Raw genomic sequence first — 72,089 nt, 5'->3', positions numbered from 1 at the left:
AGGTCGACGGTTGCCGCGGGAGGACGCCGCAGACGCACGCGCGAAAGTGCGTCGCCCCGCGGGCGGGGAGCGCGTCGGCGTCGAGTGGTGCCTCCTGAAGCCAAGCAGAGTCGTCGGCGAGAAACACGAGCGCGTTGAGACGAATCTCGCGGCCCTCAACCAAACCTCCACCTGGAACCATGATGAAGGGGATCGGAAAAATTGCAACTTCTCCAACAAGTCGCTAAGACACCTGCCCCACGGTGGGCACCAACTATCGTGGTTCTAAGACTGACAGTAGAATAAGGGGGTAGGAATGTAGAGGCAAGATCCTAGCTATGGAGGAGTTGTACACACGAGTTTTACGAGTTCAGGCCCTTCTCAGAGGAAGTAACAGCCCTACGTCTCGGAGCCCGAAGGCGGTCGACTGAATATATGTGTGTGAATTACAGAAAGTGCGAACCCTTGTCCCAGAGGAGGGGGTGGCTTATATAGAGTGCGCCAGGACCCCTGCTCCCCCCTGTTACACAGGGTTCAATGTTCATGAAGGAGGAGCGTTACTGGTAACGACCGCAGTAAAGTGTTGTAAATGTCCATAAAGCTATGGTTTAAGTCCTGACCGTTGCAGAGTGGAGGGTTTCTCATCTTCTGGTGGTCGAGTGTCTTCAAGGTGGTCGAGTGAGTACATCTTCACGGTCGAGTGGATGATGGTTTCTCTTCGACTGCTTCTGATTCTTTGTAGAGATGTCCTTGGGGAGGGTATGTTGGACAGATCCATGACCCTACCCTAGGTACATAGCTTCATCAGGGCGCTCCCTAGGGGGGCGCCCCCCGCCCTCGTGGACAGGGTGTGGGCCCCTGGTCTTCATCTTTGGCGAGGATTTTTCATTATTTATTATAAGGTATTTTGTGGAGTTTCAGGACTTTTGGAGTTGTGCAGAATAGGTCTCCTATATTTGCTCCTTTTCCAGCCCAGAATTCCAGTTGCCGCCATTCTCCCTCCTTATGTAAACCTTATAAAATAAGAGAGAATAGCCATAAGTATTGTGACATAATGTGAAATAACAGCCCATAATGCAATAAATATCGATATAAAAGCATGATGCAAAATGGACGTATCAACTCCCCCAAGCTTAGACCTCGCTTGTCCTCAAGCGAAAGCCCCCATGTTTAGAGGTAGAGGTATCGATAAAAATAAAATACGGACATGAAGGCATCATGATTATTCTCATAACAGAAACATATATAGATATTGTCATATGATTACTTATGTTCAAGTGATGATCTATTCACAATGCAAAAGTGTGAATCAGAAACCTTATTGAGAACCAACAAACTATAACCTCAGTCATTGAAGCAATTGCAATTTATCATAACATCAGAAAGAGTCTATGTCAGAGCTAAAAAGCAAGTCCACATACTCAACTATCATCTAGTCCTTCATAATTGCTAACACTCATGCAATACTTGTGGTTACGGAGTTTTAATCGGACACAGAGAAAGATAGGGGCTTATAGTTTCGCCCCACAACCTTTTACCTCAAGGGTAATGTCAACAATAATAACTCATGCCCCTCTACATCCAATTATATATATATATATATATATATCAGGTTCTTTCCAACATGCTGGGTTTGCCAAAGGATAAAATGAAAAAGGGAGAGGTGAAGATCACCTTGACACTTGCATAAGGTAGAAGATAATAATAAAAGATAGGCCCTTCGCAGAGGGAAGCAGAGGTTGCCATGCACTTTTATGGTTGGATGCACAAAATCTTAATGTGAAAGAACGTCACTTTATATTGCCCCTTGTGATATGAACCTTTATTATGCAGTCCGTCACTTTTATTACTTCCACATCACAATATCGTATAAAGCTTATTTCTCCCACACTAATCATACATATTTAGAGCAATTTTTATTGCTTTGCACCGATGACAACTTACTTGAAGGATCTTACTCAATCCATAGGTAGATATGGTGGACTCTCAAGGCAAAACTGGTTTAAGGGTATTTGGAAGCACAAGTAGTATCTCTACTTGGTGCTGAGAATTTGGCTAGCATGAGGGGGAAAGGCAAGCTCAACATGTTGGATGATCCATGACAACATATATCTCAGATATAAGAAAACATAACCCATTACATTGTCTTCCTTGTCCAACATCAACTCTTTAGCATGTCATATTTTGATGAGCGCTCCCAATCATAAAAGATGTCAATAATAGTATATTTATATGTGAAACCTCTCTTTCCTTATTACTTCCTATTATTTGCAACGATGACCAAAGCTATGTCTGCCAACTCCCAACAACTTTTAATCGTCACACTCTTTCTATGTGAAGTCATTACTATCAATAAGATCAATATGATCTCTTGTTTCTTCTTATTCTTTTTCTCTTTTCTTTTATTCACCCAAGATCATAGCAAGAAAATCAAGCCCTTGACTCAACACTAATCTTTATTATATAGCTCACGGACTCGATTACATAGAGAGATCATAAGGCAAAACTCAAAACTAGATCATGCCATAAACTTTATTCTACTAGATCAAAATACTACTAATAGGATCGAACTAAGGAAAACGCTAGAGATAGGAGTTGTGATTGTGATATGATACCAGGGCACCTCCCCCAAGCTTGGTTGTTGCCAAGGGGAGTGCCCATACCCATGTGATTATATCTCCTTGGTTGGTGAAGAAGGTGGAGGTGTTGTTGACTTAGTTGATGGCATAGACTTCTCCCTTAATTTATGCTTGAGGACGGCATTTTGATCCCTTAGATCATCAATCTCCCTCTCCAGGGTTAATATCTTTTTGCATAGGTCCTGCTTATTTTCCTGCAAGAGACAAAAAGGGATAAACTCGAATTTTGGTTTCTTTACCCTATCAGGGAGACTTGACTTTTTGAACTCCACGTGCATATCCCCAGGTTGAGGTAATGGGGCTTCATCTTCATCTGAGCTCGTCTCCTCCTTCCCATTGGGTTCATAGTCCTCTTCTTCCTCCGTGGTCCAACCATTGTGCTCCACATCTCCATAGACCTTAGAATTAGCTAAGTAATCATCCACATAGCTTTCTCCTTCCGAATCTTGGGAAGACATGTTGATCTAATCTGCAGCGGGACAGCTCGAAACAAAAACAGAGGATAATTGCGTGATACGGGAGTCAAAACCTTCGGGAGAATATATAGTGATTTTTTACCGACCAAAATACGTATCGTGCAGGAAAACAGCGTCCAGAAGGCACACGAGGTGCTCACGAGGTAGGGGGGCGCGCCCTCCACCCTCGTGGGCCCTCTTGTCCTTCCTGGACTGCTACTTAATTTTCTATTTTTCTAAATATTCCAAAATGGAGAAATATTGCCTTAAAAATTGTTTTGGAGTCGGTTTACTTACCGTACCACATACCTATTCCTTTTCGGAGTCCAAAACATTCTGGAAAGTGTCCCTTATGTATTCCTCCGGGGTTACGGTTTCAATAATATTGGTTTCAATATTTATGGGATTACCTGATATATAGTGTTTAATTCTCTAACCGTTTACCACCTTCAGATTTGTGCCTTCGAAGTTGTTGATTTTTATGGCACCGGAACGATAGACCTCCTCAATAACATAGGGGCCTTCCCATTTAGAGAGAAGTTTTCCTGCAAAAAATCTTAAACTAGAGTTGTATAGCAATACATAATCACCTACATTAAACTCACGCTTTTGTATCCTTTTGTCATGCCATCTTTTAACCTTTTCTTTAAACAACTTGGCATTTTCATAAGCTTGGGTTCTCCATTCATCAAGTGAACTAATATCAAATAACCTCTTTTCACCGGCAAGTTTGAAATCATAGTTGATCTCTTTAATAGCCCAATATGCCTTATGTTCTAGTTCGAGAGGTAAGTGACATGCTTTTCCATATACCATTTTATACGGAGACATACCCATAGGATTTGTATATGCAGTTCTATAGGCCCATAATGCATCATCAAGTTTCTTGGACCAATTCTTTCTAGACCTATTGACAGTATTTTGCAAATTAATTTGAATTCTCTATTACTCAATTCTACTTGACCACTAGACTGTGGGTGATACGGAGATGCAATTCTATGATTGACGTCATATTTAGCAAGCATTTTACGGAAAGCACCATGAATAAAATGTGAACCACCATCAGTCATTAAATATCTAGGGACTCCAAACCTCGGAAAAATAACTTCTTTAAGCATTTTAATAGAAGTGTTATGATCAGCACCACTAGTTGGAATAGCTTCTACCCACTTAGTAACGTAATCAACATCAACTAAAATATGTGTATATCCATTAGAGGCAGGAAAAGGTCCCATATAATCAAAGCCCCAAACATCAAACGGTTCAATAACAAGTGAATAATTCATAGGCATTTCTTGATGTCTACTAATATTACCAATTCTTTGACATTCATCACAAGATAGGACAAACTTACGGGCATCCTTGAAGAGAGTAGGCCAATAAAAACTGGATTGCAATACCTTATGTGCAGTTCTATCTCCCGCGTGGTGTCCTCCATAAGTTTCGGAGTGGCACTTGCGTAGGATCTGTTCCTGTTCATGCTCAGGTACACAACATCTAATAATACCATCTACTCCTTCTTTATAAAGATGTGGGTCATCCCAAAAGTAATGTCTCAAATCATAGAAGAACTTTTTCTTTTGTTGGTATGTGAAGCTAGGTGGTATGAATTTAGCAACAATGTAATTAGGATAATTAGCATACCAAGGAGTACTACGAGAAGTACTTATGACATTTAATTGTTCATCGGGAAAGCTATCATCAATAGGTAGTGGGTCATCAAGAACATTCTCTAACCTAGATAAGTTGTCTGCAACGGGGTTCTCAACTCCTCTTCTATCAACAATATGCAAATCAAATTCTTATAGCAAGAGAACCCATCTAATAAGTCTATGTTTAGCATCTTTCTTCTCCATAAGATATTTAATAGCAGCATGATCAGTGTGGATAGTTACTTTAGAATCAACAATATAAGGTCTGAACTTATCACAAGCAAATACAACTGCTAAAAGTTCTTTTTCAGTTGTAGCATAATTTTTTTGAGCATTGTCTAGAGTCTTACTAGCATAATGGATAACATTTAATTTCTTATCAACTCTTTGCCCTCGAACAGCACCTACAGCATAATCGCTAGCATCACACATAATTTCAAAGGGTAAATTCCAATCAGGTGGCTGAACAATAGGTGCAGAGACTAATGCTTTCTTAAGTATTTCAAATGCTTCTACACAATCATCATCAAAGACAAATGGTATATCCTTTTGCAATAAATTAGTCAGAGGCCGAGGAATTTTTGAGAAGTCCTTAATGAACCTCCTATAAAATCCGGCGTGACCAAGGAAACTTCTTATATCTTTGATGTCCTTGGGACACGGCATCTTTTCAATAGCATCAACCTTGGCTTTATCAACTTCAATACCTCTTTCAGAAACTTTATGCCCCAAGACAATACCTTCATTAACCATAAAGTGGCACTTTTCCCAATTCAAGAAAAGATTAGTTTCTTCATATATCTGCAAAACTTGATCAAGATTGCTCAAGCAATCATCAAAAGAAGATCCATAGACGGAAAAGTCGTCCATGAAAACCTCACAAATCTTTTCAAAAAAGTCAGAGAATATAGCCATCATGCATCTTTGAAAGGTAGCAGGTGCATTACATAAACCAAAAGGCATACGTCTATAAGCAAAAGTACCAAAAGGGCATGTAAAAATAGTCTTTGATTGATCTTTAGCTGACACAGGTATTTGAGAGAAACCAGAATAACCATCTAGAAAGCAGTAATGTGTATGTTTGCATAATCTTTCTAGTATTTGATCGATAAAAGTTAAGGGGTAATGATCTTTCTTAGTAGCCTTATTTAATTTGCGGAAATCAATTACCATCCTATAACCTGTAATAATTCTCTGTGGAATCAATTCATCTTTATCATTAGGAACAATAGTAATACCTCCCTTCTTAGGGACACAATGAACAGGACTTACCCACTGACTATCAGCAACGGGATAAATTATACCTGCCTCCAGAAGCTTTAGTATTTCTTTTCTTACCACTTCTTTCATTTTAGGATTCAGACATCGTTGAGGATCACAAACTGGTTTGGCATCTGCTTCCAAATTTATTTTATGTTGACATAGAGTGGGACTAATGCCCTTAAGATCATCAAGAGTATATCCAATAGTAGCACGGTGCTTCTTCAGAGTTTTCAATAATCTTTCTTCTTCATGCTCTGAAAGGTTAGCACTAATAATAACAGGATATATCTTCTTTTCATTAAGATAAGCATATTTAAGATTATCAGGCAATGGTTTAAGCTCAAACACGGGATCACCCTTAGGTGGAGGGGGATCCCCTAGGATTTCAACAGGCAAATTATGTTTCAGAATAGGTTCCTGTTTAAAGAATATTTCATCTATTTCCCTTCTTTCATTCATAAACATATCATTCTCATGGTCTAGCAAATATTGTTCTAAAGGATCACTAGGAGGTACGGCAATAGAAGCAAGACCAATAATTTCATCCTTACTAGGCAATTCTTCTTCATGGTGTTGTTTACTAAATTTAGAGAAATTAAACTCATGAGTCATATCATCTAAGCCGACAGTAACAACATCCCTTGTGCAATCTATGGTAGCATTAACAGTATTCAAGAAGGGTCTACCAAATATAATGGGACAAAAGCTATCTTGTGGAGAAACAAGAACAAGAAAATCAATAGGATATTTAGTTTTCCCACACAAGACTTCAACATCTCTAACAATTCCCATTGGTGAAATAGTATCTCTATTAGCAAGTTTAATAGTGACATCAATTTCTTCTAACTTAATAGGTGCAATGTCATGCATAATTTCTTTGTATAAGTCAATAGGTATTGCACTAGCACTAGCACCCATATCACATAAGCCATGATAACAATGATCTCCTATTTTAACAGAAATAACAGGCATGCCTACCATAGGTCTAGGTTTATCTGTATCATGGGGTTTAGAAATTCTAGCAGTTTCATTACAGAAGTAAATAACATGCCCATCTATATTATCAGACAAGAGATCTTTAACAATAGCAATATTAGGTTCAACTTTAACTTGCTCAGGAGGTGTATATGTTTTAATATTGCTTTTACAAACCACAGTTGAAGCTTTAGCATGATCCTTTATTCTAATAGGGAAAGGTGGTTTCTCAACATAACAAGTAGGAACAATAGGATCATTATAAGTGACAGTCTTTTCTTCAACTTTAATAGGTGCAGCTACTTTTACTTCTATGGGAGGATGATATTTAAACCACTTCTCCTTAGGGAGATCAACATAAGTAGCAAAAGATTCACAGAAAGAAGCTACTATCTCAGAATCAAGTCCATATTTAGTGCTAAACTTACGGAAAATATAGGTATCCATAAAAGATTTAACACAATCAAACTTAGTGTCATACCTGACTCCTTACCTTCGTCGAGATCCCAATCTTCAGAGTTGCGTTTAATTCTATCCAATAAATCCCATCTAAATCCAATGGTCTTCATCATAAAAGAGCCAGCACAAGAAGTATCGAGCATGGTGCGATTATTTTCAGAAAGCCGAGCATAAAACTTTTGAAGAATTGTTTCTCTTGGGAGCTCATGATTGGGGCATGAATATAACATTGATTTAAGCCTCCCCCAATCTTGAGCGATGCTTTCTCCTTCGCGAGGCCAAAAATTATATGTATAATTGCGGTCACGATGAACAAGATGCATAGGGTAATACTTTTGATGAAATTCCAATTTCAATATTCTATAGTTCCATGATCTCGTATCATCACATAGCCTATACCATGTCAATGCGTCTCCCTTCAAAGATAAAGGGAAGATCTTCTTCTTAGCAACATCGTCGAGTATACCTGCAAGCTTAAATAATCCGCAAACTTCATCCACATATATTAGGTGTTCATCAGGATGCTTTGTTCCATCTCCTGTAAAAGGATTAGCTAGCAGTTTTTCTATCATACCCAAAGGATACTCATAAGGAATTTCATTTTCAATAGGTTCAGTAGGTTGAGGATCAACTCTTTGCTCTACTGGTCGGGGTGAAGATACCCCCGCACAAGCCCCTCAGAGGATTACTTTCCATAGTAACAAGTGACAGTAAATTTCAGCACACTATATAAATTTTTCCTTACCAAATTCCACCTACCAAAGGCGCTTCACTCCCCGGCAATGGCGCCAGAAAAGAGTCTTGATGACCCACAAGTATAGGTGATCTATCGTAGTCCTTTCGATAAGTAAGAGTGTCGAACCCAACGAGGAGCGGAAGGAAATGATAAGCGGTTTTCAGCAAGGTATTCTCTGCAAGTACTGAAATAAGTGGTAACAGATAGTTTTGTGATAAGATAATTTGTAATGAGCAACAAGTAACAAAAGTAAATAAAGTGCAGCAAGGTCGCCCAATCCTTTTTGTAGCAAAGGATAAGCCTGGACAAACTCTTATATAAGGAAAAGCGCTCCCGAGGACACATGGGAATATCGTCAAGCTAGTTTTCATCACGTTCATATGATTCGCGTTCGGTACTTTGATAATTTGACATGTGGGTGGACTGGTCCTTGGGTGTTGTTCTTACTTGAACAAGCATCCCACTTATGATTAACCTCTATTGCAAGCATCCGCAACTACAACAAAAGTATTAAGGTAAACCTAACCATAGCATGAAACATATGGATCCAAATTAGCCCCTTACGAAGCAACGCATAAACTAGGGTTTAAGCTTCTGTCACTCTAGCAACCCATCATCTACTTATTATTTCCCAATGCCTTCCTCTAGGCCCAAATAATGGTGAAGTGTTATGTAGTCAACGTTCACATAACACCACTAGAGGCTAGACAACATACATCTCATCAAAATATCGAACGAATACCAAATTCACATGACTACTAATAGCAAGACTTCTCCCTTGTCCTCAGGAACAAACGTAACTACTCACAAATCATGTTCATGTTCATAATCAAAGGGGTAATAATATACATAAAGGATCTGAACATATGATCTTCCACCAATTAAACGAACTAGCATCAACTACAAGGAGTAATTAACACTACTAGCAACCTACTAGCACCAATCCCAGACTTGGAGACAAGAATTGGATACAAGAGATGAACTAGGGTTTTGAGATGAGATGGTGCTGATGAAGATGTTGATGGAGATTTCCCTCTCCCGATGAGAGGAGCGTTGGTGATGATGATGGCGATGATTTCCCCCTCCGGGAGAGAAGTTTCCCCGGCAGAACAGCTTTGTCGGGGCCCTAGATTGGTTCCGCCAAGGTTCCGCCTCATGGCGGCAGAGTTTTGTCCCGAAAGGTTGCTTCTCATTTTTTTTCTCGATGAAAGACTTCATATAGCAGAAGATGGTCATCGGAGAGCCACCAGGGGGCCCACAAGGTAGGGGGCGCCCCCCACCCTCGTGGACAGGGTGTGGGCCCCCTGGTCTTCATCTTTGGCGAGGATTTTTCATTATTTATTATAAGGTATTCCGTGGAGTTTCAGGACTTTTGGAGTTGTGCAGAATAGGTCTCTAATATTTGCTCCTTTTCCAACCCAGAATTCCAGCTGCCGGCATTCTCCCTCCTTATGTAAACCTTATAAAATAAGAGAGAATAGCCATAAGTATTGTGACATAATGTGAAATAACAGCCCATAATGCAATAAATATCGATATAAAAGCATGATGCAAAATGGACGTATCAGGCGTCAGAATCTAGATGACTCTTGGTAGGCATTGGCGTCGTGTAACCTTTGTAGTCTTGCATTCCAAACTTCTTCAGGCAATCCTTGAGGTATTTCTCTTGAGATATGAAGATGTCGTTGCGTTGCTGTCGTATTTGAAGACCAAGGAAGAACTTAAGCTCAACCATCATGGACACCTGATATTGCTCTTGCGTCATGTATCCAAACTCATCACTATATTTCTGATTAGTGCAACCGAAGATAATGTCATCCACATATATTTGGCACACAAACAGTTCACCATCATATGTCTTGATGAAGAGCGTGGGATCCAGGGAACCAGGTTTGAAGCCTTTGCTCTTCAGGAAGTCTTTGAGTGTGTCATACCAAGCACGAGGGGCTTGTTTGAGGCCATACAGTGCCTTGTTGAGCTTGTAAACCATGTCAGGATGTTTTGGATCTTCAAAGCCAGGCGGTTGTGCAACATACACTTATTCTTCAATCTTGCCATTGAGAAAGGCACTCTTCACATCCATTTGACATAGAAGAATGTTATGATGATTTGCATAGGCCAGCAGTATGCGTATAGCTTCAAGCCTAGCCACAGGAGCAAATGTTTCATCAAAGTCAATTCCTTCAACTTGAGTGTATCCTTGAGCAACAAGACGAGACTTGTTTCTGACAACTTGTCCATGCTCATCTTGCTTGTTGCGATATATCCATTTAGTGCCTATGATGTTGTGCTTACGAGGATCAGGACGCTTGACTAGTTCCCATACATTATTAAGCTCAAACTGTTGAAGCTCTTCTTGCATAGCTTGAATCCATTCAGGTTCCATGAAGGCTTCATCAACTTTCTTGGGTTCAGATATTGAGACGAATGCGAAGTGCCCACAGAAATTTGCTAGTTGTGTTGCCCTTGAATGAGTGAGTGGACCATGTGTGTTGATGCTATCAATTATTTTCTCAATATGTACTTCATTTGCAACATGAGGATGAATAGGACGAAGATTTTGCTCTTGCTGATCATTGTCATCGTTAGAAGGATTGTCTTCAGGCTGAGTATTGTCTTCAGGTTGATCAGGTGCAGAGATGACGAGTTCCTCTTCGGGCTGTGCTTCAGACGGTATGATTTCTCTAGTTCCCATAAGCTTGATGGATTCACTAGATGGAACTTCATCTAGCACATTTGGCAGGTGCTCTCTTTGCGAGCCGTTAGTCTCATCGAACCGCACATCCACAGTTTCAACCACTTTATAGTGAAAGAGGTTGAAGACTCTGTAGGAGTGCGAATCCTTTCCGTAACCAAGCATAAAACCTTCATGTGCTTTTGGTGCAAATTTTGAAGTGTGATGTGGATCCTTGATCCAGCACCTGGCACCAAATACTATGAAGTAACTGACATTTGGCTTCTTACCAGTGAGGAGCTCATAGGATGTTTTGTTCAAAAGCTTGTGAAGATAAACACGGTTGATGACATGGCATGCAGTATCAGTGGCTTCAGGCCAGAACTTTCTTGGAGTCTTGTATTCATCGAGCATCGTCTGCGCCATCTCAATGAGTGTTCTATTCTTGTGTTCCACAATGCCATTCTGCTGCGGCGTGTACGGAGCTGAGAACTCATGAGTGATGCCCAAAGTATCAAGATAAGTGTAGAGGCCGGTGTTCTTGAATTCAGTGCCGTTGTCACTTCTGATGTGCTTGATCTTGACGCCATAGTTGTTCATGGCTCGATTGGCGAAGCGTCTGAAGACATCCTGCACTTCAGTCTTGTAGAGGATTATATGCACCCATGTATATCTTGAATAATCATAAACAATGACGAAGCCATAGAGACATGAAGTAGTAGTAAGACTTGAGTAGTGAGTGGGACCGAAGAGGTCCATGTGCAGCAGTTCGAAGGGTTGAGTCGTTGTCATGATTGTCTTCGAGGGATGCTTGGCCCTCGTCATCTTTCCAGCTTCGCAGGCACCGCATAAGTGATCCTTCTTGAACTTGACGCCCTCGATGCCTATGACGTGCTTCTTCTTTGCAAGAGTATGCAAGTTCCTCATGCCAGCATGCCCTAGCCTCCGATGCCAGAGCCAGCATTCTGAAGCTTTTGCAAGAAGACATACGGCAAGCTGTGGTCCTGCTGAGAAATCTACCATGTACAAATCATCTTTCCGATACCCTTCAAAGACTAGAGACTTGTCAGATTCCATTAGAACAAGGCAACGATATTTTCCAAACATCACAATCATGTTTAAATCGCAAAGCATTGAGACAGACATTAAGTTGAAACCAAGCGATTCAACAAGCATCACTTTATCCATGTGTTGATCCCTTGAGATTGCAACTCTACCTAGACCCAATACCTTGCTTTTACCAGTATCAGCAAATGTGATGTGACTCTTGTCAGATGGACGTAAGGTTGAGTCCATGAGAAGACTTTGATTGCCAGTCATGTGATTAGTACATCCACTATCAATAATCCATTCTGAAGCAGCTGGTGTCATACCCTACAGTGCAGTTAGGGGGATAGGCTTCACGAAGAGAATTGTGAAGCATAAACATTTGACGAGCAAGTGGATTATGAAAGCTTAGATCGAGGTTAGGACTGATAGGGCAAGTAGCAAGCGACTCAGGAACAAAATACATAATAAGACCATTTGGGCATTTGATCTTGCGCCCTACAAGATGCTTAAGGTCCCCAGCAATAGCTTCAGACGCATTTGATTTTCGGCTGGAGACCCTTCCCTGCAAAAGAGAGTTAAGCTTTCTTAGCCACCCACATCTTCAAGGGTGGCTTCGAAGCAATGAGTCTAAGTGCAGCATCTGAGAACTTTGGCTTTGGAGCCCTAGCAAATAGTCTTGCAGGTGGACAATAGTACTCATAAGAATAAGCAGAGTAGTTCTTGGTCTTATGAACATGACGGTTTGATGAAACGCGCTCATATTCATAGGCCTGAGTATGGTTCCCTGCAAAACATTTGCGTTAGTGCGACTAGGTGAGTCCTCTATCTGTATGAGGCCTTTCGACCATATGAAGCCCGTGGTCTGGGGTTTGTCTTCTTCACTTGTGGTGTCATGATGACATACACAGGAAGATTTTCCAGACACTTTTTCGGCACCCAGACTTTCTTCATAGGTGGCCCATTCCTGCAGTTAGTACCAATATACCTGGCAAACACTTCACCATTCTGATTCTTAAATAGTTTATAGTTTGCATCAAAGGATTCATCAATAACAATGGGATTAGCACAAGTGAAGCCAGATAGGGTGGATGGATCCACTGAAGGTTCCTTTGCAGCAACCCATGTGGTTTTGGGGTACTGCTCAGGTTTCCAGTAAGAGCCATCAGCATTTATTTTCCTTTCGAACCCAACACCCTCTTTCCTAGGGTTTCGGTTCAGGATCTGCCTTTTGAGGACATCACATAGTGTCTGATGCCCTTTGAGACTTTTGTACATCCCTGTTTCAAGCAATGTCTTCAACCTAGCATTTTCATCAGCAATAGCAGTGGCATCCTCAGCAGAGGGGTTAGTTACCACATCAATAGTTGAAGATATTGCAACAGTAGCAGCAGTAGAACATCCAGCAACAGAAGTAGCGTTGTCATGCTCAATGCATTTAAGACATGGTGGTTCAAATCCTTCCTGAGCGGAACTGATCTGTTTGGCGCGAAGTGACTCGTTTTCCTTTTGAAGATCTTCATGAGCCGCTCTCAATTTCTCAAGATCTTGCTTCCTTTGAAGATAATCATAGGAAAGCTTTTCATGAGTTGTTGAGAGCGTTTCATGACGACTTTCAAGTTCCTCATACTTAACATGAAGATTTTTTATGTCTTCAATTAAGGACTGAGATCGAGTCATTTCAGCGTCTAACAGGTCATCGCTTTTGTCTAACAGTTTTTGAATATGTTCCATAGCTTTCTGTTGTTCAGTTGCAATTTTAGCAAGTGTTTTGTAGCTGGGTTTGGAACCACAATCAGAGTCATCTTCACTGGATGTTTGATAGTGAGTAGTGCATGAGTTTACCTTGGCACCGCGTGCCATGAAGCAGTAGGTGGGAGCGGAGTTGTCCTTGTCATTAGCATCGGCGTCGGTGATGAAGTCATTATCTTCAGTGTTGAACATGGACTTGGCAACGTAGGCTGTAGCCAGACTTGCAATGCCAGAATCCGACTCCTCCTCAGACTCCACCTCCGCCTCCTCAGAAGCAGACTCCTCCTCTGAATCCATTTCCTTGCCAACAAACGCACAGCCTTGCCAGATGAGCTCTTCTTGTGTGATGAAGACTTTGATGAAGACTTGGAAGAAGACTTTGAGTATTTCTTCTTCTTCTTGTCGTCAGAATCATATTCCTTGCTCTTCTTCTTGTTGTTGTTCTCATTGTCCCACTGTGGACACTCAGAGATGTAGTGACCAGGTTTCTTACACTTGTGGCATGTTCTCTTCTTGTAGTCATGAGTAGAAACTTCATCATTTCTTGAGCTGGATCGTGAGGACTTTCTGAAGCCTTTCTTCTTGGTGAATTTCTGGAACTTCTTCACAAGCATAGCAAGCTCCTTTCCAATGTCTTCAGGATCATCAGAACTGCAATCAGATTCTTCTTCAGATGAGGAACATGCTTTTGCCTTCAAAGCACGAGTTCGCCCATAGTTGGGACCGTAGATGTCTCTTTTCTCAGAAAGCTGAAACTCATGTGTGTTGAGCCTTTCAAGTATGTCAGACGGATCGAGTGTCTTGAAGTCAGGGCGTTCTTGAATCATCAGGGCTAGGGTGTCAAACGAGCTGTCAAGTGATCTCAGGAGTGTCTTGACGACTTCATGTTTGGTGATCTCAGTAGTGCCGATAGCTTGAAGCTCATTTGTGATGTCAGTGAGTCGATCAAACATGAGCTGAACATTCTCATTGTTGTTTCTCTTGAAGCGGTTGAAGAGGTTGCGAAGGACACTGACTCTTTGATCTCTCTGGGTTGAGACGCCTTCGTTGACCTTGGAGAGCCAGTCCCAGACTAGCTTGGATGTTTCCAGAGCACTCACACAGCCATACTTTCCTTTGGTCAGATGACCACAGATGATGTTCTGGGCAGTGGAATCCAGTTGAATGAACTTCTTGACATCAGCAGCGGTGACACCTTCACCAGCCTTGGGGAGGCCATTCTTGACGACATACCAGAGGTCGACATCAATGGCTTCTAGATGCATGCACATCTTATTCTTCCAGTAGGGATATTCAGTTCCATTGAAGACTGGGCACGCAGCGGAGACTTTGATTATCCCTGCAGTCGACATAGCTAAAACTCCAGGTGGTTAAACCGAATCACACAGAACAAGGGAGTACCTTGCTCTGATACCAATTGAAAGTGCTAGTGATCGACTAGAGGGGGGTGAATAGGCGATTTTTATGTAAGTCTTCAAAACATGGAAGTTTCAAAGACAAACGATAGAAATAAACCTATTACCATGTAGCGAAAGGTAGACTACACTAAGCAAGCCATAGTCAAGTATTCAATGAAATGAAAGCACAAAGACTAATAGCAGCTAGGCAGTATAGATCAGGATGGAAGATAGTATGAAGCCAATCAGAACAAGCAGTCACACAGTGAAGACAAATAGATAATGCAAACAGGCAATGACTTCACTAGGACCAATCTGCAAATAAAGAGATGGGAAGGATAGAACCAGTGGCTCGTTGAAGACAATGATTTGTTGGACCAGTTCCAGTTGCTGTGACAACTGTACGTCTGGTTAGGGAGGCTGAGATTCAACTCAGAAGACCGCGTCTTCACCTTATTCCCCTTGAGCTAAGGACACCCAGTCCTCGCCCAATTACTCTGGTAAGTCTTCAAGGTAGACTTCCAAACCTTCACAGACTTCGTTCACCGGCGATCCACAATGACTCTTGGATGCTCAGAACGCGACGCCTAACCGGCTGGAGGATTCACAGTCCTCAAGTGTAATAAGTCTTCAGATCACACAGACAGGAAGACTTCAGTGATGCCTAACACTCTTTGGCTCTGGGTGTTTAGGGCTTTGTCCTCGCAAGGATTTCTCTCTCAAAGGCTTCGAGGTGGGTTGCTCTCAAACGACAAAAGCCGTGCACTAACTCTGAGCAGCCAACCAATTTATGGTGTAGGGGGTGGGCTATTTATAGCCACTAGGCAACCCGACCTGATTTGTCCGAAATGACCCTGGGTCACTAAGGAACTGACATGTGTTCCAACGGTCAGATTTCAAACACACATGGCAACTTTACTTGAGCTACAAGCAAAGCTGACTTATCCAGCTCTGGATAAGATTTGCTCTCATTGTCTTCGCTCGAAGACATAGGATTTTGGTTAAGCATCACTTCAGTCATTCTGACTGGTTTCACTTGGACCCCACTTAACTGTAGGGTGGTCCCTATGACTCAACAAAGAAGAAAAAGAACGACGAAACAACTAAGTCTTCGCGCTCCATAGTCTTCACGCGATTTCTTCTCTTGTCATAGTCTTCAATGTGAATGTCTTCACATACCACCTTTGACTTCAATGTCTTCATACATTCTTAGGGGTCATCTCCGGTAGGAAAACCGAATCAATGAGGGACTTCTACCTGTGTTATCCTGCAATTCTCACAAACACATTAGTCCCTCAACCAGGTTTGTCGTCAATACTCCAAAACCAACTAGGGGTGGCACTAGATGCACTTACAATGGGCTATAAGTAATATTAAATGGGTTGTAAAATGAAAAATACAGCAAACATGCAATTAGTTTCAAAATACTTTTTTTGGATCTTGATATTTTAAATTTCATTGTTTTTGTGCGGGTAAAATTTCATTGGATTTAATTAAGGTATGTTTAGGTTTTAAATTAATTTAAATCTGGCTAGAATTTTCAGGCTATATGTTGTTTGGAACAGATTTGGAGGCTGACTTATGGGTCCACTTGGTTGACGTGTACGAAAGAATTTGTCAACTTAGTCGACAAACGATTCTAGCAGCAGTGACCGTTGGATGTTAATCCAATGGCCGTGCTGCTTCTTCAATATCTGATCTTCTTGCTCTAGCCGCCCAAACCAGCGCCGGTGGGACTGCCTGCTCCCGCCTCCCGTGGCCGGCTGTGCTGCCGCACAGGCCGCACCGCCCCACCCTACTCCATTGTTGGTCAGGCCATTCCTGTACTCACCCACACCTTCTGTTATTTTCCGACGACAGCAGCCGGACTAGTAAACCCTCGTACTCCTCACCGCATGGGCAACCACTGCCGAGTCTTCCCCGGCTCCGTGTCATTCCCTTCCTAGGCCTCGACGTCTTCCACCGCCCTGGTGCTCTCGGTGCTCCGTGGTCAACGTGGTCAACGAACGACATCCATCGGACATGGACTGTACGTGGAGAGGCTGATAGCTGGGTCCACAGCCGCACACTAGGAAATGCCTCCTTATTACTTGCAAAATAATGATTCCTCCACCTGACATCTGGGACCCACCGGAAGGGCCTATGTATTTCACGAAAAAAAAGGTTCCCCCCACTGACAGGTCGCACCCACCAGCTATATCTTCGCACGCAAGGAAGTGCCTCCTTATTACGCACAGAAAAATGAATGCTCCCCCTGCTAGCTGGGACCCAGCATAGTGAGAGGCTGACATGTGAGCCTACTAAGTTGACGGAGACGAAGGGCTTTGCCAACTTAGTCAATATGAACGATTCTAGCTCCAGTGACCGTGCGATGTCCATTCAACGGCCGAAGTGCTTCTTCAACCTCTGGTCTTCTTGCTCCAGCCACCCAAAGCAATGCCGATCGTGCCGCCTGCTCCTGCCTCCCGTGGCCGGCTGTACTGCCGCAGAGGCCTCACCGCCCCCTACTACTCCCACTGCTGGCCAGGCCCTGCGGCAATGGCAGCCTCTGTTGGAAATATGCCCTAGAGGAAATAATAAATTGGTTATTATTATATTTCCTTATTCATGATAATCATTTATTATCCATGCTAGAATTGTATTGATAGGAAACTCAGATATATGTGTGGATACATAACAACACCATGTCCCTAGTAAGCCTCTAGTTGACTATCTCATTGATCAATAGATGGTTACAGTTTCCTGACCATGGACATTGGATGTCGTTGATAACGGGATCACATCATTAGGAGAATGATGTGATGGACAAGACCCAATCCTAAGCCTAGCACAAGATCGTGTAGTTCGTTTGCTAAAGCTTTTCTAATGTCAAGTATCATTTCCTTAGACCATGAGATTGTGCAACTCCCAGATACCGTAGGAGTGCTTTGGGTGTGCCAAATGTCACAACGTAACTGGGTGGCTATAAAGGTTCACTACAGGTACCTCCGAAAGTGTTTGTTGGGTTGGCACGAATCGAGAGTGGGATTTGTCACTCCGTGTAACGGAGAGGTATCTCTAGGCCCACTCGGTAGGACATCATCATAATGTGCACAATGTGACCAAGGAGTTGATCACAGGATGATGTGTTACGGAACGACTAAAGAGACTTGCCGGTAACGAGATTGAACAAGGTATCGGGATACCGACGATCGAATCTCGGGCAAGTACAATACCGCTGGACAAAGGGAATTGAATACAGGATTGATTGAATCCTTGACATCGTGGTTCATCTGATGAGATCATCGTGGAACATGTGGGAGCCAACATGGGTATCCAGATCCCGCTGTTGGTTATTGGCCGGAGAATTGTCTCAGTCATGTCTGCATGGTTTCCGAACCCGTAGGGTCTACACACTTAAGGTTCGATGACGCTAGGGTTATTAGGAAGACTTGTATGTGATTACCGAATGTTGTTCGGAGTCCCGGATGAGATCCCGAACGTCACGAGGAGTTCCGGAATGGTCCGGAGGTAAAGATTTATATATGGAAAGTTGTTGTTCGGGTTCCGGGAAAAGTTTGGTTTTTTCCGGTATTGTACCGGGAAGCTTCCGGAGGATTCCGGAGGGGTCCGGAGGTCTGGAAAATGTTCCACCACGTCCAATACAGCAGCATGGGCTGTAGGGGGCGCCCTAACCTTAATGGGCCAAGGGCACCAGCCCCCCCCCCCCAAGGCCCATGCGCATGGGAGAGGGGAAACCCTAAGGGGGAGGGCCTCCACTTGACTTGGGAGGCACTCCTCCCCTCCTTGGCCGCCGCCCCCAACCCTAGATGGGATCTAGGGGGGCCGGCCCCCTCTATCCCCACCTATAAATAGTGGAGGGGTGGGAGGGAGGCCACATCCTTGAACCTGGCGTAGCCCCTCCCCTCCAATACCTCTCCTCCTCCGCGTGAGCTTGGCGAAGCCCTGCCGGAGAACTGCCACTCCATCACCACCACGCCGTCGTGCTGCTGTTGGACTCTCTTCCTCAACCTCTCCTTTCTCCTTGCTAGATCAAGGCGTGGGAGACGTCTCCGTTCCGTACGTGTGTTGAACGTGGAGGTGCCTTCCGTTCGGCGCTAGGATCATCGGTGATTTGGATCACGACGAGTACGACTCCATCAACCCCGTTCACTTGAACGTTTCCGCTTGGCGATCTACAAGGGTATGTAGATGCACTCTCCTTCCCCTCGTTGCTAGATTACTCCATAGATTGATCTTGGTGATGCGTAGAAAATTTTAAATTTCTGCTACGATCCCCAACAGTGGCATCATGAGCCAGGTCTATGCGTAGTTTCTATGCACGAGTAGAACACAAAGCAGTTGTGGGCATCGATATTGTCAATTTACTTGCCGTTACTAGTCTATCTTGATTCGGCGGCATCGTGGGATGAAGCGGCCCGGACCGACCTTACACGTACGCTTACGTGAGACTGGTTCCACCGACTGACATACACTAGTTGCATAAGGTGGCTAGCGGGTCTGTCTCTCCCACTTTAGTCGGATCGGATTCGATGAAAAGGGTCCTTATGAAGGGTAAATAGAAATTGGCATATCACGTTGTGGTTTCGCATAGGTAAGAAACGTTCTTGCTAGAAACCTATAGCAGCCACGTAAAAACTTGCAACAACAATTAGAGGACGTCTAACTTGTTTTTGTAGCATATGTCGTGTGATGTGATATGGCCAAAAGGATGTGATGAATGATATATGTGATGTATGAGATTGATCATGTTCTTGTAATAGGAATCACGACTTGCATGTCGATGAGTATGACAACCGGCAGGAGCCATAGGAGTTGTCTTGATTTATTTATGACCTGCTTGTCAACATAAACGTCATGTAATTACTTTACTTTATTGCTAGAGCGTTAGACATAGTAGTAGAAGTAATAGATGACGAGACAACTTCAAGAAGACACAATGATGGAGATCATGGTGTCATGTCGGTGACAACGATGATCATGGAGCCCCGAAGATGGAGATCAAAAGGAGCAAAATGATATTGGCCATATCATGTCACTATTTGATTCCATGTGATGTTTATCATGTTTTACATCTTATTTGCTTAGAACGACGGTAGCTTAAATAAGATGATCCCTCACTAAAATTTCAAGAAAAGTGTTCCCCCTAACTGTGCATCGTTGCGAAGGTTCGTTGTTTCGAAGCACCACATGATGATCGGGTGTGATAGATTCTAATGTTCGAATACAACGGGTGTTGACGAGCCTAGCATGTACAACATGGCCTCGGGACACATGCGAAACACTTAGGTTGACTTGACGAGCCTAGCATGTACAGACATGGCCTCGGAACACGGAAGACCGAAAGGTCGAACATGAGTCGTATAGAAGATACGATCAACATGAGATGTTCACCGTTGATGACTAGTCCGTCTCACGTGATGATCGGACACGGCCTAGTCGATTCGGATCATGTTTCACTTAGATGACTAGAGGGATGTCTATCTGAGTGGGAGTTCATTAAATAATTTGATTAGATGAACTCAATTATCATGAACATAGTCTAAATTGTCTTTGCAAATATGTTGTAGATAAATAGCTCACGTTGTAGCTCCCTGTTTCAATACGTTCCTAGAGAAAGATTAAGTTGAAAGATATTGTAAGCAATGATGCGGACTAGGTCCGTAGTCCGAGGAGTGTCCTCACTGCTACACAGAAGGCTTACGTCTTTGATGCACCGCTCGATGTGCAAACCCCTACAACGTCGTCTGTGGATGTTGTGAACACCTGACAGACACATCCTGATGACTACTTGATAGTTTAGTGCACCATACTTTACGGCTTAGAATCGGGATTCCAATGACGTTTTGAACGCCATAAGAACATATGAGATGTTCCAAGAGCTGAAATTGGGATTTCAGGCTCATGCCCGTGTTGAGAGGTATGAGACCTCTGACAAGTTCTTTTGCCAACAAGATGGAGGAGAATAGCTCAGCTAGTGAGCATGTGCTCAGAATGTCTGGGTGCTACAATCACTTAAATCAAGTGGGAGTTAAACTTCCAGATAAGATAGTGATTGATAGAGTTCTCTAGCCACTATCACTAAGCTACTAGATCTTCGTGATGAACTATGACATGCAAGGGATGGAGTTGATCCCGGAGCTGTTCGCGGTGCTTAAGACCGCAAAAGGTAGAAATCAAGAAGGAGCATCAAGTGTTGATGGTTTAACAAGACCACTGGTTTCAAGAAGGGCAAGGGCTAGAAGGGAAACTTCATGGATGGCAAACCAGTTGCCGCTCCAGTGAAGGAACCCAAGGTTGAACCCAAACCCGAGACTAAGTGCTTCTATTGTAAGGGGAACGGTCACTGGTAGCGGAATTACCCCAAATGCATGGTAGATAAGAAGGCTGGCAACTTCAAAGTATATATGTGTTATTAATGTGTACCTCACTAGTACTCCTGGTAGCACCTGGGTATTGGATACCGGTTCAGTTGCTATTATTGGTGACTTGAAGCAAAAGCTACGGACTAAACGGAGACTGGCTAAGGGCGAGGTGACGATGTGTGTTGGAAGTGTTTCCAAAGTTGATGAGATCACCATCGCACGCTCCATCTGCCTTCGGGATTAGTATTGAACCTAGATAAATGTTATCAGGTGTCTACGTTGAGCATGAATATGATTAGATCATGTTCATTGCAATACGGTTATTCATTTAAGTTAGAGAATAATGGTTATTCTGTTTACATGAATAATACCTTTCATGGTCATGCACCCTATGTGAATGGTTCATTGAATCTCGGTCGTGGTAATACACATGTTCACGCCAAAAGATGTAGAGTTAATAATGATAGTACCACTTTCTTGTGGCACTGCCGCTTAGGTCATATTGGCGTAAGATGCATGAAGAAACTCCATGTCGATGGATGTTTGGAGTCACTTGATTTTGAATCGCTTGACACATGCGAGCCATGCCTCATGGGCAGGATGACTAAGACCCCGTTTTCAGGTACAATGAAACGGGCAAGTGACTTGTTGGAAATCATACATGCTGATGCGTGTGATCCAATGAGAATTGAAGCGTGCGGTGGATATCGCTATTTTCTCATCTTCACTGACGATTTGGGTAGATATAGGTATATCTACTTAATGAAGCACAAGTCTGAAACGTTTGAAAAGTTCAAGCGATTTCAGAGTGAAGTTAAGAATCATCATAACAATAAGATCATGTTCCTACGATCTGATCAAAAGGGGATTTTCTGAGTTATGAGTTTGGCAATCACTTAAGACATTGTGGAATTGTTTCACAGTTGAAGCCACCTGGAACACCACAAGGTAATGGTGTGTCCGGACGTCGTAATCGAACCCTATGAGATATGGTGCGATCTATGATGTCTCTTACCAATCTACCGTTTTCATTTTGAGGTTATGCATTAGAGACAGCTGCATTCACTTTAGATAGGACACCATCTAAGTCCGTTGAGACGACGTCATATGAACATTGGTTTGGCAAGAAACCAAAGTTGTCGTTTCTTAATGTTTGGGGCTGCGATGCTTAAGGCTTCAGCCGGAGAAGCTCGAACCCAAAGCGGACAAACACATCCTCATAGGATACCCAAAGGTGACAGTTGGGTATACCTTCTATCTCAGATCTGAGGGCAAATTATTTGTCGCTAAGAACAGGTCCTTTCTCGAGAAGGAGTTTCTCTCGAAAGAATTGAGTGGGAGGAAGATAGAACTTGATGAGGTTGTCGAACCTTTACTTCAACCAGAGAGTGATGCAACACAGAAAGATGTTTTCTGTGGCGCCTACGTCTGTTGAAGAGGAAGTTAATGATAGTGATCATGAAGCTTCGGATCAAGTTGCTAGCGAACCTCGTAGGTCGACAAGGATATGTACTACTCCTGAGTGGTACGGTAATCCTGTCTTAGATATCATGTTGTTGGACAACAATGAACCTACGAAGCTATGGAGAAGCGATGGTGGGCCCGTATTCCGACAAATGGTTAGAAGCCATGAAATCCGAGATAGGATCCATGTATCAGAACAAAGTATGGACTTTGGTGGACTTGCCCGATGATCGGCAAGCCATTGAGATAAATGGATCTTTAAGAAGAAGACGGACGTGGACGGTAATGTTACCGTCTATGAAGCTCGACTTGTGGCAAAGAGTTTTTTTCACAAGTTCAAGGAGTTGACTACGATGAGAATTTCTCACCCATAGCGATGCTTAAGTCCGTCGGAATCATGTTAGCATTAGCTACATTTTTCGATTATGAAATCTGACAGATGGATGTCAAAAACAAGTTTTCTTACCAGTTTTCGTAAGAAAGAGTTGTATGTGATACAATCAAATTTTTGTCGATCCTAAGGATGCTAAAAGGTATGCTGGCTCTAGCGATCCTTCTATGGACTAGAGCAAGCATCTCGGAGTCAGAATATATGCTTTGATGGAGTGATCAAAGCTTTTAGGTTTATACAATGTTTGCTAGAAACTTGTATTTACAAGAAAGTGAGTGGGAGCACTACAACATTTCTGATAGGTATATGTGGATGACATATTGTTGATCCGAAATAATGTAGAATTTCTGGAAAGCATAAACGGTTGTTTGAAGAGTGTTTTTCAAAGGAAGACCTGGATAAAGCTGCTTACATAGTGGGCATCAAGATCTATAGAGATAGATCAAAACGCCTGATGATACTTTCAAAGAACGCACACCTTGACATGTTTTTGAAGGAGTTCAAAATAGATCAGTCAAAGAAGGGGTTCTTACCTGAGTTGTAAGGTGTGAAGTTGAGTAAGACTCAAAGCTTGACCACGGCAGAAGAAAGAGGAAGGACGAAGGTCGTCCCCTATGCTCTTGTCATAGGCTCTATACGGTATGCCATGCTGAGTACCGCACCTGATGTGTGCCTTGCCACATGTCTGGCAAGAGGGTACAAAGGTGATCTAGGAATGGATCACCAGATAGCGGTCAAAATTATCCTTAGAGGAATAAGGAAATGTTTCTCGGTTATGGAGGTGATAAAGAGTTCGACATAAAGAGTTACGTCGATGCAAGCTTAACACCTATCCGGATAGCTCTGAGTAGAGATACCGGATACGTATAATGGAGCAATAATTTGGAATAGCTCCAAGTGGAACGTGGTAGCAGCATCTACGATATACAATTTTGCCAAATACATAGGGATCTGAATATGGCACGACCCGTTGACTACAACCTCTCTCACAAGCATAACATGATCAAACCCAGAACTCATTGAGTATTAATCACATAGTGATGTGAACTAGATTAGTGACTCTAGTAAACTCTTTGGATGTTGGTCACATGGAGATGTGACCTGTGAGTGTTAATCACATGGCGATGTGAACTAGATTATTGACTCTAGTGCAAGTGGGAGACTATTGGAAATATGCCCTAGAGGCAATAATAAATTGGTTATTATTACATTTCCTTGTTCATGATAATCGTTTATTATCCATGCTAGAATTGTATTGATAGGAAACTCAGATATATGTGTGGATACATAACAACACCATGTCCCTAGTAAGCCTCTAGTTGACTAGCTCGTTGATCAATAGATGGTTACGGTTTCCTGACCATGGACATTGGATGTCGTTGATAATAGGATCACATCATTAGGAGAATGATGTGATGGACAAGACCCAATCCTAAGCCTAGCACAAGATCGTGTAGTTCGTTTGCTAAAGATTTTCTAATGTCAAGTATCATTTCCTTAGACCATGAGATTGTGCAACTCCCGGATACCGTAGGAGTGCTTTGGGTGTGCCAAACGTCACAAGGTAACTGGGTGGCTATAAGGGTTCACTACAGGTATCTCTGAAAGTGTCTGTTGGGTTGGCACGAATCGAGACTGGGATTTGTCACCGTGTAATGGAGAGGTATCTCTAGGCCCACTCGGTAGGACATCATCATAATATGCACAATGTGACCAAGGAGTTGATCACAGGATGATGTGTTATGGAACAAGTAAAGAGACTTGCCGGTAACGAGATTGAACAAGGTATCGGGATACCGACGATCGAATCTCGGGAAAGTACAATACCGCTGGACAAAGGGAATTGAATACAGGATTGATTGAATCCTCGACATCGTGGTTCATCCGATGAGATCATCGTGGAACATGTGGGAGCCAACATGGGTATCCAGATCCCGCTGTTGGTTATTGGCCGGAGAGTTGTCTCGGTCATGTCTGCATGGTTCCCGAACCCATAGGGTCTACACACTTAAGGTTCGATGACGCTAGGGTTATTAGGAAGACTTGTATGTGATTACCGAATGTTGTTCGGAGTCCCGGATGAGATCCCGGACGTCACGAGGAGTTCCGGAATGGTCCGGAGGTAAAGATTTATATATGGAAATTTGTTGTTCGGGTTCCGGGAAAAGTTCGGTTTTTTCCGGTATTGTACCGGGAAGCTTCTGGAAGGTTCCGGAGGATTCCGGAGGGGTCCGGAGGTACGGAAAATGTTCCACCACGTCCAATATAGCAGCATGGGCTGTAGGGGGCGCCCTAACCTTAATGGGCCAAGGGCACCAGCCCCCCCAACGCCCATGCGCATGGGAGAGGGGAAACCCTAAGGGGGAGGGCCTCCACTTGACTTGGGAGTCACTCCTCCCCTCCTTGGCCGCCGCCCCCAACCCTAGATGGGATCTAGTGTAGTGACTAGACCTCAAACAGTCTGATCTCTGTGCTCCGGTGTCATCCCTGGATCAGTAATGCTGACACCACACAGTACTCGGAGCAGAGTAGCAATCACACACTTATTACATCGAGTGTCTCAAAAGAGAACTTATTACAATAAATATGGCTTAAGGCCATCTAATAACGATAACAGCGGAAGGCTTGGAAGATAAGTGAGTCCATCAACTCCAACGGCATCACTGAGTATAGAACCACGACCTAAAAACTCCTTAATCGTCGTCTGAAAAGTCTGCAACATTAATGTTGCAGCCCGAAAGCGGGTCAGCACATGGAATATGCTGGCAATGTAACACATAGATAGTAATGGAATGAAACAACTATACTATATGCATATTTGGCTGGTGGAAAGCTCTATGGTTACAGTTTTGCAGAAAGCCAATTTTTCCCTACTTCAAAGGAATAAATTTATTTAACTATCATGGTAGTTGTTAAACATTGAGAATGGTTGACAGCATTCTCAATCCCAATTAAGCATCATCATTAAACATAACCCAACAAAATTAATTTAGAGTAACATGTTGAGATTCACATGATAATCCAAGTACTAGATACTCAAGATGTCCATAACCGGGGACACGGCTAACCATGATTAGTTTATTACACTCTGCAGAGGTTTGCACACTTTTCCCCACAAGACTCGATCGCCTCCGTTTGGTTTCTCGCACTACACGGTGTTTGAGAAGACGGATGACCGAGACATAGTCTTTCAGAAGCGCTAGCACCTTACGATCGGGTAGACCGTACCACCTACATCCCCTACATCTGCTAGTCTACCACTGTAAGAGTTCGCATAACTTAGTCAACTATGCTAGAGCCCATAATAGCTTGTGGCTGCACACGGAAGTTTCTAGTATGAATAGTCTCATGATCCCTTTGAGCCTGGGTGGCGGTCCAAAAGAAAAACAGGCAAGTCCTGGAATACCCAGGTGCCTCAATCCACCCAGATGTGTGTTTAAGTTGCCACCTTAGATAAACCATTAATTAACAAACTCACATCTGTCATGGATATCACTCACCCAATCCACGTCTACTAGCATAGCATGGCATAATAAGCAAACGTAGAAGTAACTCCCAAAGGTTTGATAATAAACAGGTAATAGGTACTACCTCATCTACTTCCGATCCCACAATTTAATTAGACCCTAATCATGCAATGTGTGAGGATTGATCTAATGCAATAAAACTGGGTAGTAGAAAAGGTATGATCAAAGTGTTACTTGTCTTGCTGATGATCCACGAAACCTAGAGATTCGAAGTAACAAGCGGCGCACTCCGGGTACTCTATCGCAAACAAACAAACAAGCATACAATAAGAACTCATCTAATGCACAGGTAAAACTCAAATAAGAGATCTAACCAGAAGGTTCAACTTAAGAACTCCGGTTGGCAAAAAGAATCAAATCGAACGAAGCAACGAAAGTCAGACGGCGAAAGAAAACAACTTCGTTCTAGTAATCTGGATCTAGGGCAAATTTTACAGTAGCAAAATCTTGTTTCAATTGGTTAAACGGATAGAGGGTTTCGAGACGAAACTCTAGGCGCTTGAATCGCCTGATTCCGATAAACGAGCGAAAAGTTATACTAAAACGAAAATCGGATGAGGAATCGCGATCAGAAAAATCGCGGATTTAATCCGAGAAAAAGAAAAACGACGAACGTTCGCTAGAACGAACGAACGGACGAACGCTCACTATTTAAATAAACCGGAAAAATCGATCTATTTAAAAAAACCAAAACTAAAAAACCGACGGAAAAACCGACGAAAACCGATCTATTTAAAAAAAACGATGGCACGAAAGTCGAGGCGTGGCGAACCTTGGGCGGCAGAATCCGGCGTCGGTGGCGCATGGGGCGGGGCGGGGTGGCTCGGGGCTAGGGTTTTCCCGGGTGGCCTGCCCCGGCTTTTAAAGCCTGCCGGGCCAGAGTCCCGGACGGACACGGCCCGGTTAGGTCGGTTCACTTTTTTTAAAAAAATATTACGCGCGGAAGAAAAATAAAAAGAAATACTAAACGGACTCCAAAAATACCGAAATAAATTTTCACGGGCTTCTAAAATCAAGCCGCACAAGGTGAACATTTATTTGGGACCTAAATGCAATTTTGAAAAATGCACATTTTTCCTAAATTCAAATAAAACACCGAAAAACTCCGAAATAAAAATCTTATTTGATTTTATTATTAAATCCTCAATATTTCTTTATTTTGGGAAAGTCATTTTATTCCCTTTCTCATATTTTTGTAATAGAAATAATTGATGATAAAATAAATAAAATCAAATGATCCTATTCTCAAAATTTGAGAAAACTCAAATATGAAAATAACGAAATCCCCAACTCTCTCCGTTGGTCATTGAGTTGCGTAGAATTTCTAGGATCAACCAAAATGCAAAAAAAATATGATATGCAATGATGATCTAATGTATAACATTCCAAATTGGAAATTTGGGATGTTACAAACCTACCCCCCTTAAGATGAATCTCGCCCTCGAGATTCGGGTTGGCTAGAAAATAGGTGAGGGTGGTCCTTGAGTAAAACTTCCTCTCGTTCCCAGGTGGCTTCATCCTCTGTGTGGTGGCTCCACTGAACTTTGCAAAACTTGATAACCTTGCTGCGAGTGACTCTACTGGCAAATTCGAGAATCTTAATTGGTTTCTCCTCGTAGGTCAAATCGTTATCCAACTAAATAGTTTCCAATGGCACTGTGTCTCTCAACGGTATGTCAGCCATCTCCGCATGACATTTCTTTAACTAAGAAACGTGGAACACATCATGAACTCCTGACAATCCTTCGGGCAATTCCAGCTTGTAGGCCACTTCTCCCATACGCTCCAAAACTCGATACGGCCCTACAAATCATGGCGCTGACTTCCCTTTAACTCCAAAATGCTTTGTTCCCCTAAGTGGAGATACTCGAAGATAAGCTCTATCTCCGACTTCGTAAACTGTCTCCTTGCGTTTAGCATCTGCATAACTTTTCTGCCTGGACTGGGCTATCTTGAGCCTATCGCGAATCAACTTCACCTTCTATTCAGACTCTTTAATCAAGTCAGGTCCAAACAACTGGCGGTCTCCAACTTCGTCCCATGATAACGGTGTCCTGCACCTCCTTCCGTACAATGCTTCGAAAGGGGCCATTTTTAAACTGGTTTGGTAACTGTTGTTGTAAGAGAACTCTGCATATGGCAAATTATCGTCCTAACTAGATCCATAATCTAGCGCACAAGCTCTCAGCATATCCTCCAAAATATGATTGCTCTCTCGGTCCGTCCATCTGTCTGTGGATGAAAAGCTGTACTGAATTCTAGCCTGGTTCCCAAAGTTTCGTGCAACTGCTTCCAGAACTTTGAGGTAAATTGGGTTCCTCTATCTGATACGATACTCCTTAGAACTCCATGCAGACATACAATCCTGGTCATGTATATCTTTGCCAACTTAGCACTGGTGTAAGTGGTCTTTACTGGGATGAAATGAGCTACTTTCGTCAATCGATCAACTACAACCCAAATCGAGTCATAGCCTGAACGAGTCCTGGGTAATTCCGTGATAAAATCCATGCCTAACTTATCCCACTTCCATTCGGGTATCGGCAATGGTTGTAGCAATCTTGCTGGCTTCTGATGCTCTGCCTTTACTCTCTGACATACATCACAAACTGCTACATACTCCGCAATATCCTTCTTCATTCCGGTCCACCAAAAAATATCTTTCAAATCCAAATACATCTTGGTATTTCCTGGGTGAATTGAATATGGTGAATCGTGTGCCTCTTGCAAAATCAACTTCCTGATCTCTGGGTCATTGGGCACATAAACACGGTCTTCAAACCATAGGGTATCGTGCTCATCCTCATGAAATCCTTTAGCTTTTCCTTTGCTCGGTTTCTCCTTTATAGCGGCAATCACTTTGTCAGTTTTCTGAGCTTCCCTGATTCTATCCATCAAAGTTGACTGAATCTCCAATGCTGCTACATAGCCTCTCGGAACTATTTCCAAACATAGTTCACGAAGATTTTCTGCTAACTCCTTGGGTATTTCTCCCGTCATTAGCGTGTTGACATGGCTCTTACGGCTTAATGTGTCAGCTACTACATTAGCCTTTCCGGGGTGATAATGCAATCTCATATCATAATCCTTGATGAGCTCCAACCATCTCCTTTGTCTGAGGTTCAACTCCTTCTATGTGAAAATGTACTTCAAACTCTTATGATCCGTGTACACCTCACAATGATTTCCAATCAGAAAATGTCTCCATGTTTTCAATGCATGCACTACGGCTGCTAATTCCAAATCATGCGTAGCATAATTCAACTCATGAGGCTTCAGTTGTCTTGAGGCATATGAAACAACTCTCCCTTCGTGCATAAGCACTGCTCCAAGTCCTCGACGTGAAGCGTCGCAATACACCTCATAATCTTTGGTCTGGTCTGGCAAAATCAATACTGGTGATGTAACTAAGCGTTTCTTCAACTCCTGGAAACTAGCCTCACATTCCTTTGTCCATATGAACTTGGTATCTTTCTTTAACAACTCGGTCATAGGCTTCGCAATCTTTGAGAAATTCTCAATAAATCTCCGGTAGTATCCTGCGAGTCCAAGAAAACTCCGGATCTCTCCAACTGTTGTTGGGGCTTTCCACTTGGTCACGGTTTCAACTTTAGTGGGATCAACTGCTATACCTTCTCCAGATATAACGTGTCTGAGGAATCCTACTTCCTTCAACCAAAACTCACATTTGCTGAACTTGGCATATAATTGATGTTCTCTGAGCTTTCCAAGTATCAAACGCAAATGCTCCTTATGCTCCTCTTCATTCTTCGAATAAACCAAGATATCATCAATGAACACTACGACGAACTTATCCAAAAACTCCATAAACACTTTGTTCATCATGTTCATAAAATAGGCAGGTGCGTTAGTCAGACCAAATGACATAACGATATACTCGTACAGCCCATACCTGGTGGTAAAAGCTGTCTTAGGTATATCCTGTTCTCGAATCTTCAACTGGTGGTATCCTGATCGCAGATCGATCTTGGAAAATACCTTAGCTCCTTGCAATCGATCAAACAGATCGTTGATCATTGGTAGTGGGTACTTATTCTTGATCATTACTTCATTCAATCCTCGATAATCAACAACCATCCTTAACAATCCATCCTTCTTCTCCACTAGAAGTACTGGCGATCCCCAAGGCGAAGAACTTGGGCGAATATATCCCTTATCCAGTAACTCCTTAATCTGCTTCTTAATTTCCACCAAATCCTTTGTTGGCATCCTATATGGTCTCTTTGATATTGGCCCTGTGCCTAGCAAAAGCTCAATCAAAAACTCAATATCTCTATCCGGTGGCATGCCTGGCAACTCTTCTGGAAATACTTCAGGGAAATCCCTTACCACTGGTACTTCCTCCTGCACAACTCCTGTTAAGCAATTTACTTGGGTCCTTTTTGGCACATGTAGGGATACATACTTGATCCTTCTCCCTTCTGGGGTAGTAAGCAAAATTGACTTACTAGCACATTCAATATTCCCTTCATACTTTGATAACCAATCCATGCCTAATATCACATCCAATCCTTGAGATTCCAATACTATTAGGTCTGAGGGAAATACATAGTTACCAATCCTTAATGGTAACCGATCACACCATCGACTAGCCATATACTCTGCTCCAGGCGAGGTTATTAACATGGGTGACCTAAGGGCTTGGGTTGATAGGTTATACTTATCCACAAATCCCCTTGAGATGTATGAATGCGATGCGCCAGTATCAAAAAGAATGAGTGCAGTAAATGACTTAACCAAAAACTTACATATTACTGCATCGGGCTGAGCTTCAACCTCCTCCACGCTAACGTGGTTCACATGTCCCCTGTTGAAAGGGTTCGGCTTCTTCCCAGAACTTCCATTGCCATTTTGGCCTTCAGGACATTCATTGGCATAATGTCCGGTCTTCTGACACTTAAAGCAAGTGACTTGGCTTAGGTCCTTCTTGGCTGGGGTTGATGGGTTGGTGCAATTCTGGCCGTTGCTTCCTCCATTGCCATTTCCATTCTTGGTGCCATTGTGGTTGTGCGAGCTACCTCCTCCATGGGTATGCTGAAAATGTCCTCCCGGTCTAGGGGTAAAACATGGCTTCTACTGAGCTCCTGAATTGTACTTCCCTTGTCCATACTTCCTCTTGCGATTCTCAATTTGCTGCTGCTTCCCTTCAATCATAAGAGCACGGTCTACCAACTCCTGATAGTTGTTGAAGGTTGCTACCATCAACTGCATGCTCAATTCATCATTCAGTCCTTCCAGAAACTTCTCCTACTTAGCTGCATCCGTAGCAACGTCATCTGGGGCATAACGTGCTAACTTACTAAAGTCCTCTACATACTGGCCAACTGTCCGTCCTCCTTGGTGCAAGTTGCGAAACTCACGCTTCTTCATGGCCATAGCTCCTGCTGAAACATGTGCAGTACGAAAAGCCTGCTGAAACTGGTCCCATGTGACAGTGTCGACAGGGAAAGTGGCTGTGAAATTCTCCCACCATGATGCTGCGGGTCCTTCTAGCTGATGTGCGGCAAACTTCACCTTCTCCGCATCTGTGCATCCTGTTATGGTCAACTCTCTAGCTGTCTTGCGGAGCCAATCATCTGCTACTATCGGCTCGGTGCTACTGGAAAACACTGGTGGATTCAGCCTAAGAAAACGGGCTAAGTGGTCAACAGGTGGTGGTGGTGGTGGGTTGTTGTTGTTGTTCCCTTGATTCTGATTCTGGACTAGCAACTACATCAATGTGTTCTGCTGCTGGATCAACTGGGTGAGCTCCGGTGGAAAGGCAAATCCGGGGTCACGTCTCGGAGGCATCTGAGGGTTTAGAAAAGATGAGATGTAAGAATAGAGGGGGTCTAAAGAGAAAACACTACCCATATGCACATGAGGCAAAAGCAAACAATTCACTTCATTCAATCAAACAAGGGCATATAATCGATCTATCTATCGCAAAAGTGCTCGGACTACTATATTTACATGGTGGACTACTACTACTGATGAGGTGGTCTACTAGAAATATTCTTCGGTTGCAGACTCCATGATATCTGCTCTAGCTTCATAAACATAGTCATCATCGCTACTATCTAGATCTGAGTCGGTGTCATCGATGATGATGTAGTCTTCGGGCTAATCTCCTTGGGTTCTTCGTCTTCATCTACTGGCGTAGGGCCTCCCATAAATATTTCGATCTTCTTGATCAGGTCATCATTCTTCTCCACCAATACTTCAATTCCCTCCTCATAATCTTCACGTGTAGCCTTGAGTTCTTCCTCCAGTTCCTTGATTCTTGTCCTTGCCTTCTTCAGATCTATCATGTCGGCGCACATCTGGTTCTCTTGTCGTTGAATGTGCTGGTTTAACTCCTGGATAAAAGCTGGGATTGATCTATCCTTCCTGGTGCTGATCATCTCCCAGTGCTCATCTCGGCGCCCACAAATCTGGTAGATAGTATCCTTGAGATCCTTGCGGTAGACTTCTCCAATGCGTCTCATGGCGATGTGAGCTACCATGCTCTTTCCTAGACTCCAAGTTGGTGCATCAAAAGAAAACTCTATGGGCTCAGTGACGGGCATGAACGTCCTTCCTGGAACTTGAACTTGAATCATCCAGCGCTCTTCTTCAGGTAAAGTGGCGTTGTAGGTTCCGGTGAAGCTTGGTACACCTATATTCAGGTATCTACTGATCTAGGTCTTTAGCTTAGCGGTCGTGTCCTACAGTCAGCGTGTGCTCTGATACCATCTTTGTAGCGACCAGACCTCAAACAGTCTGATCTCTGTGCTCCGGTGTCATCCCTGGATCAGTAATGCTGACACCACACAGTACTCGGAGCAGAGTAGCAATCACACACTTATTACATCGAGTGTCTCAAAAGAGAACTTATTACAATAAATATGGCTTAAGGCCATCTAATAACGATAACAGCGGAAGGCTTGGAAGATAAGTGAGTCCATCAACTCCAACAGCATCACTGAGTATAGAACCACGACCTAAAAACTCCTTAATCATCGTCTGAAAAGTCTGCAACATTAACGTTGCAGCCCGAAAACGGGTCAGCACATGGAATATGCTGGCAATGTAACACATAGAGAGTAATGGAATGAAACAACTATACTGTATGCATATTTAGCTGGTGGAAAGCTCTATGGTTACAGTTTTGCGGAAAGCCAATTTTTCCCTACTTCAAAGGAATAAATTTATTTAACTATCATGGTAGTTGTTAAACATTGAGAATGGTTGACAGCATTCTCAATCCCAATTAAGCATCATCATTAAACATAACCCAACAAAATTAATTTAGAGTAACATGTTGAGATTCACATGATAATCCAAGTACTAGATACTCAAGATGTCCATAACTAGGGACACGGCTAACCATGGTTAGTTTATTACACTCTGCAGAGGTTTGCACACTTTTCCCCACAAGACTCGATCGCCTCCGTTTGGTTTCTCGCACTACACCGGGTTTGAGAAGACGGATGACCGAGACATAGTCTTTCAGAAGCGCTAGCACCTTACGATCGGGTAGACCGTACCACCTACATCCCCTACATCTGCTAGTCTACCACTGTAAGAGTTCGCATAACTTAGTCAACTATGCTAGAGCCCATAATAGCTTGTGGCTGCACACGGAAGTTTCTAGTATGAATAGTCTCATGATCCCTTTGAGCCTGGGTGGCGGTCCAAAAGAAAAACAGGCAAGTCCTGGAATACCCAGGTGCCTCAATCCACCCAGATGTGTGTTTAAGTTGCCACCTTAGATAAACCATTAATTAACAAACTCACATCTATCATGGATATCACTCACCCAATCCACGTCTACTAGCATAGCATGGCATAATAAGCAAACGTAGAAGTAACTCCCAAAGGTTTGATAATAAACAGGTAATAGCTACTACCTCATCTACTTCCGATCCCACAATTTAATTAGACCCTAATCATGCAATGTGTGAGGATTGATCTAATGCAATAAAACTGGGTAGTAGAAAAGGTATGATCAAAGTGTTACTTGCCTTGCTGATGATCCGCGAAACCTAGAGATTCGAAGTAACAAGCGGCGCACTCTGGGTACTCTATCACAAACAAACAAACAAGCATACAATAAGAACTCATCTAATGCACAGGTAAAACTCAAATAAGAGATCTAACCAGAAGGTTCAACTTAAGAACTCCGGTTGGCAAAAAGAATCAAATCGAACAAAGCAACAAAAGTCAAACGGCGAAAGAAAACAACTTCGTTCTAGTAATCTGGATCTAGGGCAAATTTTACAGTAGCAAAATCTTGTTTCAGTTGGTTAAACGGATAGAGGGTTTCAAGACGAAACTCTAGGCGCTTGAATCGCCTGATTCCGATAAACGAGCGAAAAGTTATACTAAAACGAAAATCAGATAAGGAATCGCGATCAGAAAAATCGCGGATTTAATCCGAGAAAAAGAAAAACGACGAACATTCGCTATAATGAACGAACGGACGAACGCTCACTATTTAAATAAACCGGAAAAATCGATCTATTTTAAAAAAAACCAAAACTAAAAAAACCAACGGAAAAACTGGCGAAAACCGGTCTATTTTTTTAAAAAAAGAAAACCGATGGCACGGAAGTCGAGGCGCGGCTAACCTCGGGCGACGGAATCCGGCGGCGGCGGGCGGCGGCGGCGCGTGGGGCGGGGCGGGGCGGCTCGGGGCTAGGGTTTGCCCGGGTGGGCTGCCCCGGCTTTTAAAGCCTGCCGGGCCAGAGTCCCGGACGGACACGGCCCGGTTAGGTCGGTTCACTTTTTTTTTAAAAAAATATTATGCGCGGAAGAAAAATAAAAAGAAATACTAAACGGACTCCAAAAGTTCCGAAATAAATTTTCCCGGGCTTCTAAAATCAAGCCGCACAAGGTGAACATTTATTTGGGACCTAAATGCAATTTTGAAAAACACACATTTTTCCTAAATTCAAATAAAACTCCGAAATAAAAATATTATTTGATTTTATTATTAAATCCTCAATATTTCTTTATTTTGGGAAAGTTATTTTATTCCCTCTCTTATATTTTTGTAATAGAGATAATTGATGATAAAATAAATAAAATCAAATGATCCTATTCTCAAAATTTGAAAAAACTCAAATATGAAAATAACGAAATCCCCAACTCTCTCGTGGGTCATTGAGTTGCGTAGAATTTCTAGGATCAACCAAAATGTAAAATAAAATATGATATGCAATGATGATCTAATGTATAACATTCCAAATTGAAAATTTAGGATGGTACATCTAGGGGGGCCGGCCCCCTCTCTCCCCATCTATAAATAGTGGAGGGGTGGGAGGGCGGCCACACCCTTGAACCTAGCGCAGCCCCTCCCCTCCAATACCTCTCCTCCTCTGCGTGAGCTTGGCGAAGCCCTGCTGGAGAACTGCCACTCCATCACCATCACGCCGTCATGCTGCTGTTGGACTCTCTTCCTCAACCTCTCCTTCCTCCTTGCTGGATCAAGGCGTGGGAGACGTCTCCGTTTCGTACGTGTGTTGAACGCGGAGGTGCCGTCCGTTCGGCGCTAGGATCATCGGTGATTTGGATCACGACGAGTACGACTCCATCAACCCCGTTCACTTGAACGCTTCCGCTTGGCGATCTACAAGGGTATGTAGATGCACTCTCCTTCCCCTCGTTGCTAGATTACTCCATAAATTGATCTTGGTGATGCGTAGAAAATTTTAAATTTCTGCTACGGTCCCCAACAGCCTCACACCGCAGTCGAACCAGTGAACCCTCGTACTCCTCTCCACGCGGGCATCCACTATCGCGTCTTCCCCGGCTTCGTGTCGTCCCTTTCCTAGGCCTCGCCATCGTCCACCGCCTTGGTGCTCTCGGCGTGGCGCGGTCAATGTGGTCAATGAACGACTTCCATCGGAAGAGTACTGTACGTGGAGAGGCTGACAGGTGGGTCCACGGCCGCAGCAAGGAAGTGCCTCCTTATTACGTGCAAAATAATGATTCCTCCACCTGTGAGCAGGGACCCACCGGACGGGCCACCGTATTTCACAAAAAAAATGTTTCCCCCTGACTGCTGGGACCCACCAGCTACATCTTCGCATGCAAGGAAGTGCCTGAGAGTCGGGACCCACTCGGTCGAAGTGTATGTATCATTGTCATTCTGGTCGCGAACATGTACGTACATACGATCGGTCTGTCTGCAGGCTGCAGCGATGAATCGTGGCCGTGCAAGGAAGGGCACGTGTCGTAGTAGAGGCGCGCACGTAGCATGTACACATACGTATAACAGCCAGGGTGCAAGAAAGTAAATACGACCACGTACGTACATACAGACGGGGTCTCGAATGTCTACTCGCGCATACGTATGGCTAGGGCTCGTGTACATGGCTGGGTCGGAACGAAGAAACTGCGTCGTCGTGTTCATCGGGAGCCAACCGGCTTGGACGAAAAAACCGATGGAAACGAGGCCTGGCAATACCATAGAACGGAGGAAACGGTCTTGTGTTCGACCGGCCACGGTCGAAATGGGATCCTATTCATCAGGAGGGGTCTGGCGTACTGCAAAGCGGAGGAAACGGACTTCTCTTGGACCTCCTACGACCGAAATGGCGTCCTATTGACCGGGAGGGGTGTGGCATACTGCAAAACGGAGAAAATAGACTTGTGTTGGAGCGCTACGGTCGAAACGGGGGTTCTGTTCATTGGGAGGGGTGTGGCGTACCGCAAAACGGGACTCCACGGGATACTATTCATCTCCACCGTCGACCTCCTCCAGCCTCCATGGGCTACTGTTCATCCACCGTCGACCTCCTCCAGCCTCCACCTGCGACTGTTCATCCACGGGCTCCTATTCATCCAGCCTCCACCGGCTACTGTTCAACCAGCCCTCTGCACGGGGTCCTGTTCAACCACCCCTCCACGGGCTACTGTTCATCCAGCCCTCCATCGGCTACTCTTTAACCAGCCCTCCATCGGCTACTGTTCAATCAGCCCTTCACGTGGTCCTGTTCATCCAGCCCTGCATGGGGTCCTGTTCATCCACCAGCTCGATCGATCGGGGTACTGTTCATCCAGCGGCAACGGCCTCTACTACCATGGGTTCCTGTTCATCCAACCCCCACAGGAAACTGTTCATCCAAACCCCCAACAACGCTCACTATTCATCCAGAGGCAACATCAATCGACTTCAGTTAGTAGCAGTAGGGAAGGAATCGCTCGATCGGGTTCAGTTAACAACCATCGATCGATCGCTCGGATCCAGTAACGCATAGCCTGCAGTGCAATCGCTCGGGTTCAGTTAGAGCCCAAAGCCTCGCTCGGCTTCAGTTAGAGCGCAACACCTCACACACATACGCGTACGTACGAAAGAAACACGCATTCCTCGCCCCCCAACCACCCACCGTAACTGAGAACTCTCCAATATTTTCCTCGTCCTCGCTTCTACCATGGTTTTTTCCGTCATGGACGGCCCAAAGAATGTCATGCAACTGCGTCTCCGGCCCGCCTAGGACGAAAAGCCCATTTTCTGTCATAATTTTTTGTCATAGAAGTAGGCCCCCACCACATATATGATGATACCGGGTTTTGTCACAATTATCGTCATAGAAGTGTCATCAGTATGAAAGAAAAAATTTTGTTTCGCCTAAAATGTCACAGATGTGTCTTTTTTTGTAGTGCTAGCTGTGTGCAGCGCCCCCTTCACCGTTTACACCCCAGTTATATTTTTGTAGTGCTTAGGCGAAGCCCTGTGGATATCACTTCATCATCACCGTCATCACGCTGTCGTGCTGACAGAACTCATCTACTACCCTCGACGTCTTGCTGGATCAAGAAGGCGAGGGACGTCACCGAGCTGAACGTGTGCAGAACACGGAGGTGCCGTGCGTTCGATACTTGATCGGTTGAAGCGCGAAGAAGTTCGACTACATCAACCGCGTTATGAAACGCTTCCGCTTATGGTCTATGAGGGTACGTAGACACACTCCCCCCCTCGTTGCTATGCATATCCATGGATAGATCATTGCGTGTGCGTATAAATTTTTTGTTTCCATGCAACGATTCCCAACAATACCAACCGTCTGAAAAGGCATAAGCGAAGGACTGATGGAGCAAGGAACACGAGCATCAGCTATTTTCAGGTCAATTGGTCAACCGTGACCGGTCAAAAATGCCATAGAGGAGAAAGCAATCAAATGGCGATCGAGCGCTCGCCTTTATATGGGCCGGCTTCTATATGCGATAGAGGAGAAAGCGAGGGCAACTAGTTAATGAGCGCTTCTTCGGGAGCCTCACAACGATTAGCGCCAGTTGGCGTGATCTTAGCCATTCGCCACGTGTCGCGCTCTGGATGCTCCCTCCAGATTTTATTTTTTATTTTCCACACGCGTTTTCGGCTTTTAAAACGGGTTTTTTCGGATATTTTTGACGCTTTGGTTTTCCACCGGTCTTCCATAGCTTTTTGATAAAAAAAACAATTAAAAAAATTGCGCGAAAAAACACGTTTTCTTTTTTTCCCTTTTGCGCGAGTCACGATTTTGCTTCCACGAGAGACACGGTTTTGCTTTTGCGAGAGCCACGGCCGTGCCTCTCGGAAACGAAAAAACACATTTTCTGTTTTATTCATTTCGCGAGAGTCACAGTTTTTGCTTCCGCGAGAGGCACGGGTGTGCTTCGCGAGAGTCAGGGCCGTGCCTCTAGGAAACGGAAAAAATGCGTTCTTTGTTTTTTTCCTTTCACGAGAGTCACGATTTTACTTCTGCGAGAGGCACGGTTGTGCTTTTGCGAGAGTCACGGTCGTGCCTCTCGAAAACAAAACAAAAACATGTTTTCTATTTTTTCTTTCGCGAGAGTCACAGTTTGATTTCTACGAAAGGCACGGTTGTACTTTCGCGAGAGTCATGACTGTGCCTCCTCGAAAACGAAAAAAACGTGTTTTCTCTTTCTTCCCCTTCCGCGAGAGTCACAGTTTTTCTTTCACGAGAGGCACGGTTGTGATTTCGTGAGAGGCACGGGTGTGCCTCTTTCGGAAAGGGAAAAAGTCCGTGCTCCCGGTTCAGTTTTTTCGTGTGGTTTTTTCGGTCGATTTTTTTATGAAAAAAAGCTCGTCAAAACCTATCAACATGGGATCTAGTTTTAAAGATCTCAACGCGACGCGAGGAATCCAACGGTGAAAGCGGATCGAGATTTGGACGCACGGTTTGAGAAATAAACGAATCTATGAAAAAGGAAAACTCCCAGGTTACGACAAGTGACGTGCGCGCCACTTATCACAACTAGAGGAGTTTGATCTTTGCAAGGAGTATTCCTCAACCAGGGATTTCTGGAGAAAGCTATTTTCTCCATGTGGCGCTCACGCCCCATGGGCTGGGCTTGAGTTGGGCTTCTATAACGAAATTAGGTTTTTTAGGCAAATATAACGAAACTAGTGGTTGCGGTAATGTGCTATGGGTTGGGCTTCTATAACGAAATGGGCTACTCGGGCTTGGGCTATGGGCCGAACCGAGAAGCAGCAGTTGCATAGTCGCTTCCCACTACAGGCGACAGCACGGGGAGCGCACCAGTTCAGCGGCGGCGGCGGAAAAGGAGAGGAAAGGCGGCCGCTTTTCCCCGCACCCACCACGGCGGCGGCACCGCGGCAGGAAAGGTATGATTCCCTGCCCGATTGCGAAAATCATCCGCTGATTGTCGCATTAGTTGTTATATCTTTTGCGGGGATCGTCGCAGTAGTTGCCTTATGTGGCCGTGTTCTCTAGATTTCTTGCCATTTTCTTCATCTGTTTCCTTGTAAGTTCGTGTCCTTGGTGGTGCGTAGCTCTTCTCGCTGAGACTCTTTCGGTCTCGTTCCCATATTTTGCCCCTGATTCGAGCATAGGCTGATGGAGTCCTTCCGAGTTCGTCTAGTCCTGGAGCTGATTAATCTCGGCGGTTGATGGTTAGGTCTTGGTTAGTATATTAGAGTAGTTCTGATTTTTCTTGTTTTACCATGTTTGACTGATTAGAAAGGATTAATTTATCTCCGCACTCCTTTGGATCTCAATCCATGTCCCTTTCTTGGTTAGCATGTAGTCAGGTGTAGAGCATTTGGACTATACTGATGCTTGTGTCCTTATCCTCGTCTATTTGTTTTTTGTCTTTATAAGAAATAGTTAACCGGGCATTATGAACTGATTGGTTCCAGATATTTGTAAGCCTTGCTGGTTGGTTGATTGATAAAGCTAGGGATTTGCTTACAAATCATTCTGTTGTTAGACGTTCGGGATAGCGTGTTCCAATCTGTTGTTAGAGTGAGCTTTGTTCTAATTACAGCTGCATTCAGTTGCTGCAATTTCCTTATTTATATTTTTTTCATTTCTGCAGTGACTTGCCTTCAAATCCCAGCCTAGCAAACATGGCAGAGAGCTCGGATGTGCCACTCAGTGGCACCAATGGAAGTGCTGTTGTTCAGGCTGAGAGCTTGGGTGTGCCACTCAGTGACACCAACGGAAGTGCCAGTGTTCATGGTGAAGAGAGCTTGGATGTGCCAGTAAGTGACACGAATGGAAGTGCCACTGTTCAGGATGAATGTTCTTCGGAAGGAAATGAGTTAATCATCGTGGATGAGATGGACTCCTTGTGGGATGATGTAAATACCATGGTTGACATCTCAACATTCGTGACATACTCTGTCATCAAAGGGTTTGTAAAAGATGCAGAACAAGAAATAGGTCAGCAGCTTGCCTCCAAGGATGAAGAGATAACGTTGCTGAACCAAAAGCTGCTGCAGCTTGGAAATGGCAGCTTAAGTTTGCCTGAGGGTCGGGATAGAAAATATGATGAAATTTATAGTATTCGTCAACAGCTTGATGCGATTTCCAAGTCACTCTTGAATTCTGAGTGGGGGCTTCTGGGATCCCAGTATAACTCTGATGGTGCAGAAGATGTGAGTAAACAAAGAGGCAAGGAACAATCCTGTAGAAATGGTACAACAAAGGAAGACAGTCCTGGAGTCCCTCCTGAAGAGGTTTTTGGTGATCTGTCATACCTGAAGCACATGGATCAGGATGCTTTGATAGCCCATTTTAATAAAGAGATGAATCATATGAAAAGGCAGCATGATAAGGTCGTGCAAGAGAAGACAGAAGAGATATTCGCACTAAAGCGAAAACTGCTAAAAAAGGAAGGATCCAACCCATGGCATTTACGGAATAACAAAGAATTCGAGCAAATTAGAAAGAAAATCGGGGAAGTTATGGCAAGATTAGATGGCCTTCTCTTGGAGAATAATAAGAGAACCACTTCTGGCATCAAGGCAGAAACATTTGCTGGCCAACACGACAAGAGCAATGCTTTAGATTCTGAAATCCAGCCAATACATTGTGCTGCTACTAATAATCAAGTAGAAGCATGTGCTTTTCCCATCCAGGCATCACACACTACACCCATAGAGCCAGATCATGCAGAGAAAATTGGAATGTTAGAATCTGATATTGAAGACGCCAGGATGGCAACCATCATTAGAGAAGAGATGGAGATGATTGTACTAAGAGAGTTCGTTAACGAAATAGAAATACGGTTGCATGGTAATGAGATGGAGTATAACATGAAGCAAGACATTTGTTCAGTCATTCAGAATGAAGCTGTAGCAGAAGCGCTGTTAAACCTCAACTCTGCATTGTTAAAGTTCAATGAGGAAAGGAGCTGCTCTGAAGCGGTATCGACTCTACAGAAGCAAGAGATTGAGAAACTGAAGCGAGCTGTTGACTCTTTCAGTAAAGTAGTGAGGGAAAAAGAGGCGTGTCAGATCGAACTGGGAGCAATGAAGGGTCATATGGATTTATTATCCCATCGACTTGATTTACTTACAGTCAGAGTCGACAAGCAAGACTCTTGTATATCTGAAAAAAACAAGGAGTTTGATATGATTGCTGGCAGGCTGGAGCAAGCTATGGAGGATGTACGTCAAAATGAGATCATTTCCAGTGAGTTGCTCCACAGATTTAGAAATGCTGCAGACTCTCTAAAGGAGGCGGAGAAACAAAATCAATATTTACGTAACGTCATCCAAGATAAGGAGAAAATATTCACATCAACCATTTATAAAGAAAAGGAGTTCAAAGAACGCATGACAAGTCTTGTTGAATCTATGAGAGAGTTTGAGAATCTGATTACAGATCAACAAACTATCATTGCAAACAAAATTCAGCACAGTGAATCAAGGTGCTTGTATTTGCATTGCATTCAGTACTGGGGATACCTGTTTATTTTTGTGAAAACTAGATTACTTGCTGATAATTAATTTTATCTTAACTAATCTTGCCATATGATTACCTTTATAGTTCACAGTACTTATGGCTATTCTGTGTTCTATTTCTGTGAATAAGGATGGTGTCCTTTTCTTGCGCAGGTTCTGTTTACTGAAAGACCAATGTAAACACCTCACGAAAGAAGGCAATCTTTTAAAAAGAAAGGCATTGCGATACAAGGAGATATCTGAGACAAGAGGATCTAATCTTCAAAAGGCTGAGCTCGAGGTAAATATAATTTCAGATCGTAACGACTAGTATACTTTATTGCTTCTGTTCCATGTATATTGCTTTGCGTGCAAAATGCAACAAGGTTATAACCTTGATAATGCCCTAAAGTGGGAGGCGAGTGATGTATTGAGTTGTGATTTCTGAATTTTTCTGCAGGTGGATTTACTTGGCGATGAAGTTGAGGCCTTAACGGATCTTCTTGCAAAAATTTATATTGCGCTCGACCACTATTCTCCAGTTTTGCAACACTATTCTGGGGTAACTCTCGATAATTAGTCCATCTCTGTTTGCAGTTGACCAAAACAGTTTGCTAAAAGCACGAATTCATATAACATGGATGGTAATAGAAATTCCAATCAAATTTTGCTGGTTTGTTTCTTCATTAATGAATTTGCTCTTTGCGTGCAATTTGAGGGCATGTCTAGGATCAGAAAAGTCCACATTACAACCCTCAACTTACTCGGTTTAGGATTCAACCCTGAACTTCAAAACCGGTTGTCCCACACCCTGACCCCCCACTCGGTTTTAACCATGTTGGCTGGTTTTGATTGGGTTTGACCACGTTGAACCCTCCTTACATGTGGGACCCACCCAAAAATCAAAGAAAAATAAATATCTCTCTATTCTCTCTCGCCGGCGACAACAGCTACCGGCCATGTTGACGTTGCGCTCATGGGGAGGCCTCCGACCTGCAATTGAAGGGGGAGCAGCTGAGTCGGGTGGAGAGGGAGCTCTAGGCGTGGGGAATTGATCCGGGATTCACCGTAGGTTTGACACGGTCATCGGCAAACGCAGCGGCGATTTCCGCCAGAGCTGGAGGAGAGGGGTGCGGTTTGAATTAGTGGGAAGCATGAGGAGAAAATGGGTGCGGTTGCCATGCCCCTAATATGCACGCCCGCCATCCCACGACTCACTGATTCCTGTCGTCGATCCTGCCGCTCCAGGCAGGGAGGTAGCCAGGTAGAGGAGGTTGGGGCCTCGCCCGTGGCACTCCAGTCAAGGTGGCTGAGCCTTGCCTGCGCCGGTCCCCCGACTCGCCCATTCTTGCCATCGACCGCGCTGCCCCGGGTACGGAGATTGCTGGGGAAGTAGGAGGCTGGGGCATCGCCCATGGCGCTCCCTAGAGTTTTTGTGCGCGCCTCTGCCGTCGTTGCGCGGCATGTGGAGGAGCAGGTTGTGTGCCGATGACAGCTGGGGGGGGGGGGGGAGAGAAGGATGGGGGAGGATGGCTCGCAAGGGTGCATCGACATCCCTAAGAAAGGAAAGGACATAGACAGAGGAGCTGGGGTGGTCGTAGAATGAGGTCGTGGGGCGGCGGAGCTTGTCAAAGCCGACCAAGCTGGCAGGCGTGCACCTGGTGCCTGCGACAAGACCTGCACCCTGCTCGCCCAGCTGGGTTCGCACCGTCGTCAACGCCTCGCTCCTCGTCAGGCACTTGCACGCCGCATCAAGCAAACATTTCCATGGCAAAGGAGCTGGAGCAGCTGCTGGCACTGGCTCCTTGCTCGACTTTGCTGGCTGCACCCACGGTGCATGTCCACTGCAGGTCGGCAGCCAGGTCGCAGCAGGTGGCAGAGAGAGCTTTTATTTTTTGGGTGGGTCCCACAGGCTGACTCAGCAGTCAACGCAGTCAAAACCAAAAAGGGGGTGGATTTCTGAACCAAGTGGCAAGTTAAGGATGTGGGATACCGATTTTGGGTTCTCAGTCCTAAGCGAGTGGCAAGTTGAGGGTTGTAAAGTGGATTTTTCTCGTCTAGGATTACCTATTGCTCCATATCATGCTAGTGTGGTAGGAATTGCTGGCATCCATCGATACAGCATGATTTTCTTGCACCCTTACAAATTATGATTTTGATGTTTCTGTCGGATACTTATTGTAGTCTTGCTTTCACAGGTTATGGAGACCTTGAACATGATCAGGAAACACATCAGCACAACAAAGTGAAATTCCTATGCACATTCACATCAGCTGGTGTGATGCTAACAGCAACCTTGGTTTTATTGGCCTGAAGGTGCACTTCAGGTGGTCCGCGACAACTTCTCTAGGTGGTTGATAAAGCCCTTGCAGTAGAAACCAAGGGCTAGGTAGTGCAGAGTAGCTTGTTCCCCTCGGTAGGCAGTAGATTTTGCTAGTCTTTGAGCACCTTGTAACCGACCCACCCAAACCATGGTTACTGGTTAGTCCTTCCTTGTGTTTGGCTGTGATGCTACCTGCTGGTCTGCAGAGGGGAGGCTTGATTGGCCAGCAACAACGGTTGTGGTGTGCTTGTGACCAAGCTTTCGTTTTGTGACTGAAAATGTATGGCGTTTATGTAAGAGCTTGACAACCGTTGGCATTTGTGTTGGAGCAAATTATTTGAGTTAGCTATTATCTCAGAAATCGACAGTTGGCTATTTTATTTTCCAATCTTGATATAATGTTGCCTATATGATGGTGATATGCGGCAAGATGGCAAGTTGTCAACATTCCCTTGTTCACCGCATCCCTCTCCTCGGCATCGGTCGTTGTCGCCGCGTCTTTGGCCAACGTGATGGATGCGCTGCCCGGCGAGCAGCCCCTTGGACGAGCAGGGGGCTTCATCGGATGATGACTTACAGTTTGCTTTGTCGATTGGAATTGTAGCCTTCATCAGAAATTTATCAATTTTGCAGCCTTCATCAGAAATTTATCAATTTCACTTGCAAGCGAACCGTTGGCCCGTTGCTCAATACTGAAGAAATCCAGAGAAAAAGGAATCTTGTATTAATAGTAATAATTAAAACGAACTTGTATTAATAGTAATAATTAAAACGAAATTTGTATTGATAATAGTAATTCAGACACCAATTACAGTGAACAATCACACTAGACTAGGAGTATAGTAGAATCAGACACCGATTACATAACTAAAACGAAATTTCTATTGATAATACTAGTTCAGACACCGATTACATCAAGAATAGCCCCATTGGTCAAGTTCTATTTCAAAGACCAAATTTACACCTAGACAAGAATCTGATTCTGATGGCTAACAACTGAGCCACACTGGATTCTGAATCTCAGTCTCATGCCGTGGGTCACTCATTCAGTTGCTCCACGCGAAGTAGGGGCAGACGGTTCCCATGGCCGGCGCCCAGTTAGCGCATCCCGAGAAGCACTTGCCCTGCATCACGCCTCCTCTGCTCGCCAGCCCGCAGTAGCACAAGCACGTCGCAGAGTGGCCACCGCAGGGGCTGATCATGTAAGGCTGCGGCAGCTGCTGCTGGATCGGCGCCGGCACCAGCGCAAACGAGCCACCGAAAGGGTCTGTGCGAGGCGGCTGCTGCTGGATCGGCGGCGGCGCCGACGCCAGCCCCGGTGAGCCACCGCAAGGGCTTGTGCGAGCAGGCTGCTTCTGCATCGGCGGCGGCGGCGCCAGCGAGCCGGTGATGGTGATCTTCACCCCGCGCCGCATGAGCTCAGCAAGCAGCCGCGCGGTGTTGCGCGCGTCGTCCAGCCCGCAGTGCAGGCGGCCCTCCCAGTCCAGCCCCGCCGCCCGGACCGCTTCCTGCAGGTTGACCCGCCCTCCGCCGCCGAACGCCGCCTGGAAAGGGACTCTCAGATTGATCCACTGATCGAAGTAGGAGGGCTTCTCGATGCCCTTGAAGCGGCACTCGAACTCGAGCATGGTGCGGCAGTCCCAGTCACCCCAGGTCACGACGGCCAAGCGGACGCGTCTCTTGTTCCCTGCCCCCGCCGTCGCCGCCTTCAACCAAGCGTCGTGCAGCCAGAGCGCGTCGCCGAGATCCACTCCGCCGTCGACGTCCTCCTGCCGGATGCCGGTGAGTTCCCTGCAAAACTGGGTCAGCACAGGGTGATGTTTTGGACGAACGTACCTGCGAAACGCGGACTCGATGCGGCCGGTGGCGCCGTCGACGAGCACGGCGGGGAACTCGATGATTTCCTGGGGAAAGATCCGCGCGTCTTTGACGCACGTCGCCTCGAAGTCGACCACCACGAAGAAATCAAAATCTTGCTCCAGGCCCTGCCCGCGCGCCGCCATGATCGCTGCCATGTTCGCCGGAGTGCGCGAGATGGGGGGAAGTTGGGAAGATGGGCGGCGAAGATCGGGGGAAGATCAGATCGAAAACTAGGGTTGCGAACCCGCCGGTGCGTCGTCCCCTTTAAATCTATCGAAGCAAAAACTAAATCTGATTCTTGGATCCGCAGCTCGACGGATTGGCGCAACTTCTATCCAAATCCAATCCGATGCTTTTCGGAACAACAGTAGGCGCGTTTTTTTTTCTTTTTGACGTCGGTGGCGCTAATTTTCTAATCTAATCTTTTTTAGGGGATTTTTTAATCTAATCAACAAACCAAAGGTTGTGATTTTCAGTTGGATCAGCAAACCAAAGGCTATTTCTAATTTATTATTTTAATTGAATAAACCATTTTTTAAAATTGCGCATATATTTGTTGAAACACGGGAACATTTGTTCGTTGTCATGAATATTTTTTTTTGAAAGTTATTCACATTTTCTAAAAACTGTGCTAACAAATTTTATACTATGTTAATTTTTTCTTTCAAATTCATGGTTTTGAATTCTTAACTAAATTTATGTTTTGGAAATATATGCATTTAAAATAAAAAAAATAAAAGGGTGAAGAAAAATAAATCAAAGTGACATCAGCATGATGACCGCTGCGGCTAGGCTAAACCTGGGCATTCTCCATGCCGGGTTTGATTTCGGTCGGGCTTTGTAAAGCCCAACATTAAAATCCCAAGCCGTTGCCTTGCCCAGCCCAGCTCAAAATAGATGAACAGTAACTTTTTTATTAAAATGATGTTTTTTGAGTATTTAAAATATGTCTTTAGGGCCGGTATTTAAAATATATATTATACCTATATTTCTAATAAAATAATAATTTATGCTTTGTTTAGGCTTATTTTCGGGTTTCAGGCCAGGCTTCTCGTAAAAAAGCAGAGCGAGAGCCCGACCCAGATGTCGGGCTTTCGGGCTAGGCTATCTGAGCTAGGTTGTCCATGCCCGAGTCTACGCTAGGCCTATCAAGTGTTCCGTTCATGCCACGTCGGCTACTACCTCACAGGATAGGGACCAAACACGCAAACCCCGCTCCTCGTTACGTATTTTTGGGCAGGCCAAAGTAGCTGCTTCACAGACCGATTTTTTTGGGTGTGTTTTCTTTGGATTTTTTCATTTATGTTCTTCCCTTTCGTTTTTGTTCTCATTCATTCATTCTTTCTTTGTTGATTTGCTTTTTTTTTTCATGTTTGTTTATTCTTTTCCTTTTTCCCTCTTTTCTTCCTCTTTCCTTCTTCTTTCCTTTTACTATTTTTTTAATTTATGAACATTGCTTCAAATTGCAAATATGTTTTTTGAAATAATGAATTTTTTGAAATAATGAACATTTTTTGAATTCACCAACAAATTTTATAAATTCATGAACACTTTTCTAACTCTTGAATATTTTTTCGAATGGTGTCAACGTTTTTATTCGGTTATTTCTTTCAATTGAGAATTTATATTTGAAATTCAGGAACAAAATTTGTAATTCACGAACATTTGTTGATTCGTCGAACTGTTTTTAAGTAATAATTTTCAAAAATTAGAGTGGAAATTTTCAAATACATGAATATTTTTTGAAATTGTGAACAATGTTGATGAACATTTTTTTCAACTCACGAAAAACTTGTTCTAATTCACGGCCTTTTTCCATTTTTTAATATGCAATTTAAAAAAAAATCATGAACATTTTTTGATTTCCTGAACATTTTTTTACTACTCGAACGTTCAAATCCACGAAGTTATATTTTTTCCTGCACATTTCAAGATCATGAATATTTTTTGAATTCTCGAATATTTTATTATTTCTTGAAACATTTTTTTCTGAAATACACTAGTTTTAAAATTATGATTTTTTTAAAAAATAGACAAGGAGCAAAAAAAAAGAAATAAAAAAAGGTGCGTCCCGCCCCATCGTGGGCCGGGGCCAAGGGCCACGCAACGCGCCGGTCAGCCAGCCAAAAACTCGGCCGGTTGCACAACAACCACATGATTGAGTGCGTAACGCCCATTGGATCGGTGGCTCCCCATAACAAAAAAAAGTCAACAAGAAGCAGGTGTTCCCTAACCTCCCCTGCTTAGCTCCACACCAGCATAATGCTATTTCGCTCGCAAAAAAAATTGCCACCCAACGCGCTCATGGCCGAATTGCCATCGGTTGCACCAGCGCTCGCAGATGCTTGACGTCGTCGCCCCACTACGGTTGCTTATCTGCCGCGCCTGGTTACAACATCGGGCGTTTCAATTCCAGCTCGCCGCCATGACGGTTGCAACATCGAGGCTCCCATTCTAGCTCACCGTACGTCGATTGTAACATTTGTCGCCTTCGTTTACAACTCGCCTCGTGCTAGTTCTAGCTTACTATCGTTGAGGGAGTCCTGAACTAAGGGGTCCTCGAGAGTCCGGTCCGTGTGTTGTGAGCCGGACTGATGGGCCGTGAAGATACAATGTAGAAGGTCTTCCCCCATGTCCGGATGAGACTCTCCTTTGCGTGGATGGCAAGTTTGGCGTCTGGATGCGTAGTTTCCTTTCTGTGTAAACCGACTATGTACAACCCTAGGCCCGTCCGGTATCTATATAAACCGAAGGGGTTAGTCTGTAGAGGCTATCGGAATTCATATAGGCTAGACATCTAGGGTTTAGCCATTACGATCTCGAGGTGGATCAACTCTTGTAACCCCTATACTCATCAAATACAATCAAGCATGACGTAGGGTTTTACCTCCATTAAGAGGGCCTGAACCTGGGTAAACATCGTGTCCCCTTGTCTCCTACTACCTTCGATCCTCAGAAGCACAGTCCGGGACCCCCTACCCGAGATCGGCTGGTTTTGACACCGACATTGGTGCTTTCATTGAGAGTTCCACTGTGTCGTCGACAGAAAGGCTCGATGGATCGTTCGATCATCAAAAACGATGCTGTTTCGGGGGAAACTTTCCTCCCTGGTCAAATTTTTGTGTTCGACGGCTTCGCTCTGCGTGCCAACTCAATTGGCCACCTCGAACAGATCGGCAGCTATGCCCCTGGTCATCAGATCAGTTTTGGGAGTCTGAATTATGTCGCTGATATTCGAGGAGACTTGATCTTCGAAGGGTTCGTGGCCCCGACCACCGCTCTGGCCTTCGATCCGGAGCAAACTGCCGGGTCCGAAGATGGGAGTTTGGAGCCCGCCAGACTCTCTGCTATGAAGCTCTCTATCAGAGATCCGGAGGCGATTGTGTCCTCGGCAAGCCCGGAGTCAGACTGTGTTCCCCGTACCATTGAAAAGCTGGACTCACCCCGGACTCTAGCTCCGAATTCTCAAAGTCCACACCAAGTGAGCATGGCCAGGAGGCTTTTGCCCTGGCTAGCTCTGCGGACTCTCATTTCCCCGTCCAATCCTCGCCATTAAACGAGGCTCTAGACTTAATGTGATCGCTCGCCATTACAGAGGGATCACCTCTGAACTACGCCCAGCCCGGATTAAGGGTTGAGAGCAGGGAATTTTACGTTCCACCCACCACCCACTTCATAGCCACCATCGAGGACTTAACCGACATACTGGATTACACCTTCGAAGACATCAACGACATGGACGATGATGCCGGAGACGAACAAGGCCAAGACCCGCCGTTTACCGGGCGTTGGACGACCACCTCCACATACGACGTGTATATGGTGGATACACCCAAAGAGAATGACGGCGAAGGCAGGAAGGATCCGGTTGAGGACAAACCTGCTGAGGCACCACCGAAGCGTCGACGCCAGCGACACCGCTCAAAATTGAGTCGTGAAAAAGACAGTAATACCGGCACCGGAGACAATAACACTCCAGAGAACGCTGAAGACCGCGAAGCCCCCGTCGAGCCCTCATCCGAACAGGATGATGGGGAGGAGGAGCAAGTTAACCCCGACGATCTGGTCGGGAACGTGGATTCGTAGATAGCAACATCTACCGGTCTCAGAGGATGATGTCAGCCTCGGCAACGAAGATTTCATCATGCCAGAGGAACCCATCGAGCAGGAGCGCTTTAAGCGCCAACTAATCGCAACTGCGAGAAGCCTAAAAAAGAAGCAGCAACAGCTCCAAGCCGAACAGGATACACTCAATGACAGATGGACCCAGGTCCTAGCTGCCGAAGAATATGGCCTCCAATGCCCAACAAAGAGTTACCTGAAGCGTCGGCTACTACCACAATTTGACGACGAGGCCCTCGAGCCAATACCGTCAAGACATGAACGCGCTGATGAACCAGACCGGCCACCACGTGGGCAAGATAAAGTGGCCATCTACGCCGAACACCAACCCGCACCACCTAGGCCGTAGAGGCAGAGAGACAAAGGCTCCAGGATACACCTACGACCTAAGACAAGACCTAGACAATAGAGCAGGTCAAGCTAGATCTATCTATGGATCAAGGGGGCGTGCCCCAACGCAAGAAGATGACCATCAGGTCTAGTGTGATAGGCATAACCCCACCAGGGCAGAAAACCGCATACAGATGTCATCCGAACTCTGTCGTGACGTTGCCCGATACAGAGGCGCCGCACACCCCTTATGCTTTACCGATGAGGTAATGCAGCACCAGTTCCTGGAAGGGATTAAACCCGTAAGCATCGAATCATACGACGACACGACAGATCCTGCGGTATGGATTGAAGATTTCCTTCTCCATATCCATATGGCTCGTTGTGACGATCTCCATGCCATCAAATACCTCCCCTTAAAACTGAAAGGACCAGCGCGGCACTGGTTAAACAGCCTCCCAGAGAACTCCATTGGTAGCTGGGAAGATTTGGAAGATGCCTTTCGAGACAACTTCCAAGGTACATATGTCTGGCCTCCAAACGCCGATGACCTTAGTCATATAGTCCAGCAACCCGGAGAGTCAGCCCAAAAACTCTGGACTATGTTCTTAATTAAAAAGAACCAAATTGTCGATTGTCCGGACGCCTAAGCCCTTGCGGCCTTTAAACACAGCATCCGTGACGAATGGCTTGCCCGACACCTCGGCCAAGAAAAACCGAAGTCCATGGCAATTCTTACTGCACTCATGACCCGCTTTTGCGCGGGAGAAGACAGTTGGCTAGCTCGTAGAAGCAACAACATCAGCGACCCTGGCACCTCCGAAGACAGAGATGAAGGAAATATGCGCTAGAGGCAATAATAAAGTTATTATTTATTTCTTTATTTCATGATAAATGTTTATTATTCATGCTAGAATTGTATTAACTGAAAACATAATACATGTGTGAATACATAGGCAAACAGAATGTCACTAGTATGCCTCTACTTGACTAGCTCGTTAATCAAAGATGGTTATTTTTCCTAACCATAGATATGAGTTGTCATTTGATGAACTGGATCACATCATTAGGAGAATGATGTGATTGACTTGACCCATTCCGTTAGCTTAGCACTTGATCGTTTTAGTTTACTGCTATTGCTTTCTTCATGACTTGTACATGTTCCTATGACTATGAGATTATGCAACTCCCGATTACCGGAGGAACACTTTGTGTGCTACCAAATGTCACAACGTAACTGGGTGATTATAAAGGTTCTCTACAGGTGTCTCCGATGGTACTTGTTGAGTTGGCATAGATCGAGATTAGGATTTGTCACTCCGATTGTCAGAGAGGTATCTCTGGGCCCTCGCGGTAATGCACATCACTATAAGCCTTGCAAGCAATACAACTAATGAGTTAGTTGCTGGATAGTGCATTACGAAACGAGTAAAGAGACTTGCCGGTAACGAGATTGAACTAGGTACTGAGATACCGACTATCGAATCTCGGGCAAGTAACATACCTATGACAAAGGGAACAACATATGTTGTTATGCGGTTTGACCGATAAAGATCTTTGTAGAATATGTAGGAGCCAATATGAACATCTAGGTTCCGCTATTGGTTATTTACCGGAGACGTGTCTCGTTCATGTCTACATAGTTCTCAGACCCGTAGGGTCCGCACGCTTAACGTTCGGTGACGATCGGTGTTATGAGTTTATGTGTTTTGATGTACCGAAGGTAGTTCGGAGTCTCGGATGAGATCGGGGACATGACAAGGAGTCTCGAAATGGTCGAGACGTAAAGATCGATATATTGGACCACTATATTGGGACACCGAAAAGGTTCTGAGTGATTCGGGTATTTTTCGGAGTACCGGGGAGTTACGGGAATACGGGGAAGAAGTATTGGGCCTCATGGGCCAAGTGGTGGAAGAGAGGAGGCAGGGCGCGCGGACCCCCTAGCCCAAACCGAATTGGACTAGGGGGCCGGCCCCCTTTCCTCCTTTCCTCCCTCTCCTTCCTTCTCCCCTTCCCCCTTCCTTTCCTCCTCCTAGTAGGAGTAGGAAAGGGGAGTCCTACTCCTACTAGGAGGATGACTCCTCCTCCTGGTGCGCCCTAGGAGGGCCGGCCGGCCTCCCCCCTTGCTCCTTTATATACGGGGGCAGGGGGCACCCTAGAACACACAAGTTGATCATTGATCCCTTAGCCGTGTGTGGTGCCCCCCTCCACCATAATCCACCTTGATCATATCGTAGCAGTGCTTAGGAGAAGCCCTGCATCGGTAGCAACATCACCACCGTCATCACGCCGTCTTGCTGACGGAACTCTCCCATGAAGCTCTGCTGGATCAGAGTTCGTGGGACGTCATTGAGCTGAACGTGTGCTGAACTCAGAGGTGCCGTGCGTTCGGTACTTGGATCGGTCGGATCGTGAAGACGTACGACTACATCAACCGCATTCTCATAACGCTTCTGCTTATGGTCTACGAGGGTACATGGACGATACTCTTCCCTCTCGTTACTATGCATCACCATGATCTTGCGTGTGCGTAGGAATTTTTTTGAAACGTTCCCCAACAGTGGTACCAGAGCCAGGTTTATACGTAGATGTTATATGCGCGAGTAGAATACAAGTGAGTTGTGGGCGATACAAGTCACACTGCTTACCAACATGTCATACTTTGGTTCGGCGGTATTGTTGGATGAAGCGGCCCGGACCGACATTACGCGTACGCTTACGCGAGACTGGTCCAGTCTACCGACGTGCTTCGCACACAGGTGGCTGGCGGGTGTCAGTTTCTCCAACTTTAGTTGAACCGAATGTGACTACGCCCGGTCCTTGTTGAAGGTTAAAACAACACTAACTTGATGAAATATTGTTGTGGTTTTGATGCGTAGGTAAGAACGGTTCTTGCTCAGCCTGTAGCAGCCATGTAAAATATGCAACAACAAAGTAGAGAACGTCTAACTTGTTTTTGCAGGGCATGTTGTGATGTGATATGGTCAAGACATGATACTATATTTTATTGTATGAGATGATCATGTTTTGTAACGGAGTTATCAGCAACTGGCAGGAGCCATATGGTTGCCGCTTTATTGTATGCAATGCAATCGCCCTGTAATTGCTTTACTTTATTACTAAGCGGTAGCGATAGTCATGGAGGCAATAGTTGGCATGACGACAACGATGCTTCGATGGAGATCAAGGTGTCAAGCCGGTGACGATGGTGATCATGACGGTGCTTTGGAGATGGAGATCATAGGCACAAGATGATGATGGCCATATCATATCACTTATATTGATTGCATGTGGTGTTTATCCTTTATGCATCTTATTCTGCTTGATTGACGGTAGCATTATAAGATGATCTCTCACTAAATTCCAAGATACAAGTGTTCTCCATGTGTATGCACCGTTGCCAAAGTTCGTCGTGCCGAGACACCACATGATGATTGATGACCCACAAGTATAGGGGATCTATCATAGTCCTTTCGATAAGTAAGAGTGTCGAACCCAACGAGGAGCAGAAGGAAATGATAAGCGGTTTTCAGCAAGGTATTCTCTGCAAGTACTGAAATAAGTGGTAACAGATAGTTTTGTAATAAGGTAAATTGTAACGAGCAACAAGTGACAAAAGTAAATAAAGTGCAGCAAGGTGGCCCAATCCTTTTTGTAGCAAAGGACAAGCCGAAACAAACTCTTATAATAGGAAAAGCGCTCCCGAGGACACATGGGAATATCGTCAAGCTAGTTTTCATCACGTTCATATGATTCGCGTTAGATACTTTGATAATTTGATATGTGGGTGGACCGGTGCTTGGGTGCTGTTCTTACTTGAACAAGCATCCCACTTATGATTAACCTCTATTGCAAGCATCCGCAAATACAACAAAAGTATTAAGGTAAACCTAACCATAGCATGAAACATATGGATCCAAATCAGCCCCTTACGAAGCAACGCATAAACTAGGGTTTAAGCTTTTGTCACTCTAGCAACCCATCATCTACTTATTACTTCCCAATGCCTTCCTCTAGGCCCAAATAATGGTGAAGTGTTATGTAGTCGACGTTCACATAACACCACTAGAGGCTAGACAACATACATCTTATCAAAATATCAAACGAATACCAAATTCACATGACTACTAATAGCAAGACTTCTCCCTTGTCCTCAGGAACAAACATAATTACTCACAAAGCATATTCATGTTCATAATCAGAGGGGTAATAATATGCATAAAGGATCTGAACATATGATCTTCCACCAAATAAACCAACTAGCATCAACTACAAGGAGTAATCAACACTACTAGCAACCTACTAGCACCAATCCCGGACTTTGAGACAAGAATTGGATACAAGAGATAAACTAGGGTTTGGAGATGAGATGTTGCTGGTGAAGATGTTGATGGAGATTGCCCTCTCCCGATGAGAGGAGCGTTGGTGATGATGATGGTGATGATTTCCCCCTCCCGGAGGGAAGTTTCCCCGGCAGAACAGCCCTGCCGGAGCTCTAGATTGGTTCCGCCTCATGGCGGCAGAGTCTCGTCCCGAAAGGTTGCTTCTTATTTTTTCTCATCGAAAGACTTCATATAGGAGAAGATGGACGTCGGAGACCCACCAGGGGGCCCACGAGGTAGGGGGGCGCGCCCTAGGGGGGGGGGGCGCCCCCACCCTCGTGAGAAGGGTGTGGGTGCCCTGGACTTCATCTTTGGCAAGGATTTTTCTTTATTTCTTTTAAGATGTCCCGTGAAGTTTCAGGACTTTTGGAGTTGCGCAGAATAGGCCTCTAATATTTGCTCCTTTTCTAGCCCAGAATTCGAGCTGCCGGCATTCTCCCTCTTTATGTAAACCTTGTAAAATAAGAGAGAATAGCCATAAGTATTTTGACATAAAGTGAAATAACATTCCATAATGCGATAAATATCGATATAAAAGCATGATGCAAAATGGACGTATCAACTCCCCCAAGATTAGACCTCGCTTGTCCTCAAGCGAAAAGCCGATAACAATAAATATGTCATCATGTTTAGAGGTAGAGGCGTCGATAAAAATAAAATACAGACAGGAAGGCATCATGATTATTCCCATAACAGCAACATATATAGATTTTGTCATATGATTACTTATGTTCAAGTGATGATCTATTCACAGTGCAAAAGTATAAATCATAAACCTTATTGGGCTCCAACAAACTATAATCTCGGTCATTGAAGCAATTGCAATTTATCATAACATCGGAAAGAGTCTATGTCAGAGCTAAAAAGCAAGTCCACATACTCAACTATCATCTAGTCCTTCATGATTGCTAACACTCACGCAATACTTGTGGTTACGGAGTTTTAATCGGACACAGAGAAAGATAGGGGCTTATAGTTTTGCCCCACAACCTTTTACCTCAAGGGTAATGTCAACAATAATGGTTCATGCTCCCCCACATCCAATTAGATATATATATCATGTTCTTTCCAACATGCTGAGCTTGCCAAAGGATAAAATGAAAAAGAAAAGGTGGAGATCACCATGACTCTTGCATAAGGTAGAAGATAATAATAAAGGATATGCCCTTCACAGAGGGAAGCAGGGGTTGCCATGCGCTTTTATGGTTGGATGCATAAAATCTCAATGCGAAAGAACGTCACTTTGTATTGCCCCTTGTGATGTGAACCTTTATTATGCAGTCCGTCGCTTTTATTACTTCCACATCACAAGATCATATAAAGCTTATTTCTCCCACACCAATCAATCATACATATTTAGAGCAGTTTTTATTGCTTTGCACCGATGACAACTTACTTGAAGGATCTTGCTCAATCCATAGGTAGATATGGTGGACTCTCATGGCAAAACTGGTTTAGGGATATTTGGAAGCATAAGTAGTATTTCTACTTGGTGCTGAGAATTTGGCTAGCATGAGGGGGAAAGGCAAGCTCAACAAGTTAGAGGAACCATGACAACATACTTTATCTCAGATATAAGAAAGACATAACTCATTACGTTGTCTTCCTTGTCCAACATCAACTCTTTAGCATGTCATATTTTAATGAGTGCTCCCAATCATAAAAGATCTCAATGATAATATATCTATATGTGAAACCTCTCTTTCCTTATTACTTCCTATTAATTGCAACAATGACCAAAGCTATGTCTGCCAACTCCCAACAACTTTTAATCATCATACTCTTTCTATGTGAAGTCATTACTCTCAATAAGATCAATATGAACTTGTTGTTTCTTTTTATTCTTTTCCTCTTTTCTTTTATTCACCCAAGATCATGGCAAAATAATCAGGCCCTTAACTCAACACTAATCTTTATTATATATAACTCACGGACTCAATTACAAAGAGAGATCATAAAGCAAAACTCAAAACTAGATCATGCCATAAACTTTATTCTACTAGATCAAGATACTACTAATAGGATCGAACTAAGAAAAACGGTAAAGATAGGAGTTGTGATTGTGATACGATACTGGGGCACCTCCCCCAAGCTTGGCAGTTGCCAAGGGGAGTGCCCATACCCAGATACTCAATTCTTCTTTGTTGGAGGAGACGGTGGAGGTGTTGTTGATGATGCGGGCTTGTCATCCATCTTCCAAGACATAGGTTCACCATCATAGAAAGATGATCGAGTCTCCGGAATCCTCAAATCTGCAGCCAAACTCATTCTATTGAATCTATATTCATACTCACAGTTTTGGTTTTGAAGGTCATAGACTTGGGCTTGGAGGTGCTCGATCTTCTCGAAGAACTTGTCCTTGGAGGCGCTTGGGGCCGTCATGATAACCTAGATCTGTCAGAAAAACAGCTCAAAGCAAAAACAGGAGATTTTTGCGTGATACGGGAGTCAAAACCTTCGGGAGAATATATAATGAATTTTTACCGACCAAAATACGTAACGTGCAAGAAAATGGAGTCCGGAAGGCACACGAGGTGCTCACGAGGTAGGGGGGCGTGCCCAGGGGGGTAGGGCGCGCCCACCACCCTCGTGGGGCCCTCGTGTCCTTCCCGGACTGCTACTTATTTTTCTATTTTTCTAAATATTCCAAAACGGAGAAATATTGCCTTAGAAATTGTTTTGGAGTCGGTTTACTTACCGTACCACATACCTATTCCCTTTCGGAGCCTGAAACATTCCGAAAAGTGTCCCTTATGTATTCCTCCGGGGTTACGGTTTCAATAATATTGGTTTCAACATTCATGGGATTACCTGAGATATAATGTTTGATTCTTTGACCGTTTACCACCTTCGGATTTGTGCCTTCGAAGTTGTTGATTTTTATTGCACCGGAACGATAGACCTCCTCGATAACATAGGGGCCTTCCCATTTAGAGAGAAGTTTTCCTGCAAAAAATCTTAAACGGGAGTTGTATAGCAATACATAATCACTTACATTAAACTCATGCTTTTGTATCCTTTTGTCATGCCATCTTTTAACTTTTTCTTTAAACAACTTGGCATTTTCATATGCTTGGGTTCTCCATTCATCAAGTGAGCTAATATCAAATAACCTCTTCTCACCGGCAAGTTTGAAATCATAGTTGAGCTCTTTAATAGCCCAATATGCCTTATGTTCTAGTTCGAGAGGTAAGTGACATGCTTTTCCATATACCATTTTATATGGAGACATACCCATAGAATTTTTGTATGCAGTTCTATATGCCCATAATGCATCATCAAGTTTCTTGGACCAATTCTTTCTAGACCTATTAACAGTCTTTTGCAAAATTAATTTGAGCTCTCTATTTCTCAATTCTACTTGACCACTAGACCGTGGATGATAAGGAGATGCAATTCTATGATTAACATCATATTTAGCAAGCATTTTACAGAAAGCACCATGAATAAAGTGTGGACCACCATCAATCATTAAATATCTAGGGACTCCAAACCTCGGAAAAATAACTTCCTTAAGCATTTTGATAGAAGTGTTATGATCAGCACTACTAGTTGGAATAGCTTCTACCCACTTAGTAACGTAATCAACTGCAACTAAAATATGTGTATATCCATTAGAGGCAGGAAAAGGTCCCATATAATCAAATCCCCAAACATCAAACGGTTCAATAACAAGAGAATAATTCATAGGCATTTCTTGACGTCTACTAATATTACCAATTCTTTGACATTCATCACATGACAAGACAAACTTACGGGCATCCTTGAAGAGAGTAGGCCAATAAAAACCAGATTGCAATACCTTATGTGCAGTTCTATCTCCAGCGTGGTGTCCTCCATAAGACTCGGAATGACACTTGCGTAGGATCTGTTCCTGTTCATGCTCAGGCACACAACGTCTAATAACATCATCTACTCCTTCTTTATAAAGATGTGGGTCATCCCAAAAGTAATGTTTCAAATCATAGAAGAGCTTTTTCTTTTGTTGGTATGTGAAGCTAGGTGGTATAAACTTAGCAACAATATAATTAGCATAATCAGCATACCAAGGAGTACTACGAGAAGTACTTATAACATTTAATTATTCATCAAGAAAGTCATCATTAATAGGTAGTGGGCCATCAAGAATATTTTATAAACCTAGATAAGTTGTCTGCAACGGGGTTCTCAGCTCCCTTTCTATCAACAATATGCAAATCAAATTCTTGTAGCAAGAGAACCCATCTAATAAGTCTAGGTTTAGCATCTTTCTTTTCCATAAGGTATTTAATAGCAGCATGATCAGTGTGAATATTTACTTTAGAATCAACAATATAAGGTCTGAACTTATCACAAGCAAATACAACTGCAAAAAGCTCTTTTTCAGTAGTAGCATAATTTCTTTGAGCATTGTCTAGAGTCTTACTAGCATAATGAATAACATTTAATTTCTTATCAACTCTTTGCCCTAGAACAACACCTACAACATAATCACTAGCATCACACATAATTTCAAAGGGTAAATTCCAATCAGGTGGCTGAACAATAGGTGCAGAGACTAATGCTTTCTTAAGTATTTCAAATGCTTCTACACAATCATCATCAAAGACAAATGGTATATCTTTTTGCAATAAATTAGTTAGAGGCCGAGAAATTTTTGAGAAGTCCTTAATGAACCTCCTATAAAATCCGGCATGACCAAGGAAACTTCTTTACCTTTGATGTCCTTGGGACATGGCATCTTTTCAATAGCATCAACCTTGGCTTTATCAACTTCAATACCTCTTTCAGAAACTTTGTGCCCCAAGACAATACCTTCATTAATCATATAGTGGCACTTTTCCCAATTCAAGACAAGATTAGTTTCTTCACATCTCTGCAAAACTCGATCAAGATTGCTCAAGCAATCATCAAAAGAGGAACCATAGACGGAAAAGTCGTCCATGAAAACCTCACAAATCTTTTCACAAAAGTCAGAGAATATAGCCATCATGCATCTTTGAAAGGTAGCATGTGCATTACATAGACCAAAAGGCATACGTCTATAAGCAAAAGTACCAAAAGGGCATGTAAAAGTAGTCTTTGATTGATCTCTAGCCGACACAGGTATTTGAGAGAAACCAGAATAACCATCTAGAAAGCAATAGTGTGTATGTTTGCATAATCTTTCTAGCATTTGATCAATAAAAGGTAAGGGTTAATGATCTTTCTTAGTAGCTTTATTTAATTTGCGGAAATCAATTACCATCCTATAACCTGTGATAATTCTTTGTGGAATCAATTCATCTTTATCATTAGGAACAACAGTAATACCTCCCTTCTTAGGGACACAATGGACAAGACTTACCCACTCACTATCAACAATGGGATAAATTATACCTGCCTCCAGAAGCTTGAGTATTTCTTTTCTTACCACTTCTGTCATTTTAGGATTCAGACGTCGTTGAGGATCACGAACTGGTTTGGCATCTGCTTCCAAATTTATTTTATGTTGACATAGAGTGGGACTAATGCCCTTAAGATCATCAAGAGTATATCCAATAGCAGCACGATGCTTCTTCAGAGTTTTCAATAATCTTTCTTCTTCATGCTCTAAAAGGTTAGCACTAATAATAACATGATATATCTTCTTTTCATCAAGATAAGCATATTTAAGATTATCAGGCAAAGGTTTAAGCTCAAACACGGGATCACCCTTGGGTGGAGGAGGATCTCCTAAAATTTCAACAGGCAAGTTGTGTTGCAGAATATGTTCCTGTTTAAAGAATACATCATCTATTTCCCTTCTTTCATTCATGAACATATCATTTTCATGGTCTAGCAAATAGTGTTCTAAAGGATCACTAGGAGGTACGGCAATAGAAGCAAGACCAATAATTTCATCCTTACTAGGTAATTCTTCCTCACGATGTTTTTTACTAAATTTAGAGAAATTAAACTCATGAACCATATCATCCAAATCAATAGTAACAATATTCTTAGTGCAGTCTATGGTAGCATTGACAGTATTTAAGAAGGGTCTACCAAATATAATGGGACAAAATCTATCTTGTGGAGAAGTAAGAACAAGAAAATCAGCAGGATATTTAGTTTTCCCACACAAGACTTCAACATCTCTAACAATTCCAATTGGTGCAATAGTATCTCTATTAGCAAGTTTAATAGTAACATCAATATCTACTAACTCAACAGGTGCCATTTCATTCTTAATTTCTTTGTATAAGTCATGAGGTATAACACTAGCGCTAGCACCCATATCACATAAGCCATGATAACAATGATCTCCTATTTTAACAGAAATAACAGGCACGCCTACCACAGGTCTATGTTTATCTTTATCACACGGTTTAGCAATTCTAGCAGTTTCACCTTTGAACTGAATAACATGCCCATCAATATTATCAGACAATAGATCTTTAACAATAGCAATATTAGGTTCTACTTTAACTTGCTCAGGAGGTGTATAAGTTCTAATATTGCTTTTACGAACAATAGTTGAAGCTTTAGCATGATCCTTTATTCTAACAGGGAAAGGTGGTTTCTCAATATAAGAAGTAGGAACAATAGGATCATTATAAGTGACAGTCTTTTCTTCTACTTTAATAGGTGCAGCTACTTTTACTTCTATGGGAGGATGATATTTAAACCACTTCTCCTTAGGGAGATCAACATAAGTAGCAAAAGATTCACAGAAAAAAGCTACTATCTCAGAATCAAGTCCATATTTAGTGCTAAACTTACGGAAAATATCGGTATCCATAAAAGATGTAACACAATCAAACTTAGGTGTCATACTTGACTCCTTACCTTCGTTGAGGTCCCAATCTTCAGAGCTGCGTTTAATTCTATCCAATAAATTCCATCCGAATTCAATAGTCTTCATCATAAAAGAGCCAGCACAAGAAGTATCGAGCATGTTGCGATTGTTTTCAGAAAGCCGAGCATAAAAACTTTGCATAATTATTTCTCTCGGGAGCTCATGATTGGGGCATGAATATAACATTGATTTAAGCCTCCCCCAAGCTTGAGCGATGCTTTCTCCTTCGCGAGGCCAGAAATTATATATATAATTGCGATCACGATGAACAAGATGCATAGGGTAATACTTTTGATGAAATTCCAATTTCAATCTTTTATAGTCCCACGATCTCGTATCACATAGCCTATACCATATCAATGCGTCTTCCTTCAAAGATAAAGGAAAGACCTTCTTCTTAGCAACATCATCGGATACACCTGCAAGCTTAAATAATTCACAAACCTCATCCACATATATTAAGTGCTCATCAGGATGTTTTGTTCCATCTCTTGTAAAAGGATTAGCTAGCAGTTTTTCCATCATAGCCACAGGAAATTCAAAAGGAGTTTCATTAATAGGTTCAGTAAGTTGAGGAGCAACTCTTTGCTCTACTGGACAGGGTGAAGATACCCCGAACAAGCCCCTCAGAGAATTACTTTCCATAGTAACAAGTGACAGTAAATTTCAGCATACTATATAAATTTTTCCTTACCAAATTCCACTTACCAAAGGCGCTACACTCCCCAGAAACGGCGCCAGAAAAGAGTCTTGATGACCCACAAGTATAGGGGATCTATCGTAGTCCTTTCGATAAGTAAGAGTGTCGAACCCAACGAGGAGCAGAAGGAAATGATAAGCGGTTTTCAGCAAGGTATTCTCTGCAAGTACTGAAATAAGTGGTAACAGATAGTTTTGTAATAAGGTAAATTGTAATGAGCAACAAGTGACAAAAGTAAATAAAGTGCAGCAAGGTGGCCCAATCCTTTTTGTAGCAAAGGACAAGCCGAAACAAACTCTTATAATAGGAAAAGCGCTCCTGAGGACACATGGGAATATCGTCAAGCTAGTTTTAATCACGTTCATATGATTCGCGTTCGATACTTTGATAATTTGATATGTGGGTGGACCAGTGCTTGGGTGCTGTTCTTACTTGAACAAGCATCCCACTTATGATTAACCTCTATTGCAAGCATCCGCAACTACAACAAAAGTATTAAGGTAAACCTAACGATAGCATGAAACATATGGATCCAAATCAGCCCCTTACGAAGCAACGCATAAACTAGGGTTTAAGCTTCTGTCACTCTAGCAACCCATCATCTACTTATTACTTCCCAATGCCTTCCTCTAGGCCCAAATAATGGTGAAGTGTTATGTAGTCGACATTCACATAACACCACTAGAGGCTAGACAACATACATCTTATCAAAATATCAAACGAATACCAAATTCACATGACTACTAATAGCAAGACTTCTCCCTTGTCCTCAGGAACAAACGTAATTACTCACAAAGCATATTCATGTTCATAATCAGAGGGGTAATAATATGCATAAAGGATCTGAACATATGATCTTCCACCAAATAAACCAACTAGCATCAACTACAAGGAGTAATCAACACTACTAGCAACCTACTAGCACCAATCCCGGACTTTGAGACAAGAATTGGATACAAGAGATGAACGAGGGTTTGGAGATGAGATGGTGCTGGTGAAGATGTTGATGGAGATTGCCCTCTCCCGATGAGAGGAGCATTGGTGATGACGATGGTGATGATTTCCCCCTCCCAGAGGGAAGTTTCCCCGGCAGAACAGCCCTGCCGGAGCTCTAGATTGGTTCCACCTCGGTTCCGCCTCGTGGCGGCAGAGTCTCGTCCCGAAAGGTTGCTTCTTATTTTTTTCTCATCGAAAGACTTCATATAGGAGAAGATGGACGTTGGAGACCCACCAGGGCGCCCCCACCCTCGTGAGAAGGGTGTGGGCGCCCTGGCCTTCATCTTTGGCGAGGATTTTTCTTTATTTCTTTTAAGATGTCTCGTGAAGTTTCAGGACTTTTGGAGCTGCGCAGAATAGGCCTCTAATATTTGCTCCTTTTCCAGCCCAGAATTCCAGCTGCCGACATTCTCCCTCTTTATGTAAACCTTGTAAAATAAGAGAGAATAGCCATAAGTATTGTGACATAAAGTGAAATAACAGTCCATAATGCGATAAATATCGATATAAAAGCATGATGCAAAATGGACGTATCAATGATCGGGTGTGATAAGCTCTACGTTCACATACAACGGGTGCAAGCCAGTTTTGCACACGCAAAAATACTCGGGTTAAACTTGATGAGCCTAGCATATGCATATATGGCCTCGGAACACTGAGACCGAAAGTCGAGCGTGAATCATATAGTAGATATGATCAACATAGTGATGTTCACCATTGAAAACTACTCCATTTCACATGATGATCGGTCATGGTTTAGTTGATATGGATCACATGATCACTTAGATGATTAGAGGGATATCTATCTAAGTGGGAGTTCTTAAATATGATTAATTGAACTTTAATTTATCATGAACTTAGTACCTGATAGTATTTTGCTTGTCTATGTTGTTGTAGATAGATGGCCCGTGCTATTGTTCCGTTAAATTTTAATGCGTTCCTTGAGAAAGCAAAGTTGAAAGATGATGGTAGCAATTACACGTACTGGGTCCGTAACTTGAGGATTATCCTCATTGCTGCACAGAAGAATTACGTCCTGGAAGCACCGCTAGGTGTACCACCCGCTGCATGAGCAATGCCAAATATTATGAATGTGTGGTAGAGCAAAGCTGATGACTACTCGATAGTTCAGTGTGCCATGCTTTATGGATTAGAACCGGGACTTCAACGTCGTTTGAACGTCATGGAGCATATGAGATGTTCCAGGATTTGAAGTTAATATTTCAAGCAAATGCCCGGATTGAGAGATATGAAGTCTCCAATAAGTTCTACAACTACAAGATGGAGGAGAATAGTTTTGTCAGTGAACATATACTCAGAATATCTGGGTACCATAACCACTTGACTCAACTGGGAGTTAATCTTCCTGTTGATAGTGTCATTGACAGAGTTCTTCAATCACTGCCACCAAGCTACAAGAGCTTCATGATGAACTATAATATGCAAGGGATGGATAAGACGATTCCCGAGCTCTTCGCAATGCTAAAAGCTGCGGAGGTAGAAATCAAGAAGGAGCATCAAGTGTTGATGGTCAACAAGACCACCAGTTTCGAGAAAAAGGGTAAAGGGAAGAAGAAATGGAACTTCAAGAAGAACGACAAACAAGTTGCTGCTCAATAGAAGAAACCCAAGTCTGGACCTAAGCCTGCGACTGAGTGCTTCTACTACAAAGGGATTGGTCACTGGAAGCGGAACTGCCCCAAGTATTTGGCGGATAAGAAGGATGGCAAGGTGAACAAAGGTATATGTGATATACATGTTATTGATGTGTACCTTACTAAAGATCGCAGTAGCACTTGGGTATTTGATACCAGTTCTGTTGCTAATATTTGCAACTCGAAACAGGGACTACGGATTAAGCAAAGATTGGCTAAGAACGAGGTGATGATGCACGTGGGAAATGGTTCCAAAGTCGATGTGATCGTCGTCGGCACGCTACCTCTACATCTACCTTCGGGATTAGTTTTAGACCTGAATAATTGTTATTTGGTGCCAGCGTTGAGCATGAACATTATATCTGGATTTTGTTTGATGCGAGATGGTTATTCATTTAAATCAGAGAATAATGGTTGTTCTATTTACATGAGTAATATCTTTTATGGTCATGCACCCTTTAAGAGTGGTCTATTTTTGATTAATCTCGGTAATAGTGATACACATATTCATAATGTTGAAGCCAAAAGATGCAGAGTTGATAATGATAGTGCAACTTATTTGTGGCACCGCCGTTTAGGTCATATTGGTGTAAAGCGCATGAAGAAACTCCATTCTGATGGACTTTTGGAATCACTTGATTATGAATCACTTGGTACTTGCGAACCATGCCTCATGGGCAAGATGAATAAAATGCCGTTCTCCGGAACTATGGAGCGAGCAACCGATTTGTTGGAAATCATACATACTGATGTATGTGGTGCGATGAATATTGAGGCTCGCGGCGGGTATCGTTATTTTCTCACTTTCACAGATGATTTGAGCAGATATGGGTATATCTACTTGATGAAACATAAGTCTGAAACATTTGAAAAGTTCAAAGAATTTCAGAGTGAAGTGGAAAATCATCGTAACAAGAAAATAAAGTTTCTATGATCTGATCGTGAAGGAGAATATTTGAGTTACAAGTTTGGTCTTCATTTGAAACAATGCGGAATAGTTTCGCAACTCACGCCACCCGAAACACCACAACGTAATGGTGTGTTCGAACGTCGTAATCATACTTTACTAGATATGGTGCGATCTATGATGTCTCTTACTGATTTACCGCTATCGTTTTGGGGTTACGCTTTAGATACAGCTGCATTCACATTAAATAGGGCACCATCTAAATCCATTGGGATGACGCCTTATGAACTATGGTTTGGCAAGAAACCAAAGTTGCCGTTTCTTAAAGTTTGGGGTTGCGATGCTTATGTGAAAAAGATTCAACCTGATAAGCTCGAACCCAAATCGGAGAAATGTGTCTTCATAGGATACCCAAAGAAGACTGTTGGGTACAACTTCTATCACAGATCCGAAGGCAAAACATTTGTTGCTAAGAATGGATCCTTTCTAGAGAGGGAGTTTCTCTCGAAAGAAGTGAGCGGGAGGAAAGTAGAACTTGATGAGGTAACTGTACCTGCTCCCTTATTGGAAAGTAGTTCATCACAGAAACCGGTTCCTGTGACACCTACACCAATTAGTGAGGAAGCCAATGATGATGATCATGAAACTTCAGATCAGGTTGCTACCGAACCTCGTAGGTCAACCAGAGTAAGATCCGCACCAGAGTGGTACGGTAATTCTGTTTTGGAGGTCATGTTACTTGACCATGACAAACCTACGAACTATGAGGAAGCGACGATGAGCCCAGATTCCGCAAAATGGCTTGAGGCCATGAAATCTGAGATGGGATCCATGTATGAGAACAAAGTGTGGACTTTGGTTGACTTGCCCGATGATCGGCAAGCCATCGAGAATAAATGGATCTTCAAGAAGAAGACTGACACCGACGGTAACGTTACTGTCTACAAAGCTCGACTTGTTGCGAAAGGTTTTCAACAAGTTCAAGGGGTTGACTACGATGAGACTTTCTCACCCGTAGCGATGCTTAAGTCCGTCCGAATCATGTTAGCTATTGCCACATTTTATGATTATGAAATTTGGAAAATGGATGTAAATACTGCATTCCTGAATGGATTTCTGGAAGAAGAGTTATATATGATGCAACCTGAAGGTTTTATCGATCCAAAGGGTGCTAACATAGTGTGCAAGCTCCAGCGATCCATTTATGGACTGGTGCAAGCCTCTCGGAGTTGGAATAAACGTTTTGATAGTGTGATCAAAGCATATGGTTTTATACAGACTTTTGGAGAAGCTTGTATTTATAAGAAAGTGAGTGGGAGCTCTGTAGCATTTCTAATATTATATGTGGATGACATATTGTTGATTGGAAATGATATAGAATTTCTGGATAGCATAAAAGGATACTTGAATAAGAGTTTTTTAATGCTTGGTGAAGCTACTTATATATTGGGCATCAAGATCTATAGAGATAGATCAAGACGCTTAATTGGACTTTCACAAAGCACATACCTTGATAAAGTTTTGAAGAAGTTCAAAATGGATCAAGCTAAGAAAGGGTTCTTTCCTGTGTTACAAGGTGTGAAATTGAGTAAGACTCAATGTCCGACCATTGCAGAAGATAGAGAGAAAATGAAATGTGTTCCCTATGCTTCAGCCATAGGCTCTATCATGTATGCAATGCTGTATACCAGACCTGATGTGTGCCTTGCTATTAGTTTAGCAGGGAGGTACCAAAGTAATCCAGGAGTGGATCACTGGACAGCGGTCAAGAACATCTTGAAATACCTGAAAAGGACTAAGGATATGTTTCTCGTTTATGGAGGTGACAAAGAGCTCGTCATAAATGGTTATGTTGATGCAAGCTTTGACACTGATCCGGACAATTCTAAATCGCAAACCGGATACGTGTTTATATTGAACGGTGGAGCTGTCAGTTGGAGCAGTTCTAAACAAAGCGTCGTGGCAGGATCTACGTGTGAAGCGGAGTATATAGCTGCTTCGAAAGCAGCAAATGAAGGAGTCTGGATGAAGGAGTTCATATCCGATCTAGGTGTCATACCTAGTGCATGAGGTCCAATGAAAATCTTTTGTGACAATACTAGTGCAATTGCCTTGGCAAAGGAATCCAGATTTCACAAGAGAACCAAACACATCAAGAGATGCTTCAATTCCATCTGCGATCAAGTCCAGGTGGGAGACATAGATTTGCAAGATACATACGGATCTGAATGTTGCAGACCCATTGACTAAGCCTCTCTCACGAGCAAAACATGATCAACACCAAGGCTCCATGGGTGTTAGAATCATTATTGTGTAATCTAGATTATTGACTCTAGTGCAAGTGGGAGACTGAAGAAAATATGCCACAGAGGCAATAATAAAGTTATTATTTATTTCCTTATTTCATGATAAATGTTTATTATTCATGCTAGAATTGTATTAACCGGAAACATAATACATGTGTGAATACATAGACAAACAGAATGTCACTAGTATGCCTCTACTTGACTAGCTCATTAATCAAAGATGGTTATGTTTCCTAACCATAGACATGAGTTGTCATTTGATGAATGGGATCACATCATTAGGAGAATGATGTGATTGACTTGACCCATTCCGTTAGCTTAGCACTTGATCATTTTTGTTTACTGCTATTGCTTTCTTCATGACTTATACATGTTCCTATGACTATGAGATTATGCAACTCCCGATTATCGTAGGAACACTTTGTGTGCTACCAAACATCACAACGTAACTGGGTGATTATAAAGGTGCTCTACAGGTGTCTCCGATGGTACTTGTTGAGTTGGCATAGATCGAGATTAGGATTTGTCACTCCGATTGTCGGAGAGGTATCTCTGGGCCCTCTCGGTAATGCACATCACTATAAGCCTTGCAAGCAATACAACTAATGAGTTAGTTGCAGGATAGTGCATTACGGAACGAGTAAAGAGACTTGCCGGTAACGAGATTGAACTAGGTACTGAGATACCAATGATCGAATCTCGGGCAAGTAACATACCGATGACAAGGGGAACAACGTATGTTGTTATGCGGTTTGACCCATAAAGATCTTCGTAGAATATGTAGGAGCCAATATGAACATCTAGGTTCCGCTATAGGTTATTGACCGGAGACGTGTCTCGGTCATGTCTACATAGTTCTCGAACCCGTAGGGTCCGCACGCTTAACGTTCGGTGACGATCGGTGTTATGAGTTTATGTGTTTTGATGTATCGAAGGTAGTTCAGAGTCCCGGATGAGATCGGGGACATGACGAGGAGTCTCAAAATGGTCGAGACGTAAAGATCGATATATTGGACGACTATATTCGGACATCGGAAAGGTTCCGAGTGATTCGGGTATTTTTCGGAGTACCGGGGAGTTACGGGAATACGGGGAAGAAGTATTGGGCCTCATGAGCCAAGTGGTGGAAGAGAGGAGGTAGGTCGCGCGGCCCCCTAGCCCAAACTGAATTGGACTAGGGGGCCGGCCCCCTTTCCTCCTTTCCTCCCTCTCCTTCCTTCTCCCCTTCCCCCTTCCTTTCCTCCTCCTAGTAGGAGTAGGAAAGGGGAGTCCTACTCCTACTAGGAGGAGGACTCCTCCTGGCGCATCCTAGTAGGGCCGGCCGGCCTCCCTCCTTGCTCCTTTATATATGGGGGCCAGGGGCACCCTAGAACACATAAGTTGATCATTGATCCCTTAGCTGTGTGCGGTGCCCCCCTCCACCATAATCCGCCTCGATCATATCGTAGGAGTGCTTAGGCGAAGCCCTGCGTCGGTAGCAACATCATCACCGTCATCACACCGTCATGCTGATGGAACTCTCTCGTGACGCTCTGCTGGATCGGAGTTCGTGGGACATCATCGAGCTGAACGTGTGCTGAACTAGGAGGTGCCGTGCGTTTGGTACTTGGATTGGTCGGATCATGAAGACGTACGACTACATCAACCGCGTTCTCATAATGCTTCCGCTTACGGTCTACGAGGGAACATGGACGATACTCTTCCCTCTCGTTGATATGCATCACCATGATCTTGCGTGTGTGTAGGATTTTTTTTGAAATTACTACGTTCCCCAGCAAGAGATGGCAACGGTAGGCCACAATGCAACAAACACAAGCGCCGAAGCAACAATGAAGATACCGAAGACATGGCGGTCAACGCCGGATTCAGTGGCTCTAAATCCAGTCACCGGAAGAAGCCATTCAAAGGAAACAAAGATGGTCCATCCAGTTTGACAAAATACTTGATCGGCCTTGCTAGATTCATGGCACCCCTGACAAGCCTGCCAATCATTCCAACAGAAATTGTTGGGTCTTCAAACATGCCAGTAAGCTAAACAGCAAACATAAGGGGAAAGGGCCGCTTAGCGAGAATGACGATGAGCCTCGCCCAACGAACACAGGGGGCCAAAAGAAATTCCCCCCGAGGTAAAAACAGTGAATATGATCTACGTCACTCATATCCCTAAGCGGGAGCGCAAGCGCGCACTGAGGGACGTCTACGCCATAGAGCCAGTCGCCCCAAAATTCAACCCATGGTCGGCCTATCCGATCACTTTTGATCGCAGGGACCATCCGACCAGTATCCGTCATGGAGGTTCAACAACATTGGTCCTCGATCCAATGATCGACGGATTCCATCTCACTCGAGTCCTCATGGACGGCGGCAGCAGTCTTAACACTACAAAAAATACAGTTCCGTGATGAAACGTGTTTGTCATAGTAGGTCACATTTTTTGTCATGCATTTACATCCATGACGATTTTATGACAGAATCAAGATAGTCATACCTGTGCTGTCGTAGAAGTGTTCCATGACATTACCAAAATTATCATCACGGAAGTGTCCACTTCCATGACGATAAATCACGCATCACATAAGTGCTTTCTCAAGGGTGACCGACACGTGGCATCCACCGTAACGGAACGCCATTAAGCTATCGGGTCCGGTTTTGGATCCGATAACCCGTTAATAGCCCCGACCAATGGGGATTTTCCACGTGTAAAATTATCGTTGGCTGGAGGAAACACGTGTCGGCTCACCGTTGGGACAT

General features: G+C 43.6%; 2 protein-coding genes across 3 annotated transcripts; one reads left to right on the top strand and one right to left on the bottom strand.

Moving 5' to 3' along the window:
* The first annotated feature begins 40,232 nt into the window (after nt 1-40,232).
* Nucleotides 40,233-45,642, top strand: LOC123060870 (WPP domain-associated protein). 2 transcript variants are annotated; one of them, XM_044483735.1, is made up of 5 exons: nt 40,233-40,393; nt 41,107-42,945; nt 43,133-43,259; nt 43,419-43,520; nt 45,157-45,642. In XM_044483735.1, exons 1-5 carry the CDS (start codon nt 40,239-40,241, stop codon nt 45,205-45,207), a joined length of 2,274 nt encoding a protein of 757 aa, XP_044339670.1. In that variant the 5' UTR covers nt 40,233-40,238; the 3' UTR covers nt 45,208-45,642. The 2 variants fall into 2 exon arrangements, with proteins under 2 accessions (XP_044339670.1, XP_044339671.1); XM_044483736.1 differs by lacking the exon at nt 40,233-40,393 and adding an exon at nt 40,450-40,692.
* A 503-nt stretch (nt 45,643-46,145) lies between these two features.
* On the bottom strand, nt 46,146-47,513 carry LOC123060871 (ERI1 exoribonuclease 2-like). Its single transcript, XM_044483737.1, has one exon. It carries the CDS (start codon nt 47,294-47,296, stop codon nt 46,328-46,330), a length of 969 nt encoding a protein of 322 aa, XP_044339672.1. The 5' UTR covers nt 47,297-47,513; the 3' UTR covers nt 46,146-46,327.
* Between the last annotated feature and the right edge of the window lie 24,576 nt (nt 47,514-72,089).

The sequence above is a fragment of the Triticum aestivum genome, chromosome 3A, assembly GCF_018294505.1.
Source record: "Triticum aestivum cultivar Chinese Spring chromosome 3A, IWGSC CS RefSeq v2.1, whole genome shotgun sequence".
NCBI lineage: Eukaryota > Viridiplantae > Streptophyta > Magnoliopsida > Poales > Poaceae > Triticum > Triticum aestivum.
This window is presented reverse-complemented; position numbering and strand designations above follow the sequence as displayed.

Bases quoted from the DNA above. Each gene is read 5' to 3' on its own strand.
- LOC123060870 (XM_044483735.1), top strand. From the start codon at position 40,239: ATGGGCCGAACCGAGAAGCAGCAGTTGCATAGTCGCTTCCCACTACAG. The intron at 42,946-43,132 runs GTGCTTGTATTT...TTTCTTGCGCAG, and splicing joins ATTCAGCACAGTGAATCAAG to GTTCTGTTTACTGAAAGACC. The intron at 43,521-45,156 runs GTAACTCTCGAT...TTGCTTTCACAG, and splicing joins TTTTGCAACACTATTCTGGG to GTTATGGAGACCTTGAACAT.
- LOC123060871 (XM_044483737.1), bottom strand. From the start codon at position 47,296: ATGGCAGCGATCATGGCGGCGCGCGGGCAGGGCCTGGAGCAAGATTTT.